General features: G+C 31.5%; 4 protein-coding genes across 4 annotated transcripts; 3 read left to right on the top strand and 1 right to left on the bottom strand.

Annotated features, from left to right (window-relative positions):
* Positions 1-42,608: 42,608 nt before the first annotated feature.
* On the top strand, positions 42,609-48,305 carry LOTGIDRAFT_235377 (hypothetical protein; the record flags this gene model as incomplete). Its single annotated transcript, XM_009064573.1, has 10 exons — positions 42,609-42,618; positions 43,847-43,978; positions 44,546-44,763; positions 44,981-45,070; positions 45,262-45,443; positions 45,753-46,003; positions 46,162-46,229; positions 46,403-46,616; positions 46,967-47,157; positions 47,434-48,305. 10 exons carry the CDS (start codon positions 42,609-42,611, stop codon positions 47,764-47,766), a joined length of 1,689 nt encoding a protein of 562 aa, XP_009062821.1. The 3' UTR covers positions 47,767-48,305.
* A 2,072-nt stretch (positions 48,306-50,377) lies between these two features.
* On the bottom strand, positions 50,378-53,265 carry LOTGIDRAFT_235376 (hypothetical protein). Its single transcript, XM_009064572.1, has 7 exons — positions 53,157-53,265; positions 52,635-52,809; positions 51,766-52,385; positions 51,456-51,589; positions 51,101-51,219; positions 50,807-50,873; positions 50,378-50,619 (listed from the first exon to the last, which is right to left on the bottom strand). The coding sequence occupies exons 2-7, from the start codon at positions 52,666-52,668 to the stop codon at positions 50,541-50,543; spliced, it is 1,053 nt and encodes a 350-aa protein (XP_009062820.1). The 5' UTR covers positions 52,669-52,809; positions 53,157-53,265; the 3' UTR covers positions 50,378-50,540.
* Positions 53,266-53,504: 239 nt separating this feature from the next.
* LOTGIDRAFT_195024 (hypothetical protein) lies at positions 53,505-54,418 on the top strand (the record flags this gene model as incomplete). The annotated part of the gene is made up of 1 exon (XM_009064571.1): positions 53,505-54,418. A coding segment is annotated over exon 1 (906 nt), but the record flags the coding sequence as incomplete, so codon positions are not given.
* Positions 54,419-58,169: 3,751 nt separating this feature from the next.
* On the top strand, positions 58,170-58,802 carry LOTGIDRAFT_129074 (hypothetical protein; the record flags this gene model as incomplete). Its single annotated transcript, XM_009064570.1, has 1 exon — positions 58,170-58,802. A coding segment is annotated over one exon (633 nt), but the record flags the coding sequence as incomplete, so codon positions are not given.
* Between the last annotated feature and the right edge of the window lie 13,287 nt (positions 58,803-72,089).

The following is a 72,089-nucleotide window of genomic DNA, read 5'->3' as shown; positions in this document are numbered from 1 at the left end:
GTTCACACATATTACAACAACTGGTACATTTAAACAATGACATGGGTGATATAGGCTACTAGAAAATATATTCGAGGGAGGGTGGCTTTAATTGTTCTTTTCCTGTCCTGACAACATTACCCATGGACCTCTACCCATGCTTCCCAAAGATGTAGTAATTCAAGGATATAGTGGGATTTTAAAAAGAGAAACCAAATTCCCATCTTTTAACAGTTATTCATCTTGTGCATTTAGTGATATTGTTCAATGTACAGTTCACAAAGAATTTAGATTATAAGAAACTAGTAAAAATTTCTGTGCTTTTCTTGTTGTCATCTATCTCTACTTCATTGATAACTTTCATTCTTCATTCACAAAATATGAAAAATATCATCCACCATTAACACATTAAAGTTAAAAATATATGTAAGGAGAGTAAATGTAAAAAGATAATATTGATATGATATAAAGCTAATATTATTGTGTTATTGATAATGAGTAAAGTATAATAGGGGATGACACTTATTTGATTCCTTATTCACCTTATTATTACTAATATGACAAGTTTATTTGGCTAATGTATTGTGATACCTCATTTCTGGAGTGTCAGTGCCATGTTCATGTTACATATTAAAAGATGAGTGTGGAGTGCTCTTAAAATAGATTGTCAAGTAAAAAAAATATAATTTTCATAAAGTCAAATTTGATTTATGTTAATAAGAAATTTATGTCCATGAAAAATTTTCTTTTTTCATTCTTCAAAGCTTTAGATATTAGATATTAGATATTAGATATTAAGTTTTTAGAGTAAATGAAATTTAATTTTAAATTAATTTAATTCAATTCAATCAAAATTTTTATTCAAATAAAGACCAGACTGTATCTGTGTTGGTTGAAAACTCTAATCAAACCTACATTGTTTCAGCCAATTCTACAATATATTAGAACATTATTTTATGGTTTATTCAACTATGTAATTAGTTTTCTCTGTACAAAAACTTAACATTTTTTATTCCATTCTGTTGATGTTGAGGACCAGCTGGTAAATAGTGAAATATTAATTAATAATATCTATTGTTTCATATTGAAAATTAAATGACTCTATATAGTTTGTGTGCTGACTATCTCCAGGGACCCATATGTTAGTCAGTATCACATCTAGCAGTATGTCAGCAATATGGCACCACATTTCTCCTACAGACATATGGCTAGCAACATGGACCTATTTGTTACATTACAGTAATTGAATGACTGTGTATTTTAGGAAGAATATTGTTAATTTGTTTGATAAAAATAATGTGATGTTATTTGTTCTATTATTGCTAGAAACAATTATAATACAAACAGAATATTTTTATATTGTTAATATCTTAATTTTTCACTTTGATGTTTTGATGGCTGCTATTAGTCTTATTGCATTTAAAAAGTTTTTAGTTTTTCTTGATTTTTTGTTCAAATTTATAATGTTTAGTTTTGGATTAGTGAAAAAAATAAGAATTTTATCTATTACTGCATCAACCAGCCAAGCAGAAGTTAAATAAGGATCGAAAACAGGAATTGGTTATATCATGAATAAGAAATATCATATTATTGAATCTTTTTTTCACTAAATTAAATGAAACAGAATATTTATTTCTAAAAAAATACTCCATTTTAAACATCACTGAATATTCCTCTCATTTCTATACATGTATTATATTTGATTCTATGTATAAAATTAAATAATCCATTGTATCAATCATATCCAGTTTTTGGGCCATATTTTACATCCAGTTGTCTACTGGTCTGTTTGTATATATGTACATCTGGTAGAAATCTGTCTTTAATATTTTTCATGGTAAAGATTTTATTAAAGTAAATTTCATTGAAAATGATTTAAATTGTCAAGGATAATGAGGAAAGCCAGAATCAAATCCTAGTTAATATAATACAAATAGACTCAAAGCAAATAATGTTGAATAGAGCTGAAAAATGGAGTTGAATTTTCCATGTTTAATTGTCATTTAAAGAAGAAAGACATCACGTTGATATTTGATATGTAAGGTATAGAAATGTCATGGTAAAGTATGTTTATCGGCAGGGTGGTCTAGTCATCTCATGTTGACATTAGTAAAAATAAAAGTTAAGATTGTTACCTTAGTGTCAATATTTGGTATGCAGTTCACATCTTCACACCTTTTTCATTTCATCACATCCCTGACAATACTTGCCTTATTATACCTGACTTATTTTCTCTCTTATTCAATGTTTTAATGAGATTTTTACTGAACTTTTACTTTTACAGGATTTCATTGTACTGGTAAGCATTGTTGCATTGAATAGGCTATATCCATTGCTTATCATATATAAAATAACAGATAATTCTGCAGATTTGTCAAATATGGGTTTGACTCTCTCGAAACTATTTATAAGATTTCTTAACAGAACAATTAAATTTTAAATATTTTAATTGTTAAACATTGAACTTTCAAGATATTAGTGTTAAACAGTTCATATTCTATGTCAATATATAGATGTAAATACCTTGATTGCCTTATGGTGCTGTATTATCTCCCTTTACACCTTCACTATTTTTATATGTATCTTATATACCTATGTCCAATAGCATACTTATTCCTAGTAACAGATTCATTTGACTAAGAAGAATGATCTTTGTCCAACATACATCCTTTTCTTCAAAGACTGAAAATGTGTATAAAAATAATAAACAGGAAATTGCAGCTTGCTTAAGTGTAACCACCTTCCAGACTTAAGACGTATTCAGAAACATTTATTGCAAATGATTGTGAAAGTTGCATTTTATGTCTGTGCTGCACAGACTGTGCAAGAGAAAACACATACTTCAATGCAGAATTCAGGTATGACTAAACTATTAAATGTTATCTATCAAAGTTTAAAAAATATCTCTCAACTTTTCTAACTTCAGCCAGACATGTAATGTGTTAGAGATATTTATGCATAAGAAATGCAAATTATGTAGACTATTGAAGTGTTTTCTGACAATATATTGCGGATGTATGATGGAGTGTATGGAATCAAACCTACACAACTCTTTTACATAATCTTCTCCTTTATATCAAATAGGGTCATCAAAAATCTGAGAAAGGCAAGAGAGACAGAAAACAAATACATTAAGACGACAGAAGGACGAACTTGTCTGTACAGCCAGGTCTGGTTTCTATCAAATATGGCAAAATTTCTCCAGAGATTGGCTGAGACTATCAAGAATATTTAGTCAATATAGGATGAGAGAGAAAACAGACAGATGTATAAATTCACGGCAATCCAATTCACATCGTAACTAGGGGGTTTGTGTTAGATCAAGTCGGCAGAACTGAAAATTAGATGACTTACATGGCAATTTTTGTATAAGAATGGAGCCCAAGTGACTGGCTTTTGTCCAGTTTGTGAACTAAGTAGGACATATATAAGGAAATATTAGCAATGTAACTTGATTTGATGTTAGAATGTCAGATAAGATAAGATTTGAAGATGTACAGGTGTTATGGGAATTATTGATTGAGACAAGAATATGTATTGTATATTATAAAATTATCTTGTAGAATGACCCATACCTTCTATCATTTTCATACAATCTCATATTTTAAGTTAATTACATCATATATTCATATTGTGTACTTTTACCTTTAAAAACTACTGGATATTGCCTGTAGTCTATAAGAAAACATACTTTGGCTGTATTTTTCACTTCACAAGAAAATTGTCAGATGAGTTTTTGAGAATTTTCTTGTCAGATGAGAAATAATTTGGCTTTCGGGTAACAAATATGCTAGGTGTCAGATGAAAAATAGTCAGATGATAATCGTTGAGTCGTAATCGTCAAATACTTATGAATTGGTTGTCAGATGAGAATTAGTTTGGAAGCAGATCAGATAAGTTTCAGATAAAAAATAGTTCTGTAGTCATAAATTAGTTAAGTTGTCAAATGAGAAACAGTTTAGTTGTTGTCAGCTGAGAAATAATTCAGTTGTCAGAAGATCTACACATCAGCAGAGAAATGGTTTAGTTATTGGACTATCTAGTTGCAAGCTGAATAACAGTTTAGTTGTTGCCAGCTGAGAAATAGTTAGGTTGTCAGCAGATCTACACATCAGCTGAGATATAATTAAGTTGTCAGCAGATCTACACATCAGCTGAGATATTGTTAAGTTGTCAGCAGATCTACACATCAGCTGAGATATTGTTAAGTTGTCAGCAGATCTACACATCAGCTGAGATATAGTTAAGTTCTAGGATCTAGTTGGAGAATCTAGTTATCAGTTGAGAAATAGTTTTGTTGTCGGAGGATCTAGTTGTCAGTTGAGAAATAGTTTTGTTATCAGAGGATTTAGTTTTCAACTGCGAAATGGTTTAGCTATCTGAGGATCTAGTTGTCAGTTGAGAAATAGTTTTGTTATCAGAAGATCTAGTTTTCAACTGAGAAATGGTTTAGCTATCTGATGATCTAGTTGTCAGCTGAGAAATAGTTTGTTGTCTGATGAACAAGTTGTCAGCTGATAAAGAGTTATCTGATGATTTAGTTGTCAACTGAGAAAGAGTTAAGGTGTCAGGAGATCTACACCTCAGCTGGAAATAGTTTAGTTGTCAGAAGATCTATTTGTCGGCTGGGAAAAAGTTTAGTAGTCAGAAGATCTATTTGTCAGCTGGGAAATAGTTTAGAAGTCATATGAAAATCAATTTTATATGTAAATTTAGAAGAAGTTTAATGGTCAGAATTAGAGAAATGGAGCTTTTATAGTTTAATATTCTTTTTTTCTTTGTGTGTAGATTTTGCTCATAGTAAAAATCAAGGTTTCAGGATTTAAAAAAATAATGAAATTCTGGCTGCTGAAGAGATTTTCTGAAGTCACTTTGCATAAACCAGTAAAACAGATGCTATATTTCTCTAGCACAGTTTGCTGTAGTGTAATAAAACACTGAATAGAACATATAAATAAATTATTGATATACATATTACATTTATTTTGATAATATCGGCCTTTATACTGGTAATGATAGTAGATTATTATTTTATTAGTTTTGAATTTAGCAATATTGAAAAACGGTACCAGGTGCTAGACAATTATCTCTTATTATATTACTATTCCATTCTCCAGCTGTATGGTATTGTTTCTACTGAATTAACTCACGCAATTTTAAAACTGGTCTCGCAGATGGTTCTGTTGGAACTAGTGGCCCAAATCTGTCAATTTTCTACAAATTGTATTCCTTTGAGATTTTGATGTCATCTTGGAAATTTTATGTCTTGTCCCTGAGGTGTCTAGTGGAATGTATTTTGTATTTTATTCTATAAATCATTGTCATTGGAACATCTGATAGGAATTTTAAATGAAAACCAGCAATTTTTTTTATCACTAACTATTACAAATGATTTTATTGTCAATTGCAAGCTGATATCAAGTTCATTGTTAAGAATTTAGGATTATGTTTGGTACTAACAATTTGATAATTTTATTATAGCCATTTATAGAGCTAACAAAAGTAGCCTCTATGGATTTTCTGTTGGATTTGGACTGGGAGATCCCTTCACATATGTTACATGTATATTTTATATTCATTGTACAGTATAAGTTTTTTATGCCATAATGACATAGCCAAAATATGTCAAAATCAGCTTGTTGTTTTATTACCATTACATTTTTACAATAAAATTATGCATATTTCCCCACAACTTTTGCTCTTAAAACATTAACCAAAACAGCTTATGAATTATTACAAATTTTCAGTAATAATTCAGATCAGATCCATCAGGGCATTTTAAGCCAACCCATCAACAATACTTTAAAACTTTCTCCTAATATTACACAAATCTGATTCTTCCTAATTTTAGTCATTTGTAACAATATGAAAGTTGATTTTATTTGCTAAAAAAGCCACATGTCAGCCATCTGGTTGAAGGAAGAAGTCACCTTAAACCAGTAACTCCCTGATTAATTGGACACAGAGATTTTACACTAATTACATTATACTATTAGCCATACGTACCATTGTTTCTTTAGATGTGTCTATGGCTGTTGATCGGGCCTCATTTGCCGGTCATTTCTGACTGAAATTACCCAAAGTTTAAATAGAAGCCTTTTGGTATATTTTGATGAGAATAAGCCAAATTTATTGAGGTAAAATATGTAGTGATACCTTAAACTGAGAGTCCTGCATAGATTATAAAGCTGAAATAAAATTCAAATATCAGGAAAGGCATGGGGAGGTAACTCATGTCTAGGAGAAAAGCAGTTATAAAATATTAGTAGGAGAATTAAACTCTTTGGCTTCTGTGGAGGTCTTGTTTCCAAAGTTGAAAGTATCAAGGCAAGCGCTAGACAAAAATGCCCAGTTGTAAATTTTATTTGAAAAGGGTAACTGTCTGTGAAAGCGTATATTTGTAGGGAGAAGGGGGACTGGTATCAGAATCATAGATTCCACATCCTCAATCTAGCAGAGAAGACATGTCTTTTGTTTGTGGTTTTTTTTTGCCATGAGAATTGCCTTTATTGCCTTTATTTTTAATCCATTTGAAGGATAATTGGGCAGTTAAATTGAATTTGTGTCTATCATGATATAAAAAGAGTTCTGGATAACCAAAATCTGGTATGTGTCATTTATTTTTGGATAGGTAAGCTCAAAGTCTTTGATGCCATGTTTTTGAAACTTACTTCACAGTGAAAATACGCTCATGTGATTACTACTAACACTATAGCAGTGCAACTTTAGTTTGTTGAATGTCATGCAGATGTGGTCTATTAAAAATATTGCAATTTATCGATTTCGACTCTAAATTAAATCAAGACGCCCAAAGGAGGTTATTGCTAATTTATTATCATTGGGAGGTGAAAACATTAAAACTGAAATTAAAATCTGGAAAAATTTGAAAACCTGAATAGTATCATTTACAATATGTTAATAAAATTTTGAAAGGAACAGCTGGTGTAGAAGTTTTTAAAGAGGTGTTGTGAAGTGGTAGGTAGGTAAATGACAATAATGTATTTAGGTATGGTACCAGATGTTCAGCCTAGTTATTTTATTATTCAGAAGTTTCTATATAGATATAATATAGATATAATATAGGTAGTACTTTTTATGCCCGATCAATATATTTACAGGTGCTACATTTCCAACCAATCTTGTTTTAACCTACCACAATCATATTGAACATGCTGGTATCGACAATTTTACCTTCATTAACCCTTCAGCTTCAGTATATTAAGTTTGTCATTCAAGGTGTCAATTGATGAGTATGGCATCTTACATGCAATTATGTTGAATAAATTAGATATGAGATGCCTTGCTCAATAGCATTTTTATACGCCCACACGTAAGATGGGCGTATATTGTAATCACCCCGTCCGTCCGTCCGTCCACATTTGGCTCGTTCTCACTCCACAGGCTACAGTTCTTTATGGATTCTTTTGATTTTTATGTTGTATATCAATGTTGTTATGAAGATGATCCCTATTGATTTTCGTGATGATCGGATAATTTTTCACCGAAATATCGTGTCTGACTTGACGTTTTTCTCTATTAGCTATATTGTGCAACTCGTGCTCACTCTACAGGCTACAATTTTTTACAGATTCGTTTGATTTTTATTTTGTGTGTCAATGTCATCATGAAGATGATCCCTATTGATTTTCGTGATGATCGGATAATTTTTCCCCGAAATATCGTGTCTGACTTGACGTTTTTCTCTATTAGCTATATTGTGCAACTCGTGCTCACTCTACAGGCTACAATTTTTTACAGATTCGTTTGATTTTTATTTTGTGTGTCAATGTTATCATGAAGATGATCCCTATTGATTTTCGTGATGATCGGATAATTTTTCACCGAAATATCGTGTCTGACTTGACGTTTTACTCTATTAGCTATATTGTGCAACTTGTGCTCACTGTACAGGCTACAATTCTTTACAGATTCTTTTGATTTTTATTTTGTATGTCTATGTCGTTATGAAGATGATCCCTATTGATTTTCATGATGATCTATCGATTTTCATGATGATCGGATAATTTTTCACCGAAATATCGTGTCTGACCTGACGTTTTACTCTATTAGCTATATTGTGCAACTCGTGCTCACTCTAAAGGCTACAATGTTTACAGATTCTTTTGATTTTTATTTTGTATGTCAATGTTATTATGAAGATGATCCCTATCGATTTTCGCGATGATCGGATAATATTTCACCGAAATATCGTGTCTGACTTGACGTTTCACTCTATTAGCTATATTGTGCAACCCTGTAGTCACTAAAGACTGTTTAATCATTTCTGACAGCTGCCAGTGGGCGTATGTTACCTTGCCTGGCAAGCTATCTTAACATTAATGTGGTCTCTGTGCACGTTTGCCCTCTAGTAGACAAAGCACACCAATCTAAACCAATAACAACATGCCTGTACCACCCATATCTAGTGTTGTTAAATAAATTCATCACTGATATATATTTACCTTCATTTGAAAAACTATGCAAGAGGAGATGCTTTGACAATTCCTACTAATGTTGCAAATGATTTTAATATGGCGTTATTTTTAGGTGGAATCCAAATTATGTCCCCTATATTCTCTATCTTCTTCGATTCCACAAAGTAACCATTTCAGATGGATACAAAAACAAAATGCTCTCTTTTATGTTGATTCTCAGTGAAAGATTCTTGAATTGATATCACCAACACCATCACATTCGGTAACCTTTTGTAGCAGTGAATTCTGGTTATCTCTGTCTTTTTTTGAGGTTCCATAACACAGTCGGTTAGAGCGTTGGTTCTTTACATAACATTCTTTGCTTGATTACATCAGAAAAAGGCAGTTGTGGATTACGATGCTGGTGAATCTTCACTCATAATTCCAGTTGACCCAGCTGTAAATGGGTTTGGATAATCTGGGAAAGATCAAGGACCAGCTGGTAGAAAGTATTCTTAATTGTGAATCTAAGTTTTTATGTAAATATAGGTTTTTTTTGTTTCTTACTGATATAATGCCTTAATATTCAACATATACAATGCACTTGTATTGGACTTGACCGACAAGAGTTGCATCTAAACAGATCTCTGGTCAGATAATATTCTGGTATTGCTAATCCTACTCTTTACCTTCCTACCTATGTTAGTAATGTTAAGGGGTGTATAAAAAAAGGAAGACATGACTTCCAAGAGAAAATGTGGGTGGGTTAAAACAGGTCTAGGCTGTTCAAGTTTTCAGGCAGTGCACATCATCAATATATTCACCATTTTGGAAAGGGATCGTCAATATACACCCAGATGATATGAGGCATATGTCCACTTAACAATACTTAATAATAATATTATTATAATTAATATGTTGATATACTTAACAATATGTTAAAATGGAGCTATTTAGTTTGTGTACATTTTGTAAAATACAAAATTACTGTAAATGGACCAGAAACATGAAAAGGGTTTAGTGGCTTATGATATATTGAATTGGCTACTGACTTACATGTAAATAAGGAAAGATGACAACAGTATTACTATAGTGGCATCTAGACTAGATTATTACAGTTGAATACATTGTTGAATGTAGGATAAAATGTAGGCGTTCCATTCATTGTTTTTAGACGAAAATGTTTGTTAAAATTGATTTTTATCATTAAAAATTCATTTTATTTTGATAAGACTACACAATCAATGATTTTTTTTTTCACAAATACACGTTTGGGTGTCTTTTATTAGAATGGTTAGCACGTTTAGGCAAAGATTGCCCGTTTTTGTCATAGTTTCACTGGTCAAGATAGTACCCTGTGATTTTTTAAATGTATATCATAGAAATGTCAAAAGAAATAAATCTATGTAAAAGTTTGCTCAGTGCAAAACCTCAAGTCAAAGTGTGTTGTCTGTTGAAAATACTGTCTCTCTGCGTCAAACATAGAATCAAAAGATCAATGACTAAGTTAGGTCATAAGGATCCTCGAACACCGAAGTTAAATAAAATGTTTGTTTCTTTTGTTCTTTAGTGCAAGAAGAGTGGGACACTATAGTTCATGCATTCATTCAAAGATTTCATTTCTGTGACAAATTCTGAAAGAAGACTTCTTGGCACTGGACTGAGCAGATGTTGTATGAGTTATTTCCATAGAATTTAATTTACCAAGTAATATAATTAAGGCTTAAATCAGATTTTATGCTGATTAAAACTTCTACTAATCAGATTGGAGCTTTCAGACACCATCCACTTTGATTGGCCGTGTCCTAGATTTCATGTCCCAGGTTTCTTTATCAACCCTGCGTTGAAATGCCAGCTTGTTCAAAACAGTTGACAGAAAACAATTTGTCATGACACAAGTCACAGGATGATAAATATGAAAGTTCCAGCATCCTAGACAATAATGATTAACTTGAAAATACATAATGCCAGGCTTTTATGAACTTAAAATGTCTTTATAATTATAGCTTGAAGTTTGAACTTCAGGTAGTTTGATTGTATATCTATAACATCATGGAAGGTTTATAATTAGCTTAAGAATATTCTAGGATTCTAGACAAAGATGCTGGAATTGAAAATATATCATGGTAGGGTTGGTATTAACTTTAATGATCTTTATAAATTCTAGCCTGCTATTGTTTGGAACCTCGGATGGTAGATATCAATAAACAGACTGTAGTATTGGAATGTAAAAAAGATCAGCGTCTAGATGAAGTAAAAACTGTCTGGCTTTGATTGCTCTTGCTAAATTAAGTCTGATTTGAGTAAATAGTTAGATTAGTCCACTGGTTTATCAAACCATAATATAGAACAGTTAGATTCAGACATAAAAGGGAAGGGAAAAGAATATCATTAGTTTCGGTAGCCAATAATTACGAGTAATTTGTAGTTTGTGTGATATTGATATTAAATTTTCTCTCTACCACCTGGGCCTCAATTGATATTCACGTATTGGAGATGATGTATTTATAACCAGAAACGTGGTTTTACAAAGATTTTACCAATCAATAGCCCTGCCTGTCTTGGGAGTGTTAGCCAAATTACTTGCCACAAAATTACTTATCAGTTCAATGAAGATTCACGACTTCTACACCTGGGTCCCCACTAATCTAATGTGATTTTCACATGCAAGGTCTGTTATTCCACATTGAATTTCTATAGAGAATGAAAGCTGATTAGTCTAGGAAAGACGTGCAGCCAGTGATGCCATTTCTCCTGAGAAAAACCTGTTTGTAATTTTCAATGAATCACAAAGATTTTTATTACAAAAAAAGAAATAATGGAAATTATTTTGTGTGGTTCTGTTGACATAAATCTATTAGATAATTTGTATTCCATGTTGGGGGAAAAAGAACGGGGAATAAAAAAGAAAGATGATTTAAACCAGATGAGAGGCCAAGAGAATCAAACAGTCCCTGTACTATCATTATTCATTCCAAAGGGTTTAATTGAAATGCACAAGTTTCTGTTGTATTGATAATTTCAATGTTCATTTTTTCATCATGTTCCATTTCCCAGTAATTCAGCATTGTTTTTTAATGAGCAAAGTTAATATTACAATGTAATATTCTTTATGTGAATACAAGAAACATTAAAGGGATTGTAAAGAGGTTTTCTTAATTTTTTATGTTTATCGGGGACACTGATAGCATCAATTTGCACCATTTTAATTTTCAAGCAGACATCTGTGGTTCCTGCAACTAAAGACTAAAACTTAGTCTTTCATAACGTTTTTAATTGCGGAGGCCTTTATGTGATAAAGCATAGTTTGCGATAACACTTAGTTTTAGTGAAATTGCAGGAAGCACAGATGTCTGATTGAAAATTAAAATGGTGCAAATTGATGCTTTCAGTGTCCATCAAAGGCCTACACATTAAAAATATTGAAAATCTCTTTACAATACCTTTAAAGAAGTTGTTAAATATTCATTGTCTATATCATCCCTGTGTTCTATAATTATATAATCTAAGCATTGCATAGCATTTTGTTGTTTTCCACTGAATGAGTCATGTCATATCAATAGGTAACTGAGGTGAAGAAACAAGTATGTTAGACAGACAACTGAAAACTGGGCTGTTTATCCATAATTAGTAGTAGAGGAATGAATTTAGTTTTGTTAACATAGGTTTAAGTAAAAAAATAATTTTGCCAGAGGTTTCATTAATCCTTGTGTATGCAAAATATAAATGTAAAACTTCAGCAGGCTAGGATTTGTTAGCTCAGTTTTTAATTTCTTTTCATTGAGTTCCATAAATGTCTGGTGCTGTTTGCCCCCTTTACCAATTCTTTGGCCAAAATGATTCTTAGAAATGCTAAAAGATTACAATAACAACTGTAATGTTGTTTTTAACTGTATGGACTGTATGTGAAGATTTTTTGTTAAAACACTTATAAGTAAAATATCTAGGTATTGGTTAATCAATAGTTTAATAACAAAAAATTATCAAATTCCAAATTTTTGTCTACATATTAGCAATATATATATTTATTAATACCAAGAATTGATACTGGACAGAAGTACTAGAGGGAAGACATATTCCCTGGAACTGACATGGTGGAAATCTGGTGAATAAACTTTCAAATATCATGTCAGATGCATGTGCATAGTGATTTCGACATGTTTTCTAACTGTTTAATACTGTCTATAATCTAATCATACAATAGAATCAAACAAGCATGTCGTTTACAGATGTTCCAATATAAAAACCATGGATAAATTCTCGGGTAATGTTTGTGACAGTCATACTATTCTGTTTCTTTCATCAACACATGCTAATCCCAACCGACTCTCCTGATTTTGAAGTTTTCTTTCAATGAAATTTACGGAGGAATTGAAAGTTGTAGATATATATTGTATGGTTATTATTGTTAGATGTTAAGCCTGTATTATACTCTTAAGGTCATACGAGTTTGTGTGGTAACACCTTGGTCAACCAAGGTCATTTAATTCAGTGGACATCTGAATTTGATTGGACAAGGCTTTATTTCTCAACCAATGAAATTCTTTGGATTGATATATTGTATAATATATTCTAATTCTGACTTAAAATGAGATTGAGTTTCACATCCTACTTTTATTCACCAGATGGTCATTCCAAATACCAATTTAAAATATATACTGCACTCAATATGTATTCTGACTGATAATAAGTTGGTTTAATACTTTGAACACTGAGTGTAAATGAAATAAAATACATATATGCTGAACTCCAAGTACTATAACTTAAAGCTTAACATTAATGTGATGTGACATGATTTAGTAACGGCCACTATACTGGCTGCTTAGATATATTCTGCCTAATAATGTAGTAGATTAACTGGATATTGGGTTGAAAGGGTTAAGGATGCTTCAAGAGTGACAAATTGACCTATTCTAGGTCATCTGGAAATTTTTGTAGAGTTTGGGAGCAGAGAGACTGATCCAAAGAAATCGAGTCCCATATATGTTTCTAAAAATTGGGGACCACTTTGACTCAGAAGTCAGTAACTCAAATTGATAGATTTTCAATTTAAATTGGCCAAAGGTGATTGTTATATCTTTAGTTTTTTGTCAGAAAATTCGATCATTATAAAGATTATTCAATACAGATTCATTGATTTATGTGAATTTCTCTCGATATGATAATGAATTAAACCTTAAATACATAGAAGTTATAAAAGCATGTTGACTCTGCCTGCCCTGTACGATCTATATTTTCACACATATTAAATAGAAAATCACTAGCTTATTGTTATGACAAAGAACTGATCAATAACAGAAATTACCATTAGTGTTAGGAATTTAGTTTTTCATTATTAATTATCAATATGTATTGTTTTTAGAACAATATCTTAGTGTGAATAGTTCCAGAATCTATAATGTGGTGGGGAAACTTTTTTCCAAGTTTTATTACCACATGCTGAACTCCATAAAAAACAAAGATAGTAAATCTTTAAATAAATGTCTGACTATATTGGGGGTATGTAATGTTCAATATCAATTTTCATCAATAAAATTTCCACCCATAATATCTTATGGTTCAAAATCAATGTCTGACTTTTACAGCCAGTATTCCTGTTTTTTAATAAACCTCTTTTACATTACAAAATTTACACATTACAAAATTTACATTACAAAATTTACATATTACAAAATTTACATTACAAAATTTACATTACAAAATTTATCCCTTCTCAGAACGGATTGGATGAATTTTATGCAAACGGTCGAGGGTTCTGAGGACCATTCCAATTCTGGCCCATCTAGGGGAGTTGGTCTCTGAATGGTTCTCACAACGGCCTCAATAACTTTGCGTAAAGTAAACGGCAACCGTTCTGAGAACACTTTACTGCATATGCCACAAAAAGTTCCTTCACCTTTTCTGCCGAGCTTCATAATTATTCATTGAAATCGTTTATTACATCCAGATATCTTTGATTACATCACGGTGACTACATGGGTTAGTTTTAACTTCTTCAAAAAGAGTTCCACAGATAACTGTACAGAGAACGGTTTGGATTTACACTACAACTAAAGAACCGTTCTCAGACTACTTGAGTTTACTTGTAAATGGGCACATTTTATCGAGGCCTGAGTCGGAACGAGAATGGAACGCAATATCTCAGCCCTGTGTAAAAGGCGCTAATATATGTATTCAAAGTAATGATTTAATAGTCAAATCCTTCTTTTAAATCACCAAACCAAATAAATATTACTATTACATGTATAAGCAATTGCATGGTTGAATAATGCACCAGTAATAATCAGATATTTTAAACTATATCAGTGTATTTCAGCTCAGGATCCTTTTCAAAATTTTGGAAACCAATATGATGTGTCCAAGTCAGATTCATATTATATATATATATATATATAGACTTACAATGATGTGTGAAGAAAAAAAAACCCAAAACTTCAAAAGTTTCAATTTGGTGATATGTGACAAGTTAACATCTGCTTCCAACTAAAGTTGATATCACTGACATGTTTGGTTGAGTTACATCAGAGGGCTTTTATAATTAAAATATGCTTCAGTTCAGAGATAATGTTGACATGAAAATATGATTAGATATGTGAATTCCATCTTGAAGACGTCTGACAGAATGAATAACCTTGGAATGGTCATCTATGATCTGAAAAAAAAAACAACAAATTGTGTTGTTTGGTTCATTAGAACTTAAGTTGTATCGCAGACTACTTTGCTTGAGTAGGGCTTTTGTACTTAAAATGATAACATGAAAAAACTTAATTAATCTTTTAAATCCTTCTGGAAGATATCTGAAATAATCATCTATGGTCATGCCAGTCCGAGATAAACCAGAGAATGAGTGGAAAATAACTGGTGTTTTATATAAATATAACTTATTGTGAGGGTTTAAATTTTCATTGTTTGAAAATAATATATTACATGTTTGTATAAACCTAAAGTATTGGGCTATTTCCTCATATTCAACATATATATATAAATTGTTGGTTTACCGTTTATTTGAAATATAATTGATAATTTTGAGATGAAAGAAACACCAGACATTTGAGTGAAGCCTGCGAGAAATGCCATATAGACCTGGAAATGCCAGGAATGAAATGTTATTAAAAAAGGGTGGAATACAGGCATATTGTATATCATATAGACAAGTTCTAACATATGATAGGTTCCAATATGTCTAAAGGGGAGGGGCAGATATTTGACTGATCTATGTCAGAATGGTTTACCTCACACACTTGTTAGAATGATGAGAAGCAGGTTTATAATGAGAAAATCCTGTCTGGCGCCAGTACTTCCAGTAACCAGCTGCTCTAAACATCATACACCACACATAGTTTTAACAGGCAGCGCTAATTGATAACTGCTATAGTAAGGCCAATAGTGTGAAATTCTACATTCTATTAATGTCCTTACCAGGTCATTGCCCATACCTCCACATGTTATTCTATTAAACTGTGGTCATGGTCATTCTAGTAGATCTTAACACAACAAATGACTAAATGGATTTTTCATATTGAAGTAATCCTGTATTAAACCACTTACGTTTATGAGTTAAAGCATGTTCAAAGCTTTAGTTTTCAATTCATCTTTAAGTGCTTTCCTGCTCTGAACTCTCGGGCAGAACCAACTTCAAAAAAGCTAACAAAAGTAAATGTAAACTTCATTAATAATATTTTTGAAACGATGATATCTTAAGAAATATTACAACTGTTTTTTTAATTAGAACAAATGGCGAATGATGTAGAAATGATCAGGATCAGGACTGTTGATTTGTCAATATATGCCAATCATGTCCAGCTGGAGTTGTAGCTTATTTGGAACCATGTACCAAGTGCCTGTAGTTAGTTCATTTCTATTATTTGTATTCATCCTAGGCCCATTTGAATGCCAATTGCCAATAAAAGATACTAAATTCTAGATTGTGGGTATCATTTGCTAAGATGTACATAAAATTCTATTGTTAATTTAAAGTAATATATCCATACAAATTTTAGCTGGTTGAACCCAATATCAGCTTTCGTATCACTTATTAGAATTAAAATTCATTAGGGCCATCTTCAATTCAACAAAAATGTACAAGGAGAGGTACTTAGTAGATGTAAAGCAATTATGTGGATAACTACATGTATATCCTTATTCAGGATCAGGATATATAGCATGTTTTATAACCTTTTTCATTGCATAGTGTTATTGGCATTCTTGATAATACAGTTTGGAATTCATGAAAGTACGTGACAATATTATATTTTTGACAATTCAAGCCTAGAGCTGCATACATATTGAAAAACATGTTGGACATGACTTTATACTGATTTGATATTATTATAGACCAATTTAAAGATCGTTATATCAATAAGATACATCTGTTTCCTTCCTTGTCTACATCATTGACATTATTCAATGAGTTTTTTAAATAGGATGTACAATATCCTACTCGACATAACATATACAATATATGCAATACTAATTAAAACAGAAAATTATACAAATATATTACCAGCCCTATTTGATCTCTATATGATATAGATGTTGAATGCAAGATCTCAATTTTTCATTCATCTTTCATACCAGAGCTGTGACTTGATTTACCAGTTTGAATGGAGCTGAAATATTTTACCATGACATTACTGTTAGAACATTTTGTGACAATGGTAAGCCAATATTATGGAAATTTATAACGAAAATTAGTATTAGACATGAATACATATGCAGAAATTTTCATCTGTAACAAATGAACACTACAGCCTTGCTTCTAACATTTATTTATTGCAATTGGCCTGACAATTGATAGGGAAGAATAAAATGATAGTAGCCTAAGTTAGTGGCTATCTAATAGTAAAGGAAACACATGGCAGTGTTGTGGTTAAATTGACTGGTATATTAAAGAAGATGGACTAATAGGAAATAACTAAGATCTATAAGATCTATCTGACAGTGGTTTTTCTACTTATATGATCACTGCCTCTATTGTTATATATATTGTTCATCCATAGTGCTGTTCAATTTTTCAATTTTATGATCTTGACTTGATTTTCTGAAAAGATTTAAAAGTTGACTTATTGACAATATTTTATGTTATTAGTGAATATAATGACAGTGTAGCTAATATATTGTTTCAGAGACAAGGTGATTCAAATTTCTATCTATGTTAAGTTATTTGTGTTGATGGATTCCACTATGGATTTAACATTCTCTTGTTAATTGGAAAAGTCTGTCACTTCCATGCCTCACCTATTTTATGTTACCTCAAAGCACTTATATAATACAAATTGAATGAAATGAATGACATCGTGAATATGGATTATAACAATAAAATTATTTAATCATTATTTATGGTATATGCTGTTTCAATATAGATAGAGCTTAAAAATCTAAGACTAACGTGGAATGTTGATCAGATGTTAAACTCTATTTGTTTATAAATATATTATAAGATAAGATATTATGTAGAGGAATGCTGTGACAATAGACAGCTTTATAAAGGAAGAGAAAATATTGACTAGTATACTATTGGCATATTCTCTACATTTTAAACATGACGACAAGGTCCTAACGGCTGTTACGTTTGAAACAAGTGTTCGATCAACAGTTGGTGTTAACGTTTTAATCACCTATATTTATATCAATATAAAACTAGATCATGGATATGGACACGGGTGTTGTTTTTCAAATGTTATTTTTATTTTACTGACAGCAGCAATATGTTATGATTAAAACTACTGAGAAGTTTTATACAAATGATTTCTATCCAAGCTATGGTGTTTACTAATTTAAATGTATGATTTTGTGAAACCTGAGGTATCAAAGTTGAAGTATATCCAATGGAACATAGTAAACCTACAACATTAAGTAATTTAATGAAATCAAATCCTCACCATTATCATGGCATCTTCTCTCTGGAAATTCTTCCTTCAAGTAAGTTTTTTTCTTTTTTTCATTTTTGCTTAAAAATAAATTTTGCTGTGGTTATTATTTTAATCTTTAATTTGATTAATTTTGATGACAATTGATAGTGTATGAATAGTTGCTAAATAAGTATCAGTGTAACTGGAGATTCATTGAACCATACTTATTAATAATACACAGCCAAAGTTCAACATCGGATATATATCAGGGGGTCCCATATACTGTTTTGTGGTATGGTGGTATGCAAATTCATTTTCAAATTTATGAAACAATGTAGCTACATTTCAGTGAGTTAAATACTAGTAATTGCGTAGGTTCTATCATGGCAAAAAATTTTATTACAAAATGTATCTTTTATCGATAAGGTTCCCAGAATAAATCGATTAAAGGGGTAGTGAAACGTTATGTTACCTTTTTATATGTTTGTATCGGTAAAATCGATTTCATTGATTTGTACTATTCCAATTTTAAATCAGATATCTGCAGATCTTATTATTCCACTAAAACTTTCATGACGTCACTATCGCAAAATCTGCTAATACGATTGTGACACCATAAAATGCTTAGTTTTAGTGGAATTGCACGTCTGATGGAAATTGAAATGGTGTAAATAGATACAACACTGTCCCCAATTTTTTTCTTAAAAACCTCTTCACAATCCCTTTAATACTGTGAAATGTTAGCACACATGTTGAGAAAAGTTTACTTTCATCTTCACCCTTTTTCTTATAATTCTGTCATTTTTCAGTGCCCTTGTTTTTCACATGGGGGTGATTATAAGGATTTGAATACTTTGAGAAGATTTTCTTCTGATCAGTTGATTTTACTTAAACATATATGGGCATTTTTCAGCCCTGCTTGAAACTTACAATGCAATGCAGCGCTATTGTGACCTGTTGTAAAAGGGAGTAAAGGTCTAGTAATTTGTAAACAATGATTCCTTTTGTCAGTAATGCAAATCGAGGAAGATATTATAGAAAAGTGCTTAATTGTTTCTGTGGCAGAAAAACAACCTGAATCCACTGTCTGTGAACATTACAATCAAAACAGACAGATCAATTATTGCCACTGTCCCTGCAAATGCTGCCTTATTGCTTTTAACGCATGATGTTGCCAGTCTTCATTAGCTCTAAAAGCTTCAGATAGGTAGGATGTAAAACTTCTTATTCTCTTCATTTGTGTAAGTGAAATATTGAAAAAATACTTTCAGTTTTCCGGAGTATGTTTTAGTTTTATTACGAATTGCAATCCTGTAGGTGTCAATGTAACTTGGACATATCCCATATGTCATATTACTTCAATTATACAATAAACAGGGAGTGTATGTGTAACAGAAGGCACATTAAAGATCCCAAGACAGTTTAAAACAAACGTTAGTAGGTGACTTTCGCTGCTGCACTGGCCAAGTTTACACCAGTTTACACTATACATCAGCATTGGATCAACAAACCTAACCCCCGCCAAACTACCCTAGCCACTTACCTGACCGAACTAGATTTTCACTCACAGACAAAAGCTAATCAATTTTTATACGTCCGTCCGTCCGTCCACAATTGCTCATAAACACTCTACATGACACAATTCTTGACGGATTTTGACAAAACTTGGTATGAATGTTCTTAATCACCCATGGATGAACCCTATTGAAAATCAGAAGAATCGAAAAATATTTAGTTGAAGTTATTGCATTTGTTCTTAAAACGCTCGCAAACACTCTAAAACGCGTTCAATTTTTACCTCGTAAACACTCTAGAAGGGACAATTCTTGATGGATTTTAACGAAACTTGGCATGAGTGTTCATAATCTCCCACGGATAAAGCCTATTGAAAATCAGAAGAATTGAAAAATATTTAGTATGAGTTATTGCCCTTGTTCTTGAAAATGCGTTCAATTTTTAATTTGTAAACACTCTAGAAGGGACAATTCTTGACGGGTTTTTGACGAAACTTGGCATGAGTGTTTGTTATCACCCCCTATTGAAAATCAGAAGAATCAAAAAATATTAAGTATGAGTTATTGCCCTTGTTCTTGAAAACGCTTTCAAATTTATCTCTAAAACATTAAAAGGCATGATTGTTGCTGGATTTTGACAATACTTGGTTTATTATTCAGTCCCGCCCTGAAGATTGAATATTTGCCTTCTAGAGTGTTCATGAGCTAAAAATTGAACACGTTTTCAAGAACAAGGGCAATAACTCGTACTCAATATTATTCAGTATCACACTAAAGAGTTCAAAAGAAGTGTATGGTTGAATATTTCATACTGGTGATTGTTACTGTACTGCTAAATATTTTTATTCAAAATCAAAGTTGCCAGTGGGCTTATTTTACCTTGCCTGGCAAGCTATCTTTAGGAATTACATCTGCAATTATTCCTTAGGAACCCATCTGTAAAATATTACTTTATAAAAAGAATACTCCATTTTTAAAAAAAATAACCAAAATTAAAGGGTAACTTATTTTAAAAATTAGAATTTAAGGAATACAACTGATCATCTGATTTAGTTTATCAGCTGATAGTACAAAAAATTATTAAAACCCAGAGCGTGTTTGAGAGTGTAGATCTAATCTTGCAAAAACAAAAGTTAGTGATGTAGTCAAAATGTATTGAAACAATAACTGGCTAATTAGTAAAGCCCAAATTTATAACAACCTCTTTTGATTGGTTAAAAATAATATCATTAGATCAGGACCTTGGTAGAAAACTTGTTAGATTACCATGCCAATGAAAAATGTCAATAATAAAGAGGAATGAAATTGATAATATATTTTTAATTAGAATGATTTCACCTCAACAGGTATTGTGATGAGTTAATAGTTATTCTGAGTTGGTTCCTTTAGTTTGCCAGTGAAAATGCATCCACAAAATAAATTTTGGGCAGAATTGATATCTAATAATAAGTTGAAAGTTTATATTCTGACATGTTTTTTGACATCTTCAGGTTACATGGGCTTGAAAAAAAATATATTGAATACAACAGAATAATATTATGATCATTTATAATTTTACTGGCCAAGAGGTTTGAAACATAATATTGCACAGACATATTCTACAGTTGATTCTGTTTGAACAAAGTAACAGAAAGAAAGTAAGAATGATTTTGATATAAGGATTTAGATCAAAATTTGATAAGATATGTGAAATATATTCAAATAAAATCATTATGCTTATTTTTTAATTTCTTAATTGAATGACAGTGTGCTATCTTAAGAGCTCCAACATGACCTTCTTGAGCACATTAGATGGTCCTCTGATGGTGTTGTCTATTAAGCCAGTTTAGATTAGTGCTGTAATGACATCTCTGTGAATTACAATATGACAGGCTCCGATACACTTATCTTATCACATTGTAGCAATACTCTATTTTTATACGTCTCAATGGAAATGTGGACGTATATTGCCATTGCCCTGTCCCTTGGTCCATCCACATTTCTTTATGAGCACTACAGAGACAACAGTTTCTATTTGATTTTATTGAAAAATTGGTGTGATGATTTATATTCATTAGATCTTGGTCAAGTTTGAATTTGAAGAATTTTTGATGAACATTTTTTGTTATTGCCCTTGAATAAGTAAAAACGCGTCAAAATTTGTTCGACAATATAACAGACTACAGTTTTCATCTGATTTTAATGAAATTTGGTTTGACTATTTATTTTCATGAGATCTCAATCAATTTTGAATAAGATGATTTTTTGATGAACAATTTTTGAGTTATTGCTCTTGACTTAGGAAAAACATGTCAAAATTTGTTTGTGAACACAAAAACTACAGTTTTCAATTGATTTTAATGAATCTTGGTGTGATCATATGTCTCGATAAGATCTTGGACTGATTCATATTTAACAATAATTCGATGAAAATCTTTTGAGTTATTGCCCGATTGTCTTCATCTGATTATGTTGACATTTGGTGTGATCATTTAAAGTGATCATTTAGTGAAGTTCAGATACAATGATTTTTCAATGAAGGGATTTTGGGTTATTGATATTGATTTAAAAAAAAATTGAAATTGATATGATAAATAACTACTATGTATTATGAAGATCTTTAAAATAAGTCCCTTTAGTTAAGACTGTTCTTGTTTCTGACAGCTTGTAGTGGGCGTATGTTACCTTGCTTGGCAAACTATCTTATTTTTGATTTATTTCTATTTATCATATCGTGGCCTGTTTGGCAATGGTCAGCACTTGTTCTCATACTATGATATCTAATTGTTAATGTGATTTGCTTGACAACTTATTTTCATGTTAATCATCTGGTGACATCTGTGTCTGTTACATCACATAGTTGTAACAAATTTAAATAATATTGTAGTTACTCAGGCTGACACAGTTGGTTGATTTATAACAGCATTGGTTGATCAAAGTGTCTTTTTTCATTCACATGTCAATATGACATATTTTAACGAAGTCAGGGCCAATAACTTTTGTACGTAGTGATGAAAAATACACAAATTTGAGTTTTTGTTGTATCAACAAATTCTAATGTAACACTGGTTCCTAAATTTCAAGATTTTAAGTAAATTCTGATCTCAAATGATCATACCAGGTACTAAAAATTTGTATACTCAGGAAGTCATTATTGATCCATATGTATTGTTTATTCTTTTCTTGTTGCATTGGGTATTTTCAACAATGCATTGGGGGCGTATATCGGTGTCACCCATGTCCGTCTGTCCACAATTGCTAATAAACACTCTGGAAGGCACAATTCTTGACATATTTTAATGAAACTTGGTGTGAGTGTTTGTTGATGAACCATATTGAAAATTAGAAGAATCGAAAAATATTTAGTATAAGTTATTGCAAACACGTTCAATTATTTGCCCGTGAACACTCCTAAAAGGCACAATTCTTGAAAGATTTATCGAAACATGGTTTGGGATTTTGTTATACTGCAATTTTTTTGCTTGTTAACACTTCAGAAGGCACAATTCTTGACTGATTTTGACGACATTTGAATAAATTGTTTTTCTTTCCAAAAGGATGAACCCTATTGAAAATAAAAAAATCGCAAAAATATTTTACATGAGTTATTGACTTTGTTCTTGAAGACGCTTTCAATTTTTAGCTCATAAACACTAAAAGGCACGATTCTTGCTGGATTTTGACAAAACTTTGTAACATTGTTCAGTATCAGCCCAAAAAGTTCAAAAGAAATGTAGGACTGACGGTTGAATATATTGCATACTGATTGTTACTGTACTGCCAAATATTTTTATTCATAATCAAAGCTACCAGTGGGCATATATTATCTTGCCTGGCAAGTTATCTTTTAATTATTTACTATATAACCACTGAAGAGCCCCACACCAATTTTTTTTTAACATAATGATGAAATGATTGACATTATAGAGCTGTAAGATTATTTACAATTTTTATATCATATTTTTAGAAAGTTTAATCTGTTTAATGTTATATTTAGGTGTAGTTGAAATAGTTTACAGAAGAAAATCTCCTTTCTAATCTCTTTTGACAAGTTCTCAAATCTTTGTGGCACCCCTTTTACACTCATTCCTAGTTTAGATTACATTAAACTCAGGTTTTGGAAGAGCCGAATATTTGATAAAAGCCAGAAGTATATGTTATAAAGCACATGTTGCCCACACTGTTTGTTATAGAGTTCTCAATCTGGTACTGGCAATGTATACCACATGTTCTTGTCTTCACCACTGGCGCCAGACTGGCGAGGAAAAATCTGTGAAATCACTTAGCATGACCCCAACCAAATCGAAAATTAGAGGTAGATGAGTTTGTCATGCCTCTCTAATAGTTAAATACTATACAAGTAATTGGCAAACCACATGCCTTCTACTGCCTGTGTTTTAATATAAGCACAATTATACCTGTTATCTTGCCAGTTACCAGCATTGCAGTTTAAATTTCAAATTGTGTACATAGCTTAGATCACCTATCAATTTCATCTCTATTTTCACATTTTTTCTGGAGATAATTTGCTGCAAGTTTATGAATAGACTGCTTTGTCTTCCTAGGGAATATTTCTTTTTAAACATGTTATTTATTTGATACGGGTGAATTATGTTGGTTACACACCCTGGTGTTGAGAGTCAAGGCAGATCTAGCAGATAATATCAAATTCAATTATAAAATTTGCCTTTTAACATTTCTAACACATCTCTAATCTTTTCATTGAATTAAAAGTTAATCCTATGTGTAAGAGTATGTGGAATTATAAAACAGTAGGAATGTCTAGGCTATGATTAAAACCGTGTGTACTTTCAGCAGGTTTTCCACATTTCTCAAGGGAATAGAAAGCTGATAATATACATCTTAATTAAATACATATTGACTGTTTACTAACAACAGCATATTGGTCCGAATTGAAACACATGGTGTACAGAATTTGATACAGCTATCAAAATGGTCAAACTGATATGAAAAAGCTGCAGCATGTGCTATGCTTGCTAGAAATATGTGGCTTTTTATGATAACCAATATAAATAGGGACCTGCTCTCTTGTCAAGGTTGAGTTTTAAGAAAATATTAATTTATCATTTTTATACACCCACATGGGCGTATATTGCCGTCACCCTGTCCTTCCATCAACACTTGGTAAACACTCTACAAAGCACAATTCTTGAATGATTTTGACGAAACTTGGTATGGTTGCTTGCCCAAGGATGGACCCTATTGAAAATCAGAAAAATCGAGTTATTGCCCTTGTTCTTAAAACGCTCGCAAACAATCCAGAAGGCGTAATTCTTGATGGATTTTGATGAAACTTTGTGTGAGTTTTTTTTTATCACCCAAGGATAAAGCCTAATTAAAATCAAAAAGATCTAAATAATAATTAGTATGAGTTATTGCCCTTGTTCTTGAAAACTCGTTCAATATTAGCTTGTAAACACTCTAGAAGGCACAATTCTGGACGGATTTTGACGAAACTTGTGTGAGTGCTTGTAATCACCCAAGGATAAACCCTATCGAAAATCAGAAAAATTGAAAAATAATTGGTATGAGTTATTGCCCTTCTTCTTGAAAATGCGTATTTGTAGCACGTAAACACTCTAGAAGGCACAATTCTTGATGGATTTTGACAAAACTTGGTGTGAGTGTATGTAATCACCCAAAAATGAACCCTATCTTAAAGCGCGTTCACGTTTTAGCCTCTTGACATATTTTGATGAAACTTGGTAATATTATTCAGTATCGCATCAAAAAGTTCAAAAGAAGTGTATGTCTGAAGGTTAAATATTTCATACTGGTAATCTTTACTGTACTGCCAAATATTTTTATTTAAAATCAAAGCTGTGTGGGCGTATATTACCTTGCCTGACAAGCTATCTTAGTATAATGATTGGTCAAGTAAAATATAAAAGTATTCAGGAAAAACAATCATTTCGATATCTTGATTTTGATATTCAATTCTTCTGATTGGTTAAGTTTATGTTTGATCTCAAGTTTTCAGTTTCAGGCTCACAGAAACAATTAATTGTATTGCTAGAGTAATTGAATATGTGATTTATTTTTGTATGTATTATTTTAACAATTTAGGAGAAAAAAAAGTACTTGATAATTTACTAGAACATCTTTGGCTGTCAATGTCTTCTTGCTATTGCATTGTTACTATCTTCCATGCAACTAAGCTAACTTTTGAAGACTGTCTGTAACAGCATGGTCCCTAGGTACAGTAAGATATAAAAGATGGTGGTCCCCTATGATATAAAGTGTAGAAGAGTAGTCTGCTATGACAGATTTTAGCCTATTAATAATATTAGTGGTGTGTATTAGTAGAAATTATAAGATTATCAATATAATTAAAATGGTGGAATAGAAAGAGAGACATCTGGCTTACCATCTGTACAAGTGCTTCACCATATTGCTGCATTTTGTTGTCTTTATTTGTTGCTACTTAACAGATTATATAAGGCTAGAAGTATCCAATAATATTGGTCTGATAATCAATAAACTTAACAATTATTACTTGTACAATCTCAAATTATTCTTATAATAATACAATAACAAATTGGAGCTTAGTATTTGGAATTGTCTTTTTTCTCCTTTTGATATCTTTTATATAGATTGTTTGTTCAAATTAGGTTTGTTTTTGATTTTTGATATTCTTTTCCTTTGAAATTGAATTGAAAGAAAATTATGAATTTGTATTGTTTCCCTCCTCTCATCTCTGATTTACTTGAAAGACTGCTTTTTAAACGAAGGAATTGTTTGTTGGTTATTATCTGTTTTTGCATGGAATAAAAAGAAAAATTCAAATTTAGGGTCAATTTCTGTCTGAAAATATAGTTGCTTCAAAGTCATCGGGTGGGCTGACAAGGACATAGCGTCTTATCATTCAAATAGGACAGGCTGTGCATGTTACAGATCCTTGGTCAGTTGGAAATTGATGAAGGGATGGTTAATGCTGCTTTACTGGTAAAAATATTCCCCTCAGTGCACACTGCATGGCATTGAACTTCTTCAAAGCCCAACTAGGTGCATGAATTATTTGGATTTAAGCATAAAGATTAAAGCGATTGTAGTGTCCACTATTAACAGAAATCATCATGTTCCCTGAATAACCAAAATAACATAATGAATTTTATGAGCTCTCTGAAATTAGAGATATAAATGTCACATGAATCTGTTAGTAACATATTATTATAATTTTGTGGTTAGCCAGATGATAAAAGAGTTATTGATCTACTTTGTGGTATGACACCTCAATAATATTGTCTCACTGAGAATGTTTTGGATTAAAACAGATAAATCAGGTGCAGTGAAGTGAAATAAATCCTTTATTTGTTTAATAGATCAGAGAATCAAATCAGCTTTAATACAGATAGAAAAGCTTACCAGACCTTGAAATCAGGCTTATTGATATATTATTAGCATGCTAATGGAGTGTTTAATGAACATTATTATAGCTGTTTTATGATGTGGACACACATTGGTAATGATGAAAACAATTTACTCATGTTTTGTGGTAACTACAGCATGAAGGTTGGTCAGCAAAAGATTTCCATCTATGTCTGATGATGTTTACAAGAGAAAATAAGTCATGAAAGTCACAATGATTTCAGGAACTCTACACTATTTAGATTGCCTGGAGAAATCTTCATATCATACATTTGTGTTTGCAACGCATAAATAATAGCCCCTCACAAAAGGGAGAAAATCTGAAGACTACTTTTGTCTTGCATCAATTTTTGTTTGTAGGATGTTAAAAATAGTGATAATCCTAACAATCTGTTGGGCAATATATTGAATTCTATCAATAAATTTAATTCCATGAAAATGAATTGTGTGATATATCCATGTAGAACCTTTACAATACCTGAATATATTGTTAAACGGTATATGATTCATAACTTATCAATACACATTGAAGTGAATACACAATTAATACCATTAAACCATATTTATAATTAATCATTAATATTATATGACAATAGATTTACCACATTATTGCACAAATGTGCTCCTTACAGACTGTAATATTACCTCTTTTAATACTTAAATATTGCTGTATTTATGACGACCATCTCAAAACTTACAACATGAGTTAATTTATGGTGGGCTAATGAAGAAAATTTTATCCTTCCTTAGACTTATATTGTCTCATGGGAAGATTTATAAGGCTAAGACATGGAAAACAAAGATTTGCTATGTTTTAATGAAACATGTATTTAAGTTATTTAAAATTTGGTTATGGTTTTAAGTGGATATTTTAGCTAATCAAAAGATATGATACATTCAAATATATCTGATAGATTGCAATATGCTTAAAAGACTATAGAAATATTAAAACAGAAAAAGACAATATTCTATAACAATGGTATATTTAATGGGATATGCTGTTATTCTGATAGATATAGGATATGCTTTACTGGATATGATATGCTTAGTTAAATAATGATAAGCTAAGCTGAATGTGATATAATCAACTGTATGTAATATTTGATGTAAATGATATGCTTTTTTGAATGTAATAGGCTTGACTGTATATGATACTTGATGAATATGATATGCTTAGCTGGATATCAAATGCTCTACTGCTTACAATACTTAATGTATGCTTAGATGTATATGATACTTGTTGTATATGATACTGGAATTTGATATGCTTAGCTGTTTATGATACTTGACGGATATTATATGCTTAGCTTGATATTATATGCTTAGCTTGAATTGTATGCTCAACTGTATAATTATGATACTTGATGGATATCAACTGTATGATTATGATAATAATGGATATGATACTTGATGGATATGATACTTGATGGATATGATACTTATTGAATATGATACTTGATAGATATAATATGCTCACCTAGATTTGATATTAGCTATGCATTGACTATTGTTGTCTCTCAGTTAAATATGGTGTAATAAAGTGGTTACAGGGAATCTAGGTTGAAAATAGATGTTAGTAATTTAGGGGTAAATCCCATTAACTCTTCACAAATATCTGTGATTGGAGATGGATGCAGAAGTATTTAATCTTGAATAATGTTTTTGTAACATGTGCACCACCTAAAGCTTTGTTTAATTTCAGGAGGATCTGTTGTTGAAATGAAGAACAATTTCATTCTTTGGTAACTAGTAATATGTTCGAAGCAAAATGTTGACATAAATAGAGACTGTTAAGCTTGAATTATACACAAATATATATATACCCATTTAGTTATCATTTAATATTTTCAATATTAATGCTCATTTGAATATGTTAATTTGTTTATTTGTATGCCAACAGATGTTTATGTATTGAGGTATGAGTCACAACTGTTGAGTTGGAAGGTTTTTGAGTGGTTCTAGGAAGGGGTTATGTTATTGTGTTGGGTGCCTCAAGAACTGGGCTGTGTATTCCCGCTAGGATATCGTAGGTTCTAATCTTCTATCATAGATTCTAGGACATCCTAGCGCTAAGATCTTTTTGAGAATACGTGGCCAGTATCGCTATTTAAAGTTCCTAAGCCTGATGTGCAAACTGTTATTGTAAATATCTTAAAATTCCTTTGAAAATTCAGACTGAAACCAGACAATCATTGCTTGCGACAAACCAGACACCATTTATGAAAACCCGACAACACCTTTGCTAGCCAAAGAAAATGGTTGGACAGTAATTATTAAAATCAGATGGAACCTTTGTTGGCCAAATGAAGCTTATTAAAACTAGATACAACCTTTGCAAACAAACAGACAAAACCTTTACCCATTCAGTCAAAATCATGACTAAAACCAGACAAACCCTTTCTTAAGTAGACATTTTCAATATTTACTTAGACAAAACTTGTACTTGTTTCTTTTTAACACAGAAACACAGAAAAATGTCAACTACATAAGACAAAACCTTTACCAATTTAGACACAAAATTTGCCATTCAAAACCTTTGCGAAACTAGAGAGAAAGCAGACAAAACCTTTGCCTACTCCAGACACATGTGGTTGACTAAGATGTATTTAGTAAGTATGTATATGTATATTAATGATAAAGGTGGCTGTATTTTAGATATTAATTGTTAAAAGCATATGTTACATTATTATAAAGGTAACAGTTTAATGGTTGTTAGTTGGCTAGTTTCTATCATCTTTTTAATATCATTATCATTACTGTTTTATAATATACTCAACAGCTGTTTGTATTACCATACATAGTCTAATAAAGGTACATTCCAATTAAACCCCATGTTAGACATATTGATATCTCATCTGAATTCCTGAACCATTAGATACATTTAGCTAGGAAGGCTCTGGAAGAATTTGGTACTATGAGTTCAGCTACTGTTCAAGGTTAGTTGATGTAGTTGATGGTTTTATATTAATACAAGATACAAGGGTTGGCTTTTGCTTTCTTTGTAACACAGTTGAACCACATTTAGGAGAAAGTCAAAATTTCTCTAAAATCACATCAGTTGAAAGTATCAAAAATCATTATCAGGAATACCTAATGCAAGTTTAGGAAATTCAATTTGAAAAGCCCATACTGCTGATATTGCTCATTTGATAAAGTTATTTCGTCATCAATTAATCTTCTTGGAGCTAAGTGGTAAACTTTAGAATCCTTCAGCACACTGATAGCTTCAAACAATAAAACAATATCAAAATATTAATTTTATACTTCTGATAAAACGAAAGACAAAAATTTGTGATGAATTTGACATTATTTTACATTATAAAAATTGTGTTCAAAAGTTGATATTGTAAGCTTTTTGATAAATAAAAAAATTTCATAGATTTATTCACAAAATATAAAAATATGAGACCAAGTGTATGTTCTTTTTGTATAAAACATGGTAAGGTATATATTATTATATACCTATAACAATTATAAATGTATACTTCATATAAACAATTTTATTATTGAATTCCTTCAAAAATTAATTCCAATTGTATCATAATGAATATCTCTTATCTTTTGATTCCAAAATGGTTCATATCATTAACTTTAACAATAACCTGAAAGAAAGCTGTTGAATATAATGCCTTATGTTGCATATTGTTTGAATGATGTTTGATGATGAAATTTAAAGAACAATGTGCACTGAATTTGTTTTCATATTTGTCATTAGCACTTTTGCAGTACAATATAAGTAACTTCTGGGAATTTTTTAAGTACAGAATATCTATAATTGGAAAACTGCGAGATAGCTTGTCTTTAGTTAGTGCATTGTGTTAAAATCCCCTTCAAGGTATTATAACTCAGATGTCATCGTTCAGTGATTTCTAGATCTACCTGACCCAGTAATAGTAAAACTTAAAATAAATAAATATTGCTGTGTTCACATCATTAGTAACATTCAAAATATGAAATCTCAGGTGTGAAACTTTACTATTGACTGGAACATGAAAGAATTCCAAATTATGATATGAAACAATTCTAACAGAACCTTGGTATTCAATATCTATAGTATTGTGGAGGGAGAAATGTTTGACAGAAATCATTAGAATTTAATAAGAAGATCAGAACTATTAGATGAAATAGTTATTTTAAACATTATATTTTAAGTTCTTGTGAAAATTAAAGAAAAAAATAATTATTTTTACTGGAAATACTTCAATTTTCAACCAATAGATTGAATTTGTTGATGACCAATACTTGTGTTTTGTAAACATGCAGAAAAACTGGTACTTGTAGCCATCAATAATATTGATTACTAATAAATCGTTGATATTTCCACCACCAGATGGCATCGACTCACCAGAATAACGCCAGACGCCATCCTGTTTACCATTATACTCTTTCCAATCAATTTATGCAAAATTAATAGGCTTGTGAACATTAGTAACACTTTGTAAGAAGTGTTTATTTTTTTATACAGAATTGACGAAGACGTCGTGAATAATTTACGTTACACCTGCTAAGATGCAGAATTTTTCCACTGCTGTCCAATATTACTTCGTCTTTTTTCATTAGTTTTATTTCGATTTTAAGATAATTTCTCCTCCCATCAATACTTTCTAAAGAGAATATAGATTTTTCACTATTTGATCCAATGAGAAATTGTGTAATTGTTTTAAATAATTAATTTATATTCTATCTTGTCTAATTGCAATATGTCTTTACATTTTTAATTCTCACAGGAATTTACCACAATACAAAAACTATTTGATCCGTTCAAACATGAGGACATAATAAAGAAAAAGAAAGACAAGTTGAATTGTCTAGTCAGGAAGAAGTTTTAAGGCAAAGTTCACATTCACCAATTTTAACAGCTAGTTATTATGAAGTGTGGATGAGATTCGAATTTTGTGAAAAAAAATTTGTTTTATTTAAAAATTAAATATTAACAATAAAAGTGTATATTATAGTCATTAACTGGTGGTAGGTGTTCCAGAAGGTTGTACATGCCATGTCTGGTGCATGTTACAATTTCTGTTTCAGTCATAGATCTTTTTTAGATTTTTTTGTGATTTTCAGTGCTTGTTTTTTGTAATCTATTGTAAATTATTTGATCTTAAAATGACGGAATCCATTTACAGATTTTCAGTGCTTTTTTGATTTTTCTTAGATCATCATCAAAGACCAACTTTTAAATTTGTGCTATTTTTGAGAAAGTTTGTAAGTGGAAGATATTTACATCATGTTCTATTTGATATGTATTAAGTTGATCTTTTATGTATGTCTTCGACCAGAAATGGGGTAAAATGTGGCAAATAAAAGATATATAGTTATTAAACAGGTTAGTGGGTAGTTTTGATAGGGAAAATATTTTATCAGTTGACCATGATGACTTATGGTTAGTGTGCTTTACAGTTCTGTACCAGTGTAAACAGGGCCTTAGATTACATTCCCAATTAGTGGGTCTGAAGAATAGATGGTAACTCGTTAAATTGTAACTTTTACTTTTCAACAGCTTCAACAATGTCGAGATTAAGCAAACAAAACACAGCTTAAATTGTATTCATTTGCCTATTAACAGTGCGATGTATTGTGTGTCCCTAGTTATTTCTGTGTATCAGTACTTTTTAACAAGCTTATCTCGGCTTTTTACTTGCCATCTAAACTTTCTCATCCGCTGATAAGAGGGCTTCAGTAAATATGTGTACACCTGAGACCACAAATAATGATGGTGAACACCAGGTGGGGAGAGGGTACTAGTGTATTGTCACAGGTGAGGACTGGTATCAGGTATCCTGATCTAATTAGTCAATAGTCATTACATCATCTGTATGGTTTGATACCAGAGAAAGTACAGGTTTTAATCTATATTTTATCAGCTGAACTCACATACAGACATTCTCATCAGTTATTTCATGAAATATAAATACGGTACAATACCAATTTGCAAACCTAAAGGTGATTGATTGAATTACACTTAAGAGTTCATATGTATTTTCCTAAGATCCAAAAATAAAATATATTCATGTTAAAACAGTGCTCAGAATTGTAGAGCATAATATACATATAGATCAATAATAAAACAGAACCTGAAACATGTGGTTACTAGTTTCCTAGAATCCATGTATATCTTAAAGAATGACAATGCGTACACAATATTTGACTATAAAAGTTTAATTTAGTAAATCTACAGTATTATTTTCCAGATTTTGTATTTTAAAAAATATTAAATATTATATTTGTCCTTTTTTAGCACAAACTAACACTGGAAATGTTTTGCTATTCTTTTAAGAAATTGAATATGTTTTACTTTGTGCAAAACTTTGTTATTTTGAAATATTGAAGACTTCAACAGAAACAAATTCTTTGGTACAAATGTGATCAATAATATAAATGATCACAGCTTTATAAGAAAATGCAAGATGAAAACACCATGATCATGTTATGAAGGACATAATTCATTCTAAATTCACTAAGCTAACAATAGTATTTAAAGAGATATTAATATAAAACCAAATAATATGATAGAAGGAAATTTGAGCTATTCTTCATCCATATTGATTGTTTTATCGTATTGGCCATATGTTCTGTACAACCCTCGGAAATTACTCTCATCCTAACAGCTGCTCTTTATCAATTACTATTTTCTTCTTTTTCCTGCATACTCTGCTGTCTATCTTCTATCATATTGACAAATTAAAATAGAAACAGAAATACTACTTTTAATTTAATATCCTCAAATATAGGTTAATTTTTAATTACTTCGTAAAGATGTGTTCCTGTGATTTTCATGATTAAAATTATTGAAAATTCCAACTAAATTGATGATGTAAATATTGTTTTTTCAGTGTATTTTCTTAAAGAATATATGTAATTTTGTGTTCCTAATATCCAAAGTCAAAGTGAATTTCTGTTAAATTCTTCAGCAAAAAAAAACACCCCTATGATAGGTTGTCAAGTTTTACATTTTTGATTCAGAAGGGGGAAGAGGCATACTTAGATATATTTGTAGTAAAAAGAGATTGAAAAAATTTCTAAAAATGGTCAAATTGGAATACAGTAGTAAAAATATTGTCTGTTAATTGCATTAATAATTTTATTCTTTTTTCAAGGATATTTCTGTTGGTACATAATAGGTAATTCTAATCAATTGTAGTCTGTCAGTCTGTAATCATGGTAAAGGATATGTCTTTTTGTCTGGATGTCTCAAAATCAATTCCTGTGGCTTGTACCACAGATCAAACGTTAAACAATCATACAAGTACTTCTAGCTCAGTCATATTCTATATTAAATACCAATAAAAAGGTGAGAATTAGATCAGGTTTATGGTAAGGTTATAAAATATATTGTTTTACTACCAGAGATAATGCTGAAATATGTGGAATTCTCAAGACAATATGACAGATGGACTCGGTTTTAAATTGTCACACCTTCCTGAAATTCTGCAGCTGCTAACATGAGTAATGTCCCTTGATATTTAGAATTAAGGTTGTAGTTGTCTGAGGTGAAGAAACAGTATGAATATATTAAAGAAAAACTGGTTAGTGGTTCGTACATGAAATATTTCTCTTGCATGAACATTCTGGTTGAAATGTTGAAGGTGGATTTGTGCCATTTGCATATTTGAGGACAGTTTGCTAAAAATCAAGAAATTTTATATATTGCCTTTGTGTAATTCAGGATTGTTTTAACAAACAAACTTATGAATTATTAACCATTCTCTTGCAATATTCATAGAAAAATTTCTAATCAATTCTTTTTAGGTATTTCATTCTTAGAGCCTCAACTATATTTTTGGGGTTTTTTAGGAGAAAATGTGTCAGGAATATGGTATAAAATGCCTAGGAGATGAAATTGTTAATATCTGTGCCATGAAATACATTTTCTCCTACATTCATAAATGTTATTATGTCATTTGAAATTTGCCCTATCAGAAATATCAGTTATATGATTGCCTTGATCATAACTTGGCTCTCATTTCATTCTATCTTTATATAGACTAGAGATGGCATCTGGCATTTGTTAACATTTTCCAGCAAATAGCTTTTATTAGAACCATTTTAGAGGAAGGAACATATTTATGTATGTAAAAACAGTGAGTTTGTTAGTAATCAGTTACATAGCCTGGTAGGTTTATAACAGTCAGCTGGCTAGAGTAGACCTATCAAAACCATGTGTAGTGGAGACACTATGTCTAGCGAAAACCTGTTTCCCAGATCTTCTTTCTGCCAGGCCTATTTCTTACTGATAACACATTAGATGCTTTAAGGTGCATTGCTATAACAGAAAACTTACTGCCTTTTTTACTTCACTTTTTAAATGTTTTTACAAGTAATATTTGAAAAACATTTCTGTTATTCTGCGAGATTGTAGTTTCACAGTTTTTGGCAAAGAATTAACACCCCAAGATTTCAAATCTAATCTGAATAGGAAAAACAGTATGCATCTATTTGAACTCTAAATCGTTGTTTTCACAGAAATCTAATCATTTATTTTCTGAATTAAAAAAATGTTGTCGCTGTTTAGCTTAGGTATGGGGGAAGTAAAGATGCTTGAGTTTTTACTGAAGCACTTGTATAGTTGAAAAATATCTAAAGATTTTGAAGATAACTGAGAATATCTGGTAAAGTGATGAAAATATATCATTCCTCATGTCTGAAATTTACTTATGAATACATTTTTGAGACAAATAACAGTTTTTTGCAGAACAATGATGTGATTCTATTTGCCAAATATACCATGCAATGTTTTGAAATCGTTATGAAAGCTCATTAGAATTCATATTTCTCTTTAATCATTTTCTGCAATTTAGATCATGTTTGAAATAATTTTCATAGTAAAGTTTTAATTAAAATGAAATATCTTTTGATTAAAATTTGTTTTAAAAATAGATGTTCAGCTTTGAATTTATGTGGAACAGATCCAGAGTCTGTTTATATTGATGAAATTAAATGGAAAGGTTTTTTCCAAGTAAATTCTCCAGTGAAGTCATCTGGTATTTGAGTGTGGTCGTATATATCAAAACTTTAACGGCAGTGTTTTCACTTAAAATCCTCAATCTATCAAACAACAGACTAACACCCGCGCCTAGAATCAGACTGGCGCCAGTTCTGTTTTGGTTCTTAATACAACACATGTGTTGGCTGCTATCTATTTATATTGCGTGCGTTTTTCCAGTTGTTTGTGAGTTAACTGTGGCTCATATTGATAACATGTGTTAAAAGTTTCCAAATGACAGATACTTGTTGTCTATTTCATTCTCTAGTCTTTAATGTTTTGACGTTGTGTATCACAGTTTATGTTTTTACTGTCTTTACCGATGCCTATCATTCCTGATAATGCTGAAACTATTCTTAACTGGCACCACTTATTTTTTACCAGGAGGCTATGACAGAAGAAAAGAAATAATATGCTGTATTGATGGCAGTATATGATAAATGATAGGAACTATATTTTTTAGGTGCTACTTTGTAATTACCTGGTATTTCACATAAACTATCTTATACTCTATGACCCTACAACATTGTCAGCACAAATTCTTTTGCTTTTTTTGCTCAAGTGTCTAATTTACAGGACTATGAACTCTTGCTAGTCGGCTTTTTTTGTTTTTTAACACAAAATTTGGGTCACACAAGGGCAAATGTATTGATTTTAATTTTATAGATATTTATAAAGTGGAGCCCAGGAGTTTTAAAGGGATATATCAATTTTAAATTATATGCAAATTTTTTCAAACTTATCCCTTTCAGCAGAATTTTTTAGCTGTCAGATTTACTTGTCAGTTAGATTTCCCACACCAGAGGAGGTTGAGAAAGTCCATCTGTAAAACTTGGCTGACCGGAACTTTGAAATATAAAAACCAATATCCCTTCAGAAAAAAAATTTCTGGAATGATTAAGTTCCCTCCCAATGGAGGTATTTTCAAGATGCATATGGTAGGACAATGTTTGGTCCTACACCCTACTGATTCTCTCATTGAATATTTATCATTCTAGACCAGACACAAGAGTTATTCTCAGTGTACATGTCGAAAGAAAGAAATGATGTGGTATTTTATTAATAAAATCGAAATGTGGTAGTAGTAACTCAAACCAGAAGAGTGGTGAACCTTTTCACACTGTCAAATTTCCTCAGAAGAATTGTAATAATAGGTAGCATGTGTTGTGAAGATAACCCCTCCGTCTTCAGTATATATACATATTGTTTATACAGGTGGAAGCAACGCCACTCAGTCCTGATTCTAGCCTTGATAAGAGACATTTCAGTGTTCTGGTTCCACCCCTGGCAATTCCACTGCCTAATTTGGACAACATATGGCACCCATTTCAAATAAACAATCTGATGTCTGAAGGATGATAATATGAACAATATTTGATAAATTCATTTCTTTTAATTGAACTATTTAAACTGTAAATGCCAGGACATTTAAAAAAGGTAAAATATTGAAACATATGCAAAATATATTCAAAGTTAGGTTTTGTTAAAAACTGTACTAGAACAATATTGGATTGCTTGACTGAAACTTTATAATAGTAATATAGGTTGAATAATAACATGTTTTACTCCATTAGATTTTGGACTTTTGTTGCAAAATACATCTTCTAGCATTTGTTGCATGAGACATATCATTTACGGGTAACAATTGACTTTGATAACAAAGCCTCACTTTTTTAACAACAACAAAACTAAAAAAGTTTCCCTTTTATTAATAATGTATTTTACTTCAGTTCACCAAAAACCCCCTTTTCTCATATTAACTTGGATTCTTCTACGTCCTTGGATAATGATAAGGTCTATCTATTTTATTCTTCTTTCGTTGTTGCAATTACGAGTGGGGCAAACATTTCCACTACCTCATGAGTAAAATTGTCAGTAACTTTTATATTTTCACATTATTTTGTTAAATGATACAAATGCAAATTCCTTTTAACATTGTTACTGTTCTCTATGGACATTTCCCTACATTCTCTGTAATAATGGACTGAGAAGGATGGCACAGCAGCTGTAGAGAAACCTAATCCTATCATATAATTACCAGATAATGATTTGAAAATCCATTTTCTCTCTAGCTCTAAAACTATCTTATCTATACATTGATTTTACTAATTAAAAAACAAAAGCGTAAGATTAAAATAGTTTAGAGTAGAGATTATAGTCATTAGGTTAATGAAAGTGATGTGTTTCACACCTGACCACCATAAATAAAAGATAAACTAATTGACTCAAGATGGCAGAAGTCAGAAGGTCAATAGTATAGGTCAACAGGCCTGGTCATTTCATTAGTGTATCTTCTGCTCTGAGTTGCACAAACACTCAGGAGTATTAAGGCTGCAGTACTTGATGAAGAAAGATTGTTATACAAGTGTTTTGGAAACTGATCAGTAGTTATTTTATAGTTACATGATCTGGAATGTGACTTTTGGATTGTATTTTACTGTGGTTTATCTGAAAATTAACAATTAAGATACTTAATTTAAGGATTCTATTCTTTTTTTTTTGGATTAACATCAGTTGCGGAGATTTTACACAAACTTTTGGGCATGAATAAAGCTGTTTCCATGGTCAGAAATCAGAACAGTGATCAATTCTGGTGACATTCAAAGCAGAGTTTGGATATTTTAGAAACCGCCAAGTTTAGATATTTGAAGTTAAGAACATTTTGGATACATTTGCATCAGTCATCATCAGAAGTGGAATGTTTATTTCTGCTGTACAGATTTAGAAAAACTAATTTGGACAATTTAGCTAGAATTTACAGTCTGGAATTTTGATTATAATTCAATATGCAGAACTCAACAATAGAAATGACTTCTCAAGGTGGGGAATTTCTTTTGTTTTTGTATTGGGTTATTTAGACAAATCTGATAAAATGCACTGAATTATTATGGTGTTTAGGAAAGGGTTGAACAGTACATTTAAGTATCACAATAGCTGGTTGATATTTTCCATGTAGATTTTATTTACGAAATAGTGAAATGTATTTCCATGCGTACATTGTATGAGAATTCTGGGCAATTATAATGTGTTAGAGTGAAATGAGAATTTAACTCATAGAAAGCGCGGACCTAGGTTATAATGGGCAAGACATCAAATGTTTCTTACTGCTGGGGTTTTCAATCAGAAGGTGGTTCACGCCTTTTTTTATCAGATTTTTGTCGTAGTAATTATTCTAGTTCATGCTTTTTGTATCTTTACGATATGAATATACTGATGAACATGTAAGATGTTCTGAAGAATGAATTTACAAAGGGAAAAAAAAACATTTTTCTTCCTAGATAATGATGTTGACGACACCATGCAGTATGATATAATATATATGACATTTTGTTTGAACAGCAGTTTTTATCCATATGTTGAGGTACAACTATTTTAGAACTATTGTGTATCAAGGTAGATGATATTGTTGTTTAGTTAGTTAGGGTATCAGGTCTGGTTTTGTAATTGTTGGTTTATAAATCAACCCCGGTGAAAAGTGATAGAAATGATTGGTAAAATAATAACAAAGTTAGAGAGTAGCTGACGCCACTCTTCAAATAGGTATGGTAGAGGTGCCTATATGACGCGAATATCTACTCCAAAACTATTATGCATTTCAAGTGTATAGCAGTACTTGGTTTTTGGCAAAAGGCAAGTTAATGGAAAACACATGGTGGCAGTTGAAGGTATCTGGTTCCTTCAACATTCCTCACTGGTACCAGGCTGTCTGGCCAACTTAATTTTTACCAGATGGTAGGGCACAGGTGGGTGGGCGGTGCTATGTAATTCAGATTGACAGGCGAATAGTTCGTAGTGTATATGGATACTGTCAGTAGGCATCTCGACATGAAGCAAGATAGTTTATATCAGCATCAGTGGATTGTCATGAAGGGTAAGAACTTAATTATTTTATGCCTTCATGCATTCTCAGAATTTACAGGAAGTATTAGAAATTTCCTTTAATTTGTGCTGGAAAAAGTCTTGAAGTTCTCAGAAGTATGTAGGAGTTATAGAGTGGGTAAATTTTGGTGGTTTCAGCAACTTCTTGCAATTGTAGATCTTGTGAGAATGAAATGAATAAGAAAATTGTATTTACGACTTTTGGGTTGTTTAGTTAGTATTGTGGTTCATATTGACTGTTTTGTTTAGTGGTGTGGTTTACAAGGGAACATTAAGAAAGTTTGAATACTGTAATAGTAAGGGATAGCAATCTAATTATTCAAAGTTTTACAGTTATGTTGTATGCCATTTAATCCATTCAAAAACTGTGTATGCATCTCATTTATTATGTAGAATGTTAAATAAAATCTCTGGCTGTAGCAGCAAAATGACAGATATTCTGGAATTGGAATCCATCAAGAAATGAATTTAAGCCAATTGTTGAGAGTATGGTTTAGATAGATAGTCTGTGAGGATTCTGTATAATTATTGTAATTAGCTATTTGATAGCTGATAGGAAGAGTTCAGGTTGATAATGAAGTGCTATAATACAATAATGAACACCATCTGTATACTGTCTTATGTTCATATGTTCATCTACAGATCAGATAAGACTTTAGATAGGAACATCATCTCTTATCTGTTATCTTCATTATTTTAACTGACCATACCTTATGGTCAATATCAAAAGTCGAAACTTGCACTTAGAGAGCTCTGTCCTTATCAGTTCCTGAGTGTTATGGAATTTGATAAGGGTTCTGCTTGCTTGTGTTGTATTTCTTTAATTTGAAGTTCAAAATAGCAATTGAAATTTTCATTGGATTATGTGTATGAAAATCCTTGATTTTTAATTAATATTTTGAGTATTTCATAAAAATATAATAATCAACGTGATCTCTACCTTCTAAATGTTAGGATAAAAAATAACAATTAAACACTGAAATGACTATAAATGGTTATCTATGAAACATCTGAAAAATGTGATTGAAATATCTTCTGGTGTTTAATTATATATTTTGATAAACATAGACTTTGGTACACTGCCAGATCCCCCTCCCTTCCTTGCGTCCTGTACCTTGAAAACTATATTAGAAAATTATCATCTCAACTGATAAGATCTAAAAATAATTTCTGGACAAGCTGTAACTAATCTAGCCAACAGATAGCAATTCATCCTCCCTGACCCTTTTAATATTGGTGAAGGCAGATGGTGAAATACAGATAGAAACATGGCCAAACATCTGCAGTTAATATTATCATCCAGTCTTCAATGTCTCTTTACTTATTTGATGATGTGAAGCCGACCCTAGATAATGTCAAGATAAAACACTTTCAGTAAGTAATTACTACACCACAACGCTACAAAACATTGTTTCTAGTATATTTACTTATTTACTAGTAATCTTCCGTTTTTGACTCAAGAATTTTAGAATATGTTGTAAATGCTGTGGATTTTTGGAATATGATTTTTGTTGCTGTACAGAATTATTTTGGTCAAGGATTTTAAGATTATTGCTGAATTTTGGATTCTCTGTGGGTTTTGGATTTGACTGTGTTTAATTAATGTGATTGGATTAATAATTCAAGGTCGAATGAAATGAATTAATTAAAGGATGGCTGTGGTGAATAATCTTTTTATTTTACATAAAATCTTCTTTCTCTGTATTTACCTTTCAATTTTGAATATTATGATGAAATAATTCAAATTTTGTCATATCTCAATCAGTTGAACGCCCAATCGCTAATAACTGCTGCTGACAATTGTTAAATTTTAAAAAAAATGCTTTAATTGTTGAATTATTGTGTACATTGTTTAAAAGACAACATGTGTTCTGTTTAATATTATCTATAAATTGATGCAGTGAAAATAGAAATTCAACATCTTTCTCTATTCTCCAACTGATGATAATTTAGGGTTTTTGTAAGAATAATTTGTAAATTGACAACATATTGTAAAACAAGTGAAAAGATTAAGAGTAATGTATTGTTGTAGAGGAATTGTTTGATGTTTTATATGTTTAGATCGTGCGTTTACTAACCCTATTGTTAGTGTGTGTATAAATTGATGACAATGAGAGAGAAGAAGGCATCTCACATCTGGCTTGATTTGAATAGTTAAAGGTAACATCTTGTTGGCTGTGTCACTCCACCTGCCTCCATCCTCGCTTCAATATTCACCAGCTATTTTAGTTCATACTGTCATGTTTCCTCAGATAATATCATTGATTTCATCATGACATATTATATTCTCACATAAAAATTGATTCTGTTTGATTTTATCTAGGATGTGAATACCACAAAATGTGGTCTCGAATTCTTGTATCTTAATTTATAAATGCTGTAATAGAATATGTACTCATTGTTTATAATTAACTTTAGCATTTGTCGAATAGAGATTATCATTTCTATTATAGATATCTATAATCTAGATAAACATCTAACAGAATTGTCACCTTCAATATGTAACAGATGATTTCTACCCTTTTCCTCTATTCTTTATATCAGAGTTGACTGGCTTCAATATTTTATTAAACTTCATTATTACCAGTAAACAAATATAATAATATTCCTCGGTGAACAGATGATAGCCAGTGAGTTAAGTGAATAAATGATACGGGAAGGAATAAAAGAAATAAAGAATAGAATTATACTGGTGGCTCGTGCCAGTCATTACTCTATTCAATCTGCTAGCCAATCAGCTGTGTGTATTAAATGCAATGATGATTGAACTCGGAGGTTCTACTGGTCACATGTCATTGTTTCAGTTGACTGAATTTGATGTTTAGTTGATTGTTTGCGACTACTGGTATCAATTGTATTAGAATTTTCCTATGGTATAGTGTTGATGTTTGATGTGATAAAGGATTAAGATGTATAATGTTGTAGTCAGTCTAGTGTATAACTAGTTAGTTGACGGGTATTTTGAGGACTAAATCTGAACATTTCACTATTTGTTTGTTAAAACTGTCAAGTGTAAAATGGAGACACTATAGTAAAATCATTAATATTAACTATCACCACGGAACATTTACTCTGTGTTGTATGGATATGGTGTTCTAGAACTAACTTTATACTTTCCATGGATAATAGGTGTTGGACATATCATTATAAGAATTAGATATTTGACAATATTAAATTCAAATTTGTGCGTCATCCTTGCAGATAATTTCTGGATTAGTTAACATATTTCTACAGAAAAGGTATATTTTCAAACAATGATATTATTTGCATAAATTATAAATTTTGTTTTGTTGACTTGAAAAAAAACATGAATAATTATATAATTGACATAAGTTTTGTTAAATAACATATTGGATTGTTTTTTTTATTTTGTTTATTAGAATATTTGTATACATAGCTGAATATTAAAACCAGGCATAATTGATAGTGTATCTATTGTGCTGTATGATATATAGTCACTTAAACAGCTGTCTCTAAACATCATATATAACACTCAATTGAAAAATAAATGGCTTTCATTTAATTCAGTTAGATTGAATACTATGGTGAATATTTTAAATTGCCTGTATGGAATGGAAAGACATAATCTTATATACATGTATACTGTTTGTCCAGTGCTTGCTGAAAAGCTTTATTCTCATCTGAATATTGCTGAATTTAAATGGAACTTTTGAAATAGATAAGAAATGGAAATTTCTATTATAAATGAAATTATTTTGAAAGATGAGGAATATCAAGTTTTTTCTAAATCAAATTTATTTAATTTCAGATGCACACCTGAACTTCAACAATTTCAGCCTTTTTTTTTAGAATGTAATTTTGAAAGTTATTATCATATCAAACTATTGTATATTTCAGATTATAGAAGTAGCATAATGCCAGATTCCCCTGATATAAAAGGTCCTATGAATCCAACAACTACACCACCTAACAGTATGGCTGGATTATTACCACAACCACGTCCTATATCTAATAGCAGTAATATATCAGGTAAGCTTCCTTCATATCTTACACCAGGCCACTTCTGACCACAAGAGTTGAGCATACAAATTTTGGAGAAATTGGGGCCATATATTTAATAAGCAATATTAGAAAAGGTTTTGTGAATTTGAGCTTAAATGTTCATAAGTTTTATGATAGCTGCCTCAAACTGATGGTCAATATAATAATTCATCATAGTCTTAGTCTGCTTCAAATCATTTTTCATTTATAAACATAACATTGTTTCCTGAATAATATTGTGTTCCAGGTACAGAACTTTATTAGATTAAAACCAATGTTTTGTGTGATTATGTTAGGCTGATTTTTTTTTAATCAATATTGTTTTGAATGTTGTCTTGGGGGAATTTTTTGGGGTAAATTTATGTAAATTGGGACTGAACTTAAGCTTTGCTGCATTTTGGTATTGTAGGATCCAAGGGTAAAAAGAAAGAAAATCTAATGCCACCTTTGCTTATATAATTACCTCCACTCCTCATTATAAAGAAAAAATATTACTTTTTATTTGTATATTACCTGGCAGAAGAAAATGATTGAATTTTAATTTTAATTTTTCAGTAATGAATGGTTCCCACTCACCATTAAGTAGTTTAAATGGTAGAACCCCCTCCCCACCATCTATGATGAATCCTGCAGTAGGACAACAATTACCTCCAGCATGTGGGGCCAGACAACTGAGTAAATTAAAGAGATTTTTAACCACATTACAACAATTTGGATCTGATATTTCTCCAGATATTGGTGAACGTGTTAGAACTCTAGTCCTTGGCTTAGTGGTAAGTGTGATTTCCAATAACCTAAATGCTTTGGACCATTATTCATTTCATTGAAACAATTGGTATGCTTGGTGTGTGATGTTACATTGTTATTTCATAGGTGCAAAGATGCAGTGTAGTTAAACATATATGAAGAAATTTCTTGGATATACCAGTTCCTACTACTGATATTACTAAAACGTGCAATAATTGATCATTCTATCTGTACTTTTTTCAGAATTCACATTTATCTATAGAAGAATTTCACTCTAAACTACAAGAAGCCACAAATTTTCCTCTCAGACCATTTGTTATACCATTTTTAAAGGTGAGCTTATTCTGAATTCTATGAAATACTTTTTAACTTGGATACCAAATACTGAAGGTTGAAGTGAACACATAATTCAAATGAAGGTAACTTTTGAAATAATTGTAAGTGTAAACTGTTAATGTGAAATTATACCAGAGCTCATTTTATAGGCATCTCAACTTCACTAATCATATATTTCTTTATTATAGGCTAACCTACCATTATTACAAAGAGAAATGTTACATTGTGCTAGAATGGCTAAACAAACTCCTCAACAATTCTTATCTCAGAATGAACATGTGATATTTGACGCTGCCCATTCACCTATAGAATCACATGATTCTTATAACTCAGAATTTAATGATAATGGCAAGAGACGATCTCCTGAAAGGTGAGTATTATTAAAGGAAGTCATAGTATACACAATACAAATACATGTTACTGGAGTATAGGATTTATAATCATCTAGTGGTTATGTCCCTTTAATGAAAACTTTGTGAAAATCTTCTATTATTATAAGCCTCTGTATAAATATCCCTAAGCTATGCTTTTATTCAAAGCCTATCTTTTGTAGGATTAAAAACCTTTGTTTGGGTCGTGTGCAAAGATGGTCATTAGATTATCAAAATATTGCTTAATTAATTAATTATTACCTTTTGTCATAATGAATTAAATTTTATCTTGTTTCTTCCATTTTCAGACCTAAAGAAAATGGAATAGACAATCACCATGATATGAATCCAGCTAAGCGACATCATCCAATGAGTCCATTAGGCACTAACCACATCAGTCCTAACAGCTCCCTGAGTCTGAATCCCAATGGACAAATAAGACTAGAGGATATCAGTTTATCTAGAGAATTACGAGAAAGGGAAAGATTAGATAGAGAGAAAGTAGAACGAGAAAGGATGGATAGAGAGAGAGAAAGAGAAAGACATTTCCCTAACTATAGTAAGTTTATTTTGGAATATATTCAGTGTTGACTTGCCTATTTGTAAGATTGATTGTATTTTGTTTCTAAGTATCTTATATAGACATTGTGTTCAAAAAAAGTCTTGTAGATTTTATTTCCACTAATAATAAGATGTTTCATTGTTATCTTATTACAGATTATTCAAGAAATGAAAGTTTTGATCCATTAGAAAGATTTGATGATGATTGGAGACAAGTTGAATCTGTAAGTATATACAAAAATTGTTTATCAAGTTGTATCAGATTGACTATAAATTGAGTATTATTGTTGTATACAGTGATAAGTAGTAGTAGACCATGATAATGTGATGTTATTTGATTAAAACAATGTATGTATTTGTTTTATTGGGATAATTATAATTAATAATCTCATCCTAGATGTTACACTGTATAATTGGAATGGTAGATAAAACTAAGAGAGCTCTAGCTGTATTACAAGAGAGAAGTTTACGAGATCGCGAAGAATTATCAGTCTGGATGAGACGCCATGCCGAGGGAATGGATCAGGATGTTAAAAAAAGAACCAATGATCTCATGCAATATACCAGACGACAAACAGAAGATAAAATTCGAGATGTTAGAAGTCGAGCAGGTACGAGAAACACTATAATATTTTTTATTATTAACACTGGTGTTTTTGGTAATATTTATTAGAAGTCAGATTGAGTTCAGTTATTATATTGACAAAGCGAATATCTTAGGCTGAGATTGTCTCTATTTTATACTGATTAAAGGAAATGATAAATTCAAGTTGGCTACTATTTAATCACTGGAAATTCTTGAGTTGAGTATAAGGAAGTGAAAGTTGGCATCCATGGCACCTTAGCTATTTTCAGATGACATTCCTTTCTACTGAGCTATTTCACTATTCCTGATTTAATCTTTCTACTTCTTGTTATTTTTGTGTACATGTTCCAAATTATAGAGTGTACTTACTTTCAGAAGAAGCTGTAAATGAGGTTAAAAGACAAGCAATGTTAGAGTTACAGAAAGCTATGACGGCAGCTGAGCAGAAGGCGTCTGATTTAGTAGCAACTGAAAGATTAAAGATAGATAGATCTATAACAGAAGCTAAAAAACAAGCTCATGAAGAAGTGGCAGCCATGATAAACCATCAGGAAGAATCAAGTGAGGTAGGAGACAGTTTAGTCTCAATTTATAACTTTGTAGTTGAGTGAAACATGAGAAAACATTCTCAGCATGCAAATTGATCAAGAAAACAGCTATGGGAAACATTATTGTCAAATTTCTTAGGTAGAAGGAGTTCACTCAACTACAGAGTGAGATATGAAGGATTAACATACTCTTCATTGTAATGTTTACAATTGGAACTTAGCTGTAAAAAACTCTGAAATTTTAAATCTAACGTAAGCGTATTAAAAATAATGTGTTTATTTTATTATTTTCAGAGTTGTTGGAACTGTGGAAGGAAAGCAAGTGAAACATGTAGTGGTTGTAATATTGCGCGATATTGTGGCTCATTCTGTCAACATAAAGATTGGGAAAACCACCATCATGTTTGTGGAAAATCCCAAGTAGCTAGTATTGCGGAGGCACGTGATCAGAGGAGATCTACGACTAATAAAGACTCAACTGTTACTTCAACACCTCCTCCTCAAGTTATACAGGATACCCCATCATCTCCTAATGGTACAGTGGACACTCAGTCTAAATCTCGACCTACCACACCAACAGACAAACAATCAGTACCAACAACAACCGAGGCAGCAACAGCACGTTAAATTAACCAGCAGTGTACTGACACATAATCACTTGTTTTTCATTTCTCTGTGGTGATATAGACATTTTGTTTTATTTCTCAATAAATGTTAAATATGGATATGGACTTGAATAAGACATGTAATCGTGATAGAAATCTGTATGAAGTCCAAGATTGAAGACATTGGAGTGACAAAGATCAGAACTAACTATTTGTGAATGGTAAAATTAGAAATGTGAGGCATAACACTAAATATTATTGTTATTGCGGGGCTATTATTATTATTGGAGGCATTATATTAATATTTCTGTTATATCTAGTCACAGTTAAGGTTTTAATTAATACTATATTGATTATGGGTATTGTAAAAGATCTGAACTTTAACTGTAAAAAGCCAACATAATTTTTTATCTCTAATCATTCTCTTATGGGTGTGTGAATATTTTCTGGTTTAGGTTTATAAAGAAAAGAGTTTGAAATAAAAACTTAAGATCTCAGGTTTTGGATTTTGAAAATTATATCACTTCATGATGTAAAATGGTTCATTTCTTGCAATATAATGGTTGCATTATAATTTTATGGAGTAAGATCTAGCTAGGAAAAGAATAACTAGTTGTGTCCAATTTCAGAAAAATAAAAACTATTACAAGAACATGCAACTGGCAAAAATATTCAAATCAACACTCCTGCTGGACACCCACCCTATTCATGTAAATAAGGCATTGTATTGTGAAATATGTATGTAGATGTTTTAATATATTATATGTATATTTGGATGAGATTTGTTGTTATAATTTTTAATGCATGTTACAGAAAATTTTATTTCTGTAAGTTTGCATCATTGTTATTGCGTTTATTCATTTTTTATTTTTCTGATTCTTTCAAAACAGATCTTAGATTTTTACAATGCTTCGTGTTTAAAGTTAACTAGTCAGTTTTTACTTTTAATTTAAAGGGGTTGAAATTTACCTGAGCCACACTAAGTTTCAAACAGTCTGCTTATATGGGTAGTATCTGTCAGTATCTGTCAGTCATATCTGATAAAAACTTCAATTTGGTTTGTTCGTATAAGTGAATTAAAGACTTTTTCTGATTCTAAAGTCAGCCATAAGTTTTTCACATATTTTTGTTTTATGAAAAGCTTTAATGTGTTTAAAGGTAAGCCTTGAAACAGCAGTCCTATCATTTATAACTCAACATAGCAAGAATTATGGTAAAATAATGATATTTGGTTTATAAGGTAAATTTCCAACCCCATTTATTATTATAGTGAATATTGTTAATTGATATTATTACTAACTTGATATTATTCGTTCCAATTATTCTATGAAATCAACCTGTATCCTTGTCAACTAACCTATTTCTTGACAGTCAACCTTTCTTTAGAGTCAACATATCCTTGTCAACTAACCTATCATATTAGTGAACCTGTCTACTTGTGTTACCCTGGTACATTTAGTGTTAAATTGATTTTCTGTAGTTGTCAATTTAACATTGAATATATTTTGGTATTTATACCAGAAAGGAGTAACCTTGTGTCTTATTCTCGAAAATTTAACAAAGATAGTATCAAGATTTGAAGAAATACAATAATCTGATTAGTTAATAGAACCGAAATTAAGCCATTTTTAGTGATTGACCAATCATAAAAGCGGGACACTTAAAGCAACTTATGTTTTAAGAATAAGGTCCTTGATTCATTATGAATTGAAATGAAATGTTAAATTCTTCTGAAACAACAAAGTTTTTGTATTGAAATTAACCTAGGATCAGTTACTATTCCTGGTATCATAATAAAATTTGTTATTGTAAGGCTCACTTCCTCTCTATCTGTCTATCAGTTGTATGTGAACACTGAATTTATAATAAAATACTCAAATCTGTTACATGTTATGTAAATCTTGTCTCTTTTTTATTTGACTTTTTTAATATTGACCTTCGGGTTTTATCCTTAAATTTGCAACAATTCACCAAGGACAAGCTGTAATCTAAAGACATTTATGTTTTCAAGATGTGGTAAGGGGTTCTAATCCTGGCCAGCCGGCAAATTCTAATAACCTTAGCACATTTCCTCAATATTCCGGATAATAATAATAATTCTACAGATAATCAGTGCTTAAAGTTTTAGAAAGGAGAAATCCATTTGCAGTCTGATATATTGAGTCAGTTATTTGATAATTGATTCCTAGAAACATTTAACCATTGTCCTAACACTCTTACAAAGATCATGTTTTGAGACAGTTTACTCTGTGTTTAACTGGTTCCCCAACGATTTTAGTCTCGATCACAAAGTCGCGAATTATTGACAACTCATGATTTACAAGACTACTGTTTAGACCAGTAAGAAATGCAATAGACCCGAAAGATCAGAATGCCCCTATTGCCAAACGAGATAAAGCTGTCTTTTTGCATTTCCACTGAGAAAAGTGAAAGCCAGCTTAAAACCAGCTTTCATTTGGCCCCCGATAAATTGCCGAACACAAAAAGAGAGGTTCTCGGTTCCAATTTGTGGAAACACACGAAAGCTAGCTCTTTCCCTCAGTGGAAACACGGTTTATATAGAATCTTTCTCAACTCTAACCAGAGTGGCAGAGAAACTGTGAACTCTACAGTAAGCCCATATAAACTACAACTGAAGGGAGACAACCCTGATTTAATTTATATTTCTTCAAACACTTGAATTAAATTCAATTAGTTTAAATATAACAAAAAATACACATAACACATTGCAATCATAGATCTTGAGGTTTAACTAATTTATTTCAAAGAGGGCTTTTGTCCGAGGTGACATTTATGTCAATCTACTATATTGAAACTGTGCTTCTTTCTTGAAGCTTTTTTATGTGGTCTCCAGGCATGTTGACCAACTGTACAACTAAAATAAAACATAATACACATGAAAGATTAGATAACATACCCAAATTGCAATTGCAAACAACAATTCAAAAAGTTAGATTTCCACCAGCCCTATAATTATCATAGCTTTTGAATCAACCGGTCACATCTGAAGGCTGCAAACTTATTTCTCATGAAAAAACCTATAAGAAATAACTAATACTTACCCATTATTCCTACCAGCCTCCACTCTGTTTTTACAACATGTCCATTCTGAATATTCAGACACTTTTACTGCAAATATAATAATACAGACATAAAATATAACTGGAAAATTTATCTCAAATTGATATAGAGAGATTACTTCTTGTTCACTTGTTACTATCCATGTACCTTCAGCAACAATACAATCCTTATCCTACATCTACATCTTATGTGGATAATCATTGTACTGTTGCCAAAGGTTACTACCATACAATACTTGATATCAAAGATGATTGCAAAATATAAACAATAGTTACCTTGATATCCAGGATGATATTGACAATGATCAGTTTGTTGTTGATGTAAACCAGTATAGGGTATCATACAATATAAACAATGTCCATTCTTCAATATATCATAATCATTTGGTTTCATACTAGAATAAAATATAGATGATAGCCTTAAATGTTTAACAGAGCAACTCTAGTAATTATTTTACCAGACATTTGTTTCAATTACTAAGATTTTTAAAGACAATCTTTTCCTTGTTAGACATTTACCTGATATTCATGCATTCAAACGTAAAAAAGAGGCCTGTGTATTACATACAGCACATTAAGAATCCAGCTTCAGAATACCCAGGCACTGTCTAGTGTCCTGAGTCATACTCACCGTCTCTTGCCATCCTTCTTCTTCATCAAATACTTTTGAGAGAAAACATCAGATAAACTTGACTTGAGATCAGAAAGATTGAAAGCGGAAGTGATATTTCCTGTTTTTGCTGTTTTCCCATTTGAGGAAAAATCCTGAAATGGAAAAATCATTTTTGCAACTAATTTAAATTTTCATTTGAGAACAAGAACATAAAATCATTCCATATTTTCCTGGTGATATATAGCTAGTAAAAGCAATGTCTGTGTGACTCAAAATATTTATAAGATATTGACCACTATATACCAGTATTAAGAAAAAAAAAACTTACAACCAAAACTGGTCTTGAAATTCTCTTTGGTCTGGCCACCTGCTGATGTGCTTCCTGTATTTCTTTACCAATCTTAATTAATTTATTTTGTAGCCTATCATAGTCTATATCATTATGACACCAAACTTTTAATACAGTCTGAGTTTTATTATTATTCATCATCACTCTAGTTTCTATACCATCAATAACTATTATACTGTTGAATTTTACACCAATTTTACTAAATTTCTTACCAATTTTTTCATGGGATTCCAAATACCGACTATTTCCACCAAATAATGGAACATAAACTCTTTTTTTAATGGGACATTTCCGCATCTTTTTATTCATCAAACAACTGAAATTCTTACTGTTGAATTTAATTACTTTCTTTCTGCTTGGTATGTCACCGTCTCTACATAATGACTGTAGAAGTGAGTAGTCTCCCTTTATTGCGTTACGAAGAATAAGAAGAAATTGTGAACCACTGTAATATGATTGTGGATTAATAGCAACAGTTGATATAAAGTCAGTGATAGTTCTCACATGATATTCACTATATTCACTAGATTGAAGTTTATCAATTATTTCTTGTCCTAATACTTCTGATTCAATTCTACAAGTGTTTTTCTTTTCACTCTCTGAAATAATTAAAATAATTACACGATGATGAATATAACTAATAGATTTGATTTTTGATGGTAGAAATAAGATATTTTCATTTCACAAAGGTAGAAAACAGTTACAAACTTAGTCAGGTTTTCAAAGTTGATAATGCAATCACTTTATAATAATATTAAAAATAAGATTTCAGATGACTACATTGTCATGTACGGTAATTAACAAAATTATAACAGGTATAAGTTATATAATCAAACAAATTTGCCTACCTTTTGCTTTCCTAGTACAAGAACACACTGCCATAGCATATCTCTGTACATATTTCTTCTAAATTATCTTTAATTTCCTTATACAATGACATACTTCATTAAATACAATCTTGTCAGTGTGATAAATACATTCATCTGCAGTCATCTTTACAGTCTTTCTTTATCAAACTGAAATCTGATAACAATATCATGCCATTCATGGAGAATAAAATTAATGTCAAATATCTGAATAAGAGTTAATTCTTTCTGAGTCATGCTGTTCCATGTATAATCCATGATGTTGAAATATCACCAGAGCTATAAAGTTCGGCAATTTATGTCCATGTCCATGTGCCTCTATTCCAACCTCTATTGACAAAGTTTTTCGGCTGTTTTGGGGAAATTTTGTTGTTGTGTAGGGTCATTCAAGTTCCATACAAAGGATCACGAATAAAGATACATGTAGATGTTTCTGTCTATGCTAACTGGCAATTAACATTGTTAAGGATCTGTATTAACATAGTGTATGATATTCAAACTTACTTGTGTAAATGATTTTGAGAATCTTATCAATGATGCCCTTAAAAACTCATTGACTTAGTCTTATTCCTCGGCTCTTCTAGATCTACGACACCATCTTCTTCTAGGAACGAATACAAGCCATTCTGACATTGAGTGAGTTCCATATTTTTATACATGTTAATCAAAGTTCTAGAAAAGTAGACTGACGAAATCATTTGAAACAATTCTGCTTTTATCAGCAAAAAATTACTTATCTGTCAAACTACATGTGCAATAACATAGCCCTCTATAAACACTACTTGATCAAGGAAAGGTAACTTTCTATTAATTGGAGTTACTCCCCTTTACCCTATCCATTCTCCAATACTAGGACAAAATGGCTGCAATGATAGCTGCTCAATATGGTTTAGGGGCTACTGTGACAGGTATCTTTCATCCAATAGGTTATGCCAAGGTGTTAATGCAAGTTGGATTTGAACCTCTTCCGCCGCAACCATCTGTGTCTCTGTTTGGTAAAGAACAATGGGTGTATCCAAACATATTCAAGTATATTGGCCACATCAAAAAAGTGGATGGATTTTGGGGTTTGTACAGAGGAGTTTTTCCTAGAGTTCTGTCAGGAACAATTGGAAATGTTGTGCAAAATAACCTCATGGACGCTTTTAAAGAATCCAATAAAAGACCAAAGGAAATTGCACCCATGGATCATGAAGACCAGTTGATGGAATGGGCAAAAGAGTTCTGCAAGGAAACATCACAGGAAACAATTGCTCGCTGTGTTGGATTGATAATTGGCCATCCCTTCCATGTCATAATGTTAAGAGGAATGATTCAGTTTGTTGGCAGAGAATCGAAATATGACTCTATATTTTCCTCAATTGCTGAAATCTATCGAAATGATGGTATTTTAGGATATTTTGCAGGATTATTTCCTCGTCTGATTGGTGAAATTATAACTGTATGGATAACAAACTTTTTAGCACAGCTTATTAATAAATATTTAGTACATGAGAAGGATATGCAGTCATATACAGCAGCTTCATGTGGTCTATTTGTATCTTATGTTACCTACCCTTACATCTTGGTGAGCAACATCATGGCTGTCAATGGCTCTGGCCTCGAGGCATCATCACCACCCAGAATGCCTCGGTATGAGAGTAGTTTAGATTGTTGGAATTCACTCCGAGCCCAGAACCAGTTAAAGAGAGGATCAAGTTTATTCTGGCGTTATTATACAGGACACACAAGATTAGGAAGCGAATATTCTTACTACAGCAAATACCAATAAGAAGTTTATATATTATGATTTATTCATGTCCTTGTATATTCTCTGATTCGGTAGGTATGTAATTGATCTTATTTGATAATGATCATATGTCATATAAAGTACTAGATTTGTTATTGCTAATAATTTGGATGAATGATGGCATATTTAAAGTCAGTGTTTATCTAGGCTCAAAACTTTCGTATTTCACTAGCATGTCAAAAGTTAAGACTCTTTAGCATATTATTAATGAATGATTCTAGATGTAAGGGTTAGTAATTTGTCAAGATGTGCAGCAGATGTCCTGAGAATTGCTGAATAGAATTAATTTGGAAAGGCAAAATTGTACATATATTTGTATTCATCCTCAAATATGGTGGAAAATAGAATGTTTGGGTACAGAATAAGCTGTAAAAGCCACATATGAAATACCATAACCATATTCACTGTTATCTAATTTGATTTGACCAAAACAGTAAAACTGGTTGTTTTTTTTTTTCACATTAATGAGTTTTGAAGGTTTTTGGGCAGATATTCTTCTATGCCTATGTAAACAGACTGTGCAGAACTGCAGCATTCTGTATTTCTAGATGGTAGAGGTTAAGAGTTCATCATAACAATTAGCAGTATAAAGTAGAGTTCTCAACTAGATTTCACCAAAGACTGATTTAATCTGAATATTTTAAAACTATTATTTAATACCCACATTACTGGAGAGCCCAGGGTATATTTTTATAAGTATTTGTAATAATTTGTTTACTTAGGGATTTAAAGGTATATATATGATTGTAACTATAGTAGCTGGATTTTGTTAGCCGCATCATTGTCAACTTAGATTTAGATTTTTTTCTTTCTTAAAGACTAGAGTCAAAATTATTAGAGCTGATACAGTTATTTCCTTTCGCTCAAAATATTTTCTCGGGATTGATTAAATTTTGTTAAAAAGTGTATGTTATTTTCAAAATATAGCTATTTACGGCTTTGAGTTGAGCTTGAAACTGTATTGATTTTTTTACAGTTAATTACAGCATTCTAGTTGAGCTATTATATTGATGTTATTGTATTTAAAGATAATTTGCCTAGTTTCTTTTGATAGATAATTGAAATTTTTATCAAATGAATGTTAGAAATTGTGTTTAATTTTCTATAGTGTTGTATTTTTTTGGCATAACAAATATAAGCAACACCATATAGAGTGCATGCAATCTAATACAAACTATCTGTATTTATAAACAGGAACCACAACTGAATGTAACTACTAACTGAATGACATTTATAATGTATCCATGAAAATCTAAAATTGTCTGTAATATATCAGGAATATGTGTGTTCAAAGTGTGCAGAAATAATATTTTTTAATGTTCAAATCTCACTGACAATGTTAAAACTATTAAATATTACTCATTTTTATGGTTTTTATTTTATTATTTCAACATGAAATGTGAATGAGCATGTAATCTGAAGTCCAATGCCCACCAATCTCTGTTCTGAGCGCATTTTTGAGAAGTTTCACAAAAATATTACTAAAACAACTCAGCATTACTTTCAGACAGAAATTTCAAATAGCTGTAATAAAATTGTCATTATTTTTACACATCAATAGAGGAATGACTATTCTGGTGAAGAATGTTATCCTCAGGGTCATAATACAGGTCAGTTGAGCCTTTAATTTTAAAGGGAGTGTAAATAAGGTTTCTGAAAGTTTTATGTTTATTGGGGAACACTGAAGTAATCGATCTACACCATTCCAATTTTCAATCATACTGTGGTTCCTCAATTCCAATAAACTTAAGTGTTTGATGACGTCACTATTGCAAAGGCCTTAGTGTGATATATGCAGGTTTTGCGATGACGCCATAAAACACTTAGTTTCAGTGGAATTGCAGGAGCCACAGACGTCAGACTGAAAATTGAAATGGTGCATATACACATGAACATTAGGAAAATCTCTTTACAGTCTCTTTAACTACATTATCCAGTGATGCCATTGAGATAGGGTATCCTCATTCTTCATTTTAATCACATCCAACTCTACTGCTGGCCTTACAAACAATAGTCTTTAATGTGCAACAGAAAATGCCTCATCAAAGTACATTTGAAATTTATGAGATTCATAATTGACATTTTGTGGTCTGTTTTCACAAAGAAAAATATGAATTATGTCCCTTTATATGCCATTAACTTTACCTACCATGATTCAGTTCGTGATAATATTCACTTATACACATCAGGCCCGTAACCAGATTTGATTGTTCGGAGGGGCAAGTAATATGTGGGGTAGGGCAATGGTGTTTAGTTGCAGTAATGGGATTGATCGGTTGTCTGAATTTTTCAGGAGGGAAATCCATTGTTTGCTCCCTCAATAGTCCCGATACTTTCTATGTAAATGTATTCAAATACTTCCCTTCTCTATGTACTATGGTAGGTTATTCTCTTGAGACTTGACCCTGATCAATGGGAGCAAGTCAGATGTAATTGATCCAAAGACAGTCAAAACTTTTCACAATCAATATAACAATAACTATAAAAATAAATTTATTTACATTTGCTTTACAAAAGAGACAATTACCAATCAAAACCAAAATATACGGCAGTAAAAACAGCTGCTATTACTACAATTACTGTTAATAAACCCATAAAAACCACAACATCTCTCAAAGCAGAGCTTTTGTGTATCACCAATTCTTTAACATGTACTCTTTTATAATTCTGAAAAAAAGTAACTTAAATTCAGCCTTTAAATTAATGTGGAAGGGAAACAGATTTTGCCATGTTCTTTATCATAATTAGAAATTAATTATAAATCACAACTATTCACTCAAGTAGGTTCATGCATTTCAAGGATGGATCCATTATTACGGTCCTGTTTACCTTCTTCCAGACTGACAACGAAGGAATTAGCATGCACCCGAATCAAAGGACAAAGTAAAGGATTCAAGATAAATTTCATCTACATTAGCCCTGTCAAGTATAGAAAAGTATTATGTTAAACATTTCATTTCACAAAAAAGCGTTAACTACTTGACCACAAATTATCTCTCTTTAGTTTTCCAGGCTACATACTATCTCCGTTTAGTCACCCAGATTACATATTATCTCCATTTTAGTCTCCTAGATTACATACTATCTCCATATAGTCACCCAGATTACATACTATCTCCATTTAGTCTCTCCAGATTACATACTATCTCCATATAGTCACCCAGATTACATACTATCTCCATATAGTCACCCAGATTACATACTATCTCCATATAGTCACCCAGATTACATACTATCTCCATATAGTCACCCAGATTACATACTATCTCCATTTAGTCACCCAGATTACACACTATCTCCGTTTAGTCTCCTAGATTACATACTATCTCCGTTTAGTCTCCCAGATTACATACTATCTCCGTTTAGTCACCCAGATTACATATTATCTCCATATAGTCACCCAGATTACATACTATCTCCATTTAGTCACCCAGATTACATACTATCTCCGTTTAGTCTCCTAGATTACATACTATCTCCGTTTAGTCTCCCAGATTACATACTATCTCCGTTTAGTCTCCCTAGATTACATACTATCTCCATTTAGTCTCCCTAGATTACATACAATCTCCATTTAGTCTCCCTAGATTACATACTATCTCCTTTTAGTCTCCCAGATTACATACTATCTCCATATAGTCACCCAGATTACATACTATCTCCATTTAGTCTCCCAGATTACATACTATCTCCATATAGTCACCCAGATTACATACTATCTCCACAGTCTCCCAGATTACATACTATCTCCATTTAGTCTCCCAGATTACATACTATCTCCTTTTCGTCTCCCAGATTACATACTATCTCCATTTAGTCTCCCACATTACATACTATCTCCATTTAGTCTCCCACATTACATACTATCTCCATTCAGTTTCCCAGATTACATACTATCTTCATTTAGTCTTCCAGATTACATACTATCTTCATTTAGTCTCCCAGATTACATACTATCCCCATTTAGTCTCTCCCAGATAACATACTATCTCAATTTAGTCTCCCTAGATTACATGCTATCTCCATTCCGTCTCCCAGATTACGTACTATCTACATTTAGTCTCCCAGATTGCATACTATCTCCATTTAGTCTCCCAGATTACATAATATCTCCATTTAGTCTCCCAGATTACATAATATCTCCATTTAGTCTCCCAGATTACATAATATCTCCATTTAGTCTCCCAGATTACATAATATCTCCATTTAGTCTCCCAGATTACATAATATCTCCATTTAGTCACCCAGATTACATACTATCTCCGTTTAGTCTCCCAGATTACATACTATCTCCTTTTAGTCTCCCAGATTACATACTATCTCCATTCAGTCTCCCTAGATTACATACTATCTCCATTTAGTCTCCCTAGATTACATACTATCTCAGATTACATACTATCCCACTTAGGTGTTCCAGATTTCAAACTTTATCTCTTTAGTCCCTTGAATACAAATGATCTCTATTATCTCAGATTTCAAATTATCTCCCTTGTGGATCCTAGATTTCAAATTATTTCCCTTTAGTATCAGGTTATAAATTATCTCCCTTTAGTCTTCAGAATTACAAATTATCTCTCTCATTTCCTTGGTGTCTACGGGAGTATGCACTTATTATCCTTCTTAAGTGTTTTCTCTTTAGATTCTGTGTTCGAGCAAAAATACTTAAGCTAATCACACTGGTAACATGTAGTTGTATAAAACAGAAGAAACATACCTTAGGATAAACATAGATGGGAAATGATTGCTTAGAAATGACAGGATATGTTGGTATGCGAGCCGGCAAATATTTATACCTTGTTAATCGTCTATCTACTTCTTCCATTGAGCTTGAGTCTTCAGAACCTTCAAAACGAGAATATTGAATAAAAGTGTTTGAGTTATAGTTTTCAACCGAAAATTAGTTGAATGGTCGAGTAAGCTAAGAAGTAGTAAAGTAGTACTAGTTTGAAAGAAAACATACATGTATCTGGCAGTATAACTCTCCTCTCACCAGTTGACTCTACACGATTAGACGACGAAGATTGTGATGACGAAGATGATGTTCTGGAACTACATTCTTCTGGCACAGTATCTGGTTTTTGTTGTTCTGATACATGGTCTAATATTGAAAATATCGAGGCTGGTGCATCATAATATGATTCTGAAGAAAAGAAAATACAAATCATTATTTTGCAAGAAATAATATGAATGGCAAGATTTCCGATGCGAATTGTGCGTGTTTTTTTTTTATTAATTATTTAACCCCAAAGACATGCGATCACATGTAGGAGAAATGTGGGTATTACATGCCGGAATATTTTGGCTACAATCGCCGTCACTGATGAATTAAAAATTTTCCAATGACATATACAAACAGCGCTGCAATGCTGTAGTTATGTGAGCAACTTTTGGATATATGCCATCGACTCTGATGATCTCTTCTTCCAATATAATCCCACTGGGCTTGGGCGATGTATTAAAATGAGAACTGAATTATATCAGTGATATCTATCTGCAAACGTTAGTAGAAAGATCAGCAATAAATTACATTACAATATTATCTACAGTCACTTAAAATATTTATAAAATATTAGATAATAAGAGTACATTTACAGATAACAAATATTCCTAAACTTTTTATTTTAGTTAAATTTTCACTTAAATATGGTTTGTCACAAAATAATATTCATTAAAGTTCTTAAAGCTCTGATTGGTAGATCAAGTTGTAGACTTCGATCAAATTTCGATTCAAATGTTTTCCAATGTCGAACTTAATATTTTAGGGTTTGGAGACAATCCGAAATCGTTCATTGAAATCCGTAAAGGAAAATACTGAGATTTGAAAAATTTCTATCGTCAAAATTTTTAAACTTGCGATAAATTTTGATCGTTTTCTGACACCGGTGCATCTCAACGTATTCTTTTCTTTATCCTGTTGAAAAAAAGACAAAAAGAAGGTCGAAACTGCAACAGTGCCGATATGTATTGAAGATGAAAATGAGAATTAAAAAGGAAAAATAAGAAGACAATAGTGGAATTACCATTATTATTGGACAAAAGTTAAAAATCTGAAAATCGATAAATTAAAGAAAAATACAGAAACCGTAATCGGTGAGTTTAAAGAAGTTTACCTATCAATATATCAGAAACCGTAATCGTTGAGTTTGAAGAAGTTGACCTATCAATATATCAGAAACCGTAATCGTTGAGTTTGAAGAAGTTAACCTATCAATATACCAGAAACCGTAATCGGTGAGTTTGAAGAAGTTGACCTATCAATATATCAGAAACCGTAATCGTTGAGTTTGAAAAAGTTTACCTATCAATATATCAGAAACCGTAATCGTTGAGTTTGAAGAAGTTAACCTATCAATATACCAGAAACCGTAATCGTTGAGTTTGAAGAAGTTTACCTATCAATATATCAGAAACCGTAATCGTTGAGTTTGAAGAAGTTTACCTATCAAATATCAGAAACCGTAATCGATGAGTTTGAAGAAGTTAACCTATCAATATACCAGAAACCGTAATCGTTGAGTTTGAAGAAGTTGACCTATCAATATACCAGAAACCGTAATCGTTGAGTTTGAAGAAGTTTACCTATCAATATACCAGAAACGGTAATCGTTGAGTTTGAAGAAGTTAACCTATCAATATACCAGAAACCGTAATCGGTGAGTTTGAAGAAGTTGACCTATCAATATACCAGAAAGCGTAATCGATGAGTTTGAAGAAGTTAACCTATCAATATACCAGAAACGGTAATCGTTGAGTTTGAAGAAGTTGACGTATCAATATATCAGAAACCGTAATCGTTGAGTTTGAAGAAGTTAACCTATCAATATACCAGAAAGCGTAATCGATGAGTTTGAAGAAGTTAACCTATCAATATATCAGAAACCGTAATCGATTAGTTTGAAGAAGTTAACCTATCAATATACCAGAAACCGTAATCGGTGAGTTTGAAGAAGTTAACCTATCAATATACCAGAAACCGTAATCGGTGAGTTTGAAGAAGTTGACCTATCAATATATCAGAAACCGTAATCGGTGAGTTTGAAGAAGTTGACCTATCAATATATCAGAAACGGTAATCGTTGAGTTTGAAGAAGTTAACCTATCAATATACCAGAAACCGTAATCGGTGAGTTGGAAGAAGTTGACCTATCAATATATCAGAAACGGTAATCGTTGAGTTTGAAGAAGTTTACCTATCAATATATCAGAAACGGTAATCGTTGAGTTTGAAGAAGTTAACCTATCAATATACCAGAAACCGTAATCGTTGAGTTTGAAGAAGTTGACCTATCAATATACCAGAAACCGTAATCGATGAGTTTGAAGAAGTTAACCTATCAATATACCAGAAACAGTAATCGTTGAGTTTGGAGAAGTTGACGTATCAATATATCAGAAACCGTAATCGATGAGTTTGAAGAAGTTAACCTATCAATATACCAGAAACGGTAATCGTTGAGTTTGGAGAAGTTGACCTATCAATATATCAGAAACCGTAATTGTTGAGTTTGAAGAAGTTAACCTATCAATATACCAGAAACCGTAATCGATGAGTTTGAAGAAGTTAACCTATCAATATACCATAAACCGTAATCGATGAGTTTGAAGAAGTTAACCTATCAATATACCAGAAACCGTAATCGGTGAGTTTGAAGAAGTTGACCTATCAATATATCAGAAACCGTAATCGGTGAGTTTGAAGAAGTTGACCTATCAATATATCAGAAACGGTAATCGTTGAGTTTGAAGAAGTTAACCTATCAATATATCAGAAACCGTAATCGGTGAGTTTGAAGAAGTTGACCTATCAATATATCAGAAACGGTAATCGTTGAGTTTGAAGAAGTTTACCTATCAATATACCAGAAACCGTAATCGTTGAGTTTGAAGAAGTTCACCTATCAATATATCAGAAACGGTAATCGTTGAGTTTGAAGAAGTTAACCTATCAATATACCAGAAACCGTAATCGTTGAGTTTGAAGAAGTTGACATATCAATATACCAGAAACCGTAATCGATGAGTTTGAAGAAGTTAACCTATCAATATACCAGAAACGGTAATCGGTGAGTTTGAAGAAGTTGACCTATCAATATATCAGAAACCGTAATCGTTGAGTTTGAAGAAGTTGACCTATCAATATATTAGAAACCGTAATCGTTGAGTTTGAAGAAGTTAACCTATCAATATACCAGAAACCGTAATGGGTGAGTTTGAAGAAGTTAACCTATCAATATACCAGAAACCGTAATCGTTGAGTTTGAAGAAGTTGACCTATCAATATATCAGAAACCGTAATCGTTGAGTTTGAAGAAGTTGACCTATCAATACACCAGAAACCGTAATCGATGAGTTTGAAGAAGTTTACCTATCAATATATCAGAAACCGTAATCGTTGAGTTTGAAGAAGTTAACCTATCAATATACCAGAAACCGTAATCGGTGAGTTTGAAGAAGTTGACCTATCAATATATCAGAAACCGTAATCGGTGAGTTTGAAGAAGTTGACGTATCAATATATCCCTATAAGAAATTTGAAATATGAAATAACTGTCAGAATTATTGTCAGTTGTAAGTTAAAGACAGAATACCTTCAACTGCCTCCGGCTTAAAACTGTCATTCAAATAGAAATAGTTGTTTAACGGGTTTCATTATTTTTCTTACATCGATATTATTCTACAGAAAATCTTAGATTTGTTGAATAATTGTTAACCTATAACATTTTATTGTTTATTATATATTATTATGGGACTTCAAAAGAACAATTACTTTGGAAAAACATATTATATTTATGAGATATGAAAGTTGGAATAAAGATTTGCCTGTAATTTTACTTATTGCGCAATAAATAACAATGGCTCCAAATTAAAACCAAGATGTTCGACCGCTTTGAAATTAATGAAGAAAAAATTGAGCAATTAGTATTTATGCTACATGTTTTATAAACGAATTACCGTTTTGTCTTAACGAATTACAGCAGCCTTTACAAAGAATAAAATTTGTTAAAATACACATTCTGGATCTTAATACCTATTAGTATCTGACCGGAATTATTCATATTGATTTTAAATAAAACAAATATTTATGCAAAAGCCGACTTAAAATTTCGAGTTTAAAGTACAAAAATCCATCTGTTTCAAAGATTTCAATGTCTTAGATGTTTTAAATGCATTTCTCGATTAACAGCAACTCTGATAAACTTTGGAGTATAATGCAAAAAGAATTGGTTTAAAATCGCTTACCGCTCGGTGCCTTCCCTGCACTACCCATCATTGTTTGATCTGGTCACTGATTGTCAGCTATAGTCCACTATGAGAAGGTTGTTTATTTATTTGTATGTTGTATTGGTGTATAATAATAAGATATATCTATATAAACCTGTCTAAATTGACGTATTACATGGTCACGATTCAAATATAGATGACTTGTAAGACAAGGGATACACGGGTAATGTCTGTGTATGTCTCGAGAAATACATGACATTACTTGTATCTAATTAGTTAATTGGATGTATCTAATAGAGCTAGTTAGTAATGTTTAGTAATTACTGTCTGATGGACTTTAAGCTATAAAATACAGACTGGTATATTTGGATAATCTCTCAGATGTTACATAGCTTACAACCATAGCCATCTTACATAGCATACAACCATAGCCATCGAACCGAAATATCTATTTCTTGCTAGTTAAAATTTATCACAAAAACAAGGCAGATAGTAAATGGCTGATAAAGTGATATCAAAAATGGCATGGAAAACATCACTCCGCAACTAACGACAGTTTTCGTAAATCTGAATCAACATTGGGTTATTTAACTCGGAATAATTTGCATTAACATCAATAATAGGAAATTCTTGCAAACCATTATGCACCTAGATCTAATATGTCAAAGTGTGTTTTTGTGATTTTAATAAGGAATTGCATTTGCGTAACGAGATTATATTTATAAAGTTGATATTTCTGTATGATATGATGTAGCAAATTCGTCGTTTAGTCCAAAATAGACCTAGATCATAAAATATTCTACTGAATTTTCCGAGAATCTTCTTAAATCTGGGAGGTCTAGATAATAATTTGATTGTGCTATACCCATTAATTATGATAGAGAAGTATCATTTGGCGCCTTGTTCATCCAATCTAGTTTAACGGTCTATATGGAAAGATATATTATTTAACAATGTTATTAAAGGGATAAAGTTGTAAAATTATTCGAGTTGTCAACTGATTACATTTTTTAGTATGAACAATACGGTTTGTCAACAATACGATAATACACAACTCTGAAAGTAGCAAAGATCACTGTTATGAAACCACAGACGTGGACGTTAATTACTACATGCATACCTGAAACGAGTTTTACATTCAAAACTGGTGAGACGAGATGGAAATATGTTTTTTTTTCTGACAAAGCTGGTAAGTGCACACATGCAATACGCCCACCACCCCTACATGCCCTCGCATGCTAGATACCAGATTGTTACTGAATAATGTGGTGCGCTATAACTTCTCTGGAAGGCTACCATCAATCTGGCATCTTTCATCCTTCACTTTAGACAAGGTCAGATTGGTTGGTTATCTTAATTATTCTAAAACAAGATATTTATCTTCGGCTACTGACCATTAGAAATCATTTCAATGATAAAAACAAGACATTATCCACAACATCTTCAAAATATTTCTATCAACATACATTAATCATTTTGAAATGTATGAGAATTTGGAAATATAACCTTGTAAACCATGGCATCCATCCGGTAGAATCGTCTAAATATATACCGAAGATTATATGATATTATCAAAATGGTAGAACAACAGCAAGGCAATGTCACTTCCACCCATACAATTGTATTTCATACTGATGTAAGAAAGATATATTTATTACATTGTTCGACATATATATGTAAGATGTTCATACTGAAGTGTAATATGGTAGTAGACATTCAGATCCATCAAATCAAAGGTGTCCCGTAAAGGTAAGAAGAAAAGTAAGACTCTATTTGGAGGGCTATATTCAAGTGCGATAATATATATTTTAATTTCTACAAATTTCTCACGAACCGTTTTCTTACTTCCCGAAACAGTCTAGTTCCATTTCATAAATGAAAGAATAAAAATAAATGTATTATTATATTAAGATCTTTTTGACATAAAACATTGTGCCAGCAGCAGGCTGATTGACCAGGAGTTAAACTAAGAGTTTTGGTAATCTAAATTGGTATGAAAACAAACATCATTTACATTCTACCTTTTGTTTTGTTTATATTCCTAATGTCTTCTTAATGACTTTCATACAAAATTCTTCAACTTTTCTTCTTATAGAGTTTTTACATCAGGCTAGAGTAAAATGAAATAGTTGCAGTGTGTGGTACTTATCTTCAAAATGGGGTATTTGTTGATGTTTATATATAAAGAAAACGAAAGAATGAAGGATAATGTTTTGAGAAGAGACAAGATCTATAAATCTACTCAAATACATTTACCTTTGTTTGATTGTTCTTTAGTCAACTTCTCTTTGATAATTGATAATCAAATAATTATCCCAGCGCAGTTTTTTCAACCAGAAATTGTGTTATCCGGAAATAAAATGGGATAACTTGCCAACTTTCCTATGACCAATAAACATAATATGAGGTATATGGGTTCCTCGTTTTTTGCTGAAATTTAACCCATGCCATTGAACTAGATACCAGCTTATGCAAGTCGAGAGTCGAGACTTTGAAGCAAGCGAGCATGATACGTCTCTATTTTTACAAATTTTATAAACTTACACTGAATTGAATAGTTATAACAGAATTTCGGGAGCCTGGTAAAAAAATTCCAAATTCGTATCCATACTATTTTATATTATATTATTTACAGTAATGGGGTATGAAATAGATTGAAAAATATTACATAATATCGTTAAGTATCGCTCTGCTGTAGAACATTTCGGACTATATGTTACTGAGTTCATTTTAAAGTTACATGATGTCAGATTAATCTATAGAAGAAGAAAATAAAGATTGAAAAGATTATATAGAGTTAATTGAAGAAGATTTTTGATGGGGATATAATAGGTATATTATAGTTCCTGAAGATTATTTGTTATAATAAAAGATGAGAGTTGAAAGAAATGGAGATGTCAGATTAATTAAGGACTAACAGATATATTTTATAATTAATGATATCATATGTCTTAAAGGTGGTGTTAATCCTACTTTCATTTTATACCACTGATAGACCACAGCAATAACTAGTTTCGATGGTGGCATCCAATCTTTACATTGTTAATTGACATGAGATGCCCAAGGTTAGATTTTTTTTTCTAGAAATCGTGTCTGTGTTATACCCCTATTTTACTCCCAAAAGAGCTTCAATTATATACAGTGGCCATAGTGCAATCAAACTGCCGCTCTCCAGTTATAAGGCGTCACAAATACGGATCTGTATCACCAATGTCACAGGTCTACTATTACAATGAAATTTACAATATTGGGCACCAGAACCTTTCCACGCTGTGTTGCAATCTACAATGTGTGATTAGCTGATATTAGAAATATTACAGAATGAAATGAAGTGAAACGAAACAAGAGTTGTCTATGGATCTTGAAAAGAAAGCATTGGTAGTATTAATAAAATAATTTACATCAATCTAGTGTTAGACTTGACTTTACCTTTAATATAGATGTCAGTAAAGCAAGTGATATTATATATTTTATTGTTTTAAACTCCTATATCATTAATGAAATATGCCAACTTAGATTTCTGTCCTTGCTTGATATGATTTTAATGAACATGTTTTGGAGAAGAAAAATTCTTAAGATAACCGTGTCAGAACCATACATTCTAACAGTTAAAAATGAGAGTCAGATTATATTTGAAATATAAATTATTTTTTGCCATGGTTTTTATGGTAAATGAAGTGAGCTTATCTTTCTTATATTAAACCTACAAAAAGATCTGTATTAGATGTTCAAAAATGATTGCTCTCGTCGAATGGCGATTTGAAGCAAATCGTCGGGTCCATTAAAGTCAACCGCGATCAAATTAAAAATATTCCGACCGCTTAGGTAGACAATAAGATAAAATGTTTTGTTAATGGTAGAATATAAATAAGCGGTGGCATTATGATTTTTCGTTTTCGGTCAAAAATCATTTTTACTCAAATTTATGAAAACAATAAGCGACACCAAAACCTAGAAATATTTTCAGGTATAATTTACCGTAATTTTACGTAAATTTTGTCTATTGCTGTTTTAAGGTCACAACATCGAGTTTATATTGATTTTTAAAAATATATATCTATGCATTAAGTACTGTGCCATACTACGATGGGAAATGCTTCTACCGCACCAATGGCGAAAAGTAAAGAGTGTGGAAGTCCAACCTGGGACCATCTGGTAAACGACAGTCTCATAACTCTATGAGTCACACTGAAAAGAAAGATGAATTTAAATTGTTTCAATATTGGAAACTATGCACAGATATTTCATGATGCATGGTGATTAACTTTTACCAGTAATTAATCATTTTATCGCATATGGTCTGGTAGAGAATATGATATTGAATGTTGCATGTAAAATGTAATATTTAACTGGTGTATTTACAGATAGTACCGTAATCGAAAGAAAAGAACAATAAATACAATAGAACAATATCACTATTATTTTGAAAGCTAAAACTCAGTTGAAATTACTATCAAATGTTACATTTAGAAACGGACGGCACCCAAGAGATATTGTAATGATATGGCATGATATACGACTCTAACATCCATCTATCATTTCCTTCCGAAATAAACCAGCATTCCTATAGTCTTTCCTTACCATTAATAAAACATAACATAGTAGTATATTTATCTCATCCAATTTCATCCTTTACTATTTTAATTCAACAGGAAAAACTCCCGTAGGATTGAAGTTTATTGAGGCTCCAAATCATTTTTTCTCATCACAGTTTCCAACAATTCAATGCGTTCAATCCAATCGTAGATGGCTTTTCTAAAAATAAATTCAATTTAATTGAAGTGAATTTTCATCATCATTGGTTTTACATCAATAAAAGAAAGAAGACTATGGGGTAATAGACATTTGATTAATTTAAAGTATAATTTAAATGTCAAGAGAATAGTTAATAATAGGAATCAATAGAAAGACATAACATTTGAAAACCATTTCCATGTTAGCTTGCCTAATCATTGCTTTTCAACTCCCAATAAGCCTTATCGAGCTCCAGTATTTACATTAACCTGAACATATTCCTATAATTATTGTTCGAGATATGGTATGATTTTAATTTGCAATAGTACACAGGTGAATCGTTTCATGTTAATCACTAAAGGAAACGCAGTTACTGGAGCACATACTCTTCGTAGGTCATTTTTTCCATTTTGACCTTAATCATACTACATAAACTTATGCACAGGTTTTTATACATGACATTCAGTGGGTAGCCACAAAATATTTATTGCAGTATTTATTTATTAAATGTTTAGGCTGTTTGTTATATTACCATCATTAGGTGTCTTTACTTGCAATATTCATTAAATGACTGTAAAGGCTTTACTTACAACATCCATTAGGTGGTTGTAAATGCTTAAATTGTTATATTTTTTTGGGTGGTTGTAAAAGCTTTACTTCTAACATTCATTGGGTGGTTGTAAAAGCTTTACTTGCAACATTCATTGGGTGGTTATAAAGGCTTAAATTGTTATATTCATTGGGTGGTTGTAAAGGCATTACTTACAACATTCATTGGGTGGTTGTAAAAGCTTTACTTGCAACATTCATTGGGTGGTTGTAAAAGCTTTACTTGCAACATTCATTGGGTGGTTGTAAAAGCTTTACTTCTAACATTCATTGGGTGGTTGTAAAAGCTTTACTTGCAACATTCATTGTGTGGTTGTAAAAGCTTTACTTCTAACATTCATTGGGTGGTTGTAAAAGCTTTACTTGCAACATTCATTGGGTGGTTATAAAGGCTTAAATTGTTATATTCATTGGGTGGTTGTAAAGGCTTAAATTATTATATTCATTTGGTGGTTAGAAATGCTTTACTTACAACGTCCTTTGGGTGGTTATAAAGGCTTTACTTACAACATTCATTGGGTGGCTGTAAAGGCTTAACTTGCAACATTCATTGGGTGGTTGTAAAAGCTTTACTTGCAATATTCATTAGATGACTGTAAAGGATTTACTTACAACATTCATTGGGTGGTTATAAAGACTTAAATTGTTATATTCACTGGGTGGTTGTAAAAGCTTTACTTGCAATATTCATTAGATGGTTGTAAAGGATTTACTTACAACATTCATTGGGTGGTCGAAAAAGATTACTTACAATATTCATTGGGTGGTTATAAAGGCATTACTTACAATATTCATTGGGTGGTTGTAAAGTCTTTACTTGCAATATTCATTGGGTGGTTATAAAGGCATTACTTACAATATTCATTGGGTGGTTATAAAGGCATTACTTACAATATTCATTGGGTGGTTGTAAAGTCTTTACTTGCAATATTCATTAGATGACTGTAAAAGATTTACTTGCAATATTCATTGGGTGGTTATAAAGGCATTAATTACAATATTCATGACTGTAAGGTTTTACCGTTCTAGATTTATATATTACAATATTACAAGTTTCTTCACTACGTAACAGTCTCATAATGTCTATTTATATTAAATATGCTTAGGTAAATTGCACCAAATGTCCCAAATTGTTTGCTCTGTGACCTAGGCCCGTAACAGTTCAGAATACCTTTACAATATCTTAATCTTAAATTTGAAGAGAGATGCCTACCCCCATAAAACTTTGAAACATTTAAAATAAATTAAACTTTATCAGCAGAAACATAAATATGAATTTTGATATTATTACATATCCGTATATTATCATTTCTTTTCAACTTTCATCTATTTTTAAATCATTGATGATATGCTTAATTAATTTTAATGTTAATAACCTTCTGTTAGGCTTCATAAATTTCTTTTTGTGGGTTTAATTTTGGATGTTAGAATTTCAATGTTCCGTGGAATTATAATAAAAAGTAAATAGAAAATATAATATAGAGTAGAGACAGGTGTAGGCTTCAGGCTGTTGATTTTTAGACTGGTTCATAGTCACTAGTCTGTAACAACAGGAAGATCTACGATTTATTCTCAATCTGGTCTTTTGATGTCTGTTACAGATCTCACTGTTGTACATTATAAAAGACCTATCCATGGGCATAAACTAATCACGAAAGAAAGACCACCGATGCATCAGCGTCCTGTTAAAATTGATATAATTAAAAAATGGCTTGTAGACAGTTAACAAGGATGGTTTTTCTTCTGGAAATTTGGTAACATGGTCAATAGATGACAACAGAGGAATAAGCTTCTGTATAAATCATCTTATGACGTAAGGTAAAGCAACAGAGAGTACACAATCCACACGTAACATGGTCATTTGATTTTCAGCAAGATAAATTATCCAAGTTATTAAATGAATTTACAATAATTGTGAGGGCCTAAATCAAAACATTTTCTTTGATCCTTGGTACCTATTGGTTTCAGATTTAGTATATTATGATTTCTGTTCAAGGTTAAAGTGATTACATGTGATAAAACAAGAATAATCCAGACTCTTTAATTTTCTTCACTTTGGTTCCAAAGGAAAAATCAAAGACAAATTTATTATAAGATAAGACCTATATAGTGTAAAGATGGGGACAGAGAAAAGTTTATTTACTTCACTGATTTGGAACGCCAATTAGTCTGCTAGACTGTTTAATATTCAACTTGTGAAATCTTCAAGCCTTTTACTCAAGCTTACACGATTATGAAATTCCGTGGTGGTTTACAAGATGAATGTTTCTAGACAGAAGAAATCTGGACAAATCATTAACTAGAATATTAATAGATGGGTCATTATGGGTCAATTTACTATGAAAACCAGGCGAGTTTTAGAGTTCTAGACGGAGTTTACCTGTGCATGTAAACAATACACCAGGCGAAATTATCATTGACAAGAAACAAACGGAGTTCTTACACGATGCTGACTGGTATGAAAGTCGGAAGCTTTTAGCGCGTCATTAGTTTTTACTCTGTCTTGCCTCACTTCACCAAGAGAGAATATTGAATGGCTCATGCCGTCGTAAAATAATTACTTTTCATCAACCAATAGAACAATACGATGTTTTTTTTTAAAGTCTGTAGCTTTTAAAAGAGTGGAGTCGAGAGTGCCAGGTATGAGTTATTTATGTGAAACTAATGTTGAGGTAGTTGTATGATATATAACTCTGTTAACTGACGACTGCAGTCGCTAATCAGTTTTGACATAATCTCTAGAATTTATTGTTGGAACAACTGTAACAGGAATTTCTTAATTTTATAATTAGCTATTCGGAATAATTTGTTCAGAGCGACAAGCGCGCGTGTGTGTTTGAAGACTTAAGCCAAGAAAAGGTGGGGTAAAGAGTGAAAGTTTGGCAGCTGTCTCCAGGACTATATGAGTTGCAGGATTGGAGTAGAAGCGGAATAAAGTGAAAGTAAATTATTGTTAATATTTGGTTTGGAGAGAGCAATATGCCAAGTGTTAACTGGTATCTAAAGAAATGTTACCTGTATTTAATATCTACAGTTTAGTTATCAAGGGTAAGTAATGCTTATATTTATATATGTAATATCTG

The sequence above is a fragment of the Lottia gigantea genome (genome assembly GCF_000327385.1).
Source record: "Lottia gigantea unplaced genomic scaffold LOTGIsca_63, whole genome shotgun sequence".
Lineage (NCBI taxonomy): Eukaryota > Metazoa > Mollusca > Gastropoda > Lottiidae > Lottia > Lottia gigantea.
This window is presented reverse-complemented; position numbering and strand designations above follow the sequence as displayed.

Bases quoted from the DNA above. Each gene is read 5' to 3' on its own strand.
- LOTGIDRAFT_235376 (XM_009064572.1), bottom strand. From the start codon at position 52,668: ATGGCAGTGTGTTCTTGTACTAGGAAAGCAAAAG. The intron at 51,590-51,765 runs GTAAGTTTTTTT...TTTCCATTTCAG, and splicing joins TTTCAAGACCAGTTTTGGTT to GATTTTTCCTCAAATGGGAA. The intron at 51,220-51,455 runs GTGAGTATGACT...ATTTTATTCTAG, and splicing joins AAGAAGGATGGCAAGAGACG to TATGAAACCAAATGATTATG.